The sequence below is a fragment of the Lepisma saccharinum genome, chromosome 10, assembly GCF_977018435.1.
Source record: "Lepisma saccharinum chromosome 10, izLepSacc3.1, whole genome shotgun sequence".
Classification (NCBI taxonomy): Eukaryota; Metazoa; Arthropoda; class Insecta; order Zygentoma; family Lepismatidae; genus Lepisma; species Lepisma saccharinum.
Window position 1 is genome coordinate 12,297,009 of NC_139238.1, and position 72,089 is coordinate 12,369,097.

At 38.2% G+C, this 72,089-nt stretch overlaps 1 protein-coding gene and 1 long non-coding RNA gene across 2 annotated transcripts; one reads left to right on the forward strand and one right to left on the reverse strand.

Annotated features, from left to right (window-relative positions):
- Positions 1 to 6,586: 6,586 nt before the first annotated feature.
- On the reverse strand, positions 6,587 to 8,649 carry LOC145994207 (uncharacterized). The gene is made up of 2 exons (XR_014442320.1): positions 8,507 to 8,649; positions 6,587 to 6,878 (listed from the first exon to the last, which is right to left on the reverse strand). It is a non-coding gene; the product is annotated as an uncharacterized LOC145994207 (long non-coding RNA).
- Positions 8,650 to 32,324: 23,675 nt separating this feature from the next.
- LOC145994208 (uncharacterized) lies at positions 32,325 to 51,878 on the forward strand. Its single transcript, XM_083130304.1, has 4 exons — positions 32,325 to 32,449; positions 43,187 to 43,354; positions 44,180 to 44,353; positions 51,591 to 51,878. The coding sequence occupies exons 1-4, from the start codon at positions 32,372 to 32,374 to the stop codon at positions 51,795 to 51,797; spliced, it is 627 nt and encodes a 208-aa protein (XP_082986430.1). The 5' UTR covers positions 32,325 to 32,371; the 3' UTR covers positions 51,798 to 51,878.
- Positions 51,879 to 72,089: the final 20,211 nt, after the last annotated feature.

Sequence of the window (72,089 nt, forward strand, 5' to 3'; positions counted from 1 at the left end):
TAAATTCTTCTATAATTGAAATTAGGCTTTGCAACCAATTTTTTGCTCAGGCTGGGGTCAGTAATTATTTTAACATCGGTATGTTTTCTGACATTTTTATAGTTTTGCCATATACAGAATTGACCATCAATTTAAACAAGGCCTTATCAAATTGGCTCATTGCAGATGTTCGAAGCTCTGTATTTGTATCAATATATGGCTTCAACCATTTTTAATGGCTTAACCTCAAAACTTTTCCAACTTTGGTCACTTGAACACCATGATGCATCAGGAACTGGAGGTTCTTGTAATATATAACATAACCCTGTTTTGGCTCCAGTGTCATCATGAGCTTCTTCTGTTTAGAGCCAGGTGAGCACTGAACCTCGGGAATTGGGGGCAGATCAGAAAATTTGTTGTGTAAATTATCTGGAATTGTCAGATCAACCTCTAAGAAGAGGCCATAGTCACTGTCATCAAAATCCTTAAGATTCTCAATATTAAAATCTTCAACCCATTCAAGCCCTGAATATGGCAGTTTATCCATCATGGCATAACCATACAGGCTGTTTGCATCTACATACAGTATATAATTTGATGGCAGTGCTTGATCATAATCAGAAATATATTTGTTATTTGCTCTGGCATATCTCTGAGAACATTGCACCATGCCTCCTCTTATACATTGTTCCATAAACAGATACATATCTTGATCCTGGATCAGATCCAATTGCATTTTAGTGTTTAAAAACATTGCAGACCATGCTAGGCCCGGAGCACTGTAAAAATACATTGGATCCAGCTTATAATTTTGCATGGAAGATTTTCTGAATGCCTGCAATATATCAGCTAAGAGGGTCACATCAAGTTTTAAATATGCCCTGTGATAATCACCAAATGTCTTGCATTTCAAATTGTTCCACATCAATTGGGCATGGTGATAATCATCATCAGTGATTCCAGATGCTCTGATTTTGCTGTAAAACTCTTGTTGTGGTGGCAGAGAACACTCATCAAATTTAGAAAAATCTGTAACATAATCATATGGATATACACCCTTCCGCCTAATTAATTTCAGGTCCTGATTTGGAAACAAAGCACATGTGATTTTGAATTGATCATCAGATAATTGAGTGGCCAGTGTAGCCAGGCTAGCTGATAAAATTCTGTATGAATCAAGAAATCTTATGTGAATAGGAACACCATTAACTTTAATTATTTTGCTAATAGATATATATTTTTCATCATTTTCAGCTAAAATATTTAAATTATGCTTCTCAAACCGTTCGTACCTGATCAAATGATGAAAATCATAATTGGATGCTCCATGGCAAAATATGGGGACAAATTTTGGTCTCTGGATCTTAATATTACAGCTATTACACAGGGCCATTAAGAATTTACCATCTGTATGAGAATGGTTTTTCACCTTGATATTTATATCTGAAAATTCAGAATCACATACCGGGCATTTTTCTGCATTGTTGAAATCTTCAATCTGTTTCTCTGTTAAAGGCAACATGGGTTTTGATTTTAATAAAATATTAGATGCTATGTCATGGCACTCATTTTCTATTCTAAGTGCAAATTCTTTGATGGCATCTGCTCCCATGTATAAATTTTCTTTACTAACAACACCATCCTGTACAACCACATAATAAAAGCTGGAAGGTTCATGTAGCTGGTATGGTGTAATTGAAGATTCTTCAGGATCTGGATTGCAGAATGCAAGAGGTTTGAGGTTTGATTCAAAATCACAGACAATATATGCTGGGTGTTCCAACAAGGCTTCAAACTTTTTGAATTTTGCTTTTTCACTTGGATTAGGCATCACCATATGAACAGGTTTATAATTGCCACAGTATTTCAGATGCTCAATTAACTTGTTTTTAGCAATTTCTGCATTCACTTCCCGAACCCCATTCACCATTTTTCTACCATCAAATACACTTAAACATCTTCTGCACAACTTGAATACTGTATTGGATTTGTCTAGTTGTGTTCTCACTAAAGCTTCAAGATTATGTATCAGAGTGTAATGATATGTGCCATCCCCTTCAATTAAGAGCAGATCAATCGGAACAGCAGATTCCTCATCAAGTGTACTGATTCTGAGAGGATCTATCAAGCAATTGTCACGGCCACTAGAACAAGTAAATACATTAATAGATAATTGTTTGCCATTGATGTGCCTGGCCTTTTTTTCAAATTTATCAATATTCTGAACAGGCATTGGATATTCTAAACCCTCCATTGCCTCATCGAAATTGTGTTCATGTTGCTTATAATAAGTTATTCTCTCAGGATTCCTTGAAACTGGAAACAAAGCAGCTAAAATACACCACAAAAAGCATTTCTCATCATTATTTTCAATATTGACCACGGCTCTTTTGTTTTTAATATTGGCAGGTAATGGCACATAAGTGGAACCTTGTAATGGGTTGAATTCAGAAATATTAACATATAACTTGTGTGGAGATCCGCATAGGCTCCATCCAGACTCTTTTGCTGCAAATTCAGAGTGTTTAATATTTAATTGATCTATCAAACTGCTTATTATTTTGTCTGAATTTGCATTTGAATATACCGGTATAGTTTCTGTTATGTGGGGCTGTGTAAATTTTGTGCCATTTGGCTTCTTATATTGTGAAAACAATTTGAGGGACAGCTTATAAGAGCCATTTTGTGCATTTAGAATTGCCTGCACATGAGGATTTACACTGTTCAAAAAATTCTTAATACCACATTTTTGCTTTGATACAAACCGGTAATCCCTTAATTGGCCTTTAAAAGTGCTATGGATGGGTTCAGAGCGTGGCTGCTTTGCCGGTGAAGCATTAACAGGTGTTTCATGCTTCCTTTTCAGACCAGATGTAAATGGTTGAGGGGGCAATGTTGATAACTGTGCAGAGCAAGTACCTTTATGTTTATATGTGAAGTATTGCATGCTATATTGTCTATGGCATTTAGGGTATATTTTTATGGGAGTTCTGCATTTGTCTGGATTACAATTCCTTTGATGCCTGGCCCAATTGGGGCTGGATATATTCTTTTTGCATTGATTACAATATTTTTGATTTGGCATTTTTGTTGTTGTTTATTATATACAATTTCCTGGGGTCCAAATCAAAATTCTATGCTTAATAAAAAATATCAGTTGGGTTCAGCAGTGTGATTTGTATATTTTGTGTGTGTGTGTATGTGTGTATGTGTGTGAATATTTTTGGCTTTGGTATTGATATAAAATTTCTTGGGGTCCAAATCAAAACTCTATACTTAATAAACCTATGACAGGTTGTCAAAAATTCTGTATATTAAATCAAATAGATTTGTAATTCAATTTATACAAATCTGCAATATTTTTGTGTTTAAAAAATATGAGCAGCACTGCAACAACACATCTGTACTCTTCAACAACTTTTTCAATACTGGCTGATATGCAATGCAAAATCTCTTTATATACCCTAAGCACGGACCGCATTGAAAACATCTGAAACAATAAGCCAATCAGAATTTAACACGTCATTACTTTATGTCATAACCAACCAATCAGAAAACAACACGTGTCTAATGCATAATATTGGGTAATAATTTGTTGCAAAAACATGATGCAATATAAATAAACCAGAAATAGGCCACAAGTGGACCGGAAGTGGACCGGAAGTAGGCAAACCGGAAGTGGACCGGAAGTGGACAGGAAGTGAACAGGAAGTGGACCGGAAGTGAACCGGAAGTGGACCGGAAGTGGTCCGGAAGTGGACCGGAAGTGAACCGGAAGTGGACAGGAAGTAAATATGTGTGGGTGTTGGTGTGTGTGTGTGTGTGTGTGTGTGTGTGTGTGTGTGTGTGTGTGTGTTAATACGTTTGGCCTAATTTTAAGTGTAGCCAAAAAAAAATATCAAGAGGGGCATATTTTTAACAAATTTATGGACAACAATCTCACAGAAGTGCCTTTTATAAGTGTAGGCAAATCAATCTGAGAGGGCTCATCATTTCACGGGAACTTCCCGAGGGCATTTTCACAAAAATCTTGGATTAGACGGGGTTCCACACTTGAGCAAAAAGCTCATATGGGCATGTTGAGCCTGTTTTAAGTGTAGCCAAATCTGCCTGAGAGGGGCTCATCCTTTCTCGGGTTTATAATATAGCCAATTACACTACTCGGAATCGACGAGCAACCTCCACAACTGTTACATCCATGGTTTACAGCGGCACTTGGTAAGACAATATATGCCAGTACTGTACGCCGAAGGCTCCATATGAAGGGATTGTACGCCCGAGTACCATGTGTTTGTGTTGCATAACCGTCCAAGCCAGAAGGGCAAGATTAAAGCGATGTCGTCAACATGTCAATCGGACTGTCTCAAATTGGTGTAACAACCTGTTCACGGACGAGTCCAGATTAGGGATGGCCAAACGGATTTGGATCCGAAAATTCCGGAATCGGATCCGGATCCAGATCCGAGAGTTTCGTATCTCAATCCCATTATAATATTACCACACCTTAAAAGGTATTATGATCTTCGATTACAAATAATTTTTCCATTAGTTAGTCCTAGAAGATTTTTTTTCAAGTGTTGTTCCTAAAACACTTTGCTACGCATCGGCTAACATACTCATGCACAAAAATAATCTTACTTGTTTAACATAAAATGCCCGAGGTAATTTTGTAAATGCCATTGAAACGAATATGTATTCATCCGAATGTGTCGGAAATGGAAACACACATAAATGTGAGACATTCCATTCCAGGATGAAACCTTTAACACATTTAACAAGACAGAAATGTTATACAAAAATTATACAAATGTTCTACAGTTAGTTTTAAAAATTAAAATAAAACATTATAATATATGTAGTGTTAAATAATTACAAAGTGTAAGACTAACAAGGGAGGTTATCTAAGTGTCCCCCTCCGATTTCCATGAAACTTGGCAGGTGTATATAGGTAGAGCGGCCCAAAGGAAGAAATACGTGTTTCTTTTGTTTCGGCTAAAAAACTGTTCTAGGGGGCAACCCCCACCTCAAATGTGAAGATGAGGACAAATTGAAGTGGGCATTTGAACCCTGTGTCCCCCTCCGATTTCCATGACACTTTTCAGGTGTATAGAGGGGCCCGAAGGAAGAAATACGTATTTCTTTGTTTCGGCTAAAAAATTGTTTTAGTGAGCAAAACCCGCCTCAAATGTCAAGATGAGGACAAATTGACATGAGTATCTGACCCCTGTGTCCCCCTTTGATTTCCAAGAAATTTGGCAGGTGTATAGAGGGGTCTATGCCCCCCGTTTCTTCCTATGCCATATTTACGTGGTTTCGGGGTCAGATCCCCACTTCAATTTCTTCTCATCTTGATATTTGAGGGGGGTGACCCCTAAAACAGATTTTTAACTGAAACAAAAGAACACGTATTTCATCCTTTGGGCCCCTCTATACACATGCCAAGTTTCATCGAAATCGGAGGAGGACACGGAGGAGGATAACCTCCCTTGTTAGTAATTTAGCTGCGTTTTTTGCAATATCTTGGCGATTGTTGCCATTTTATTATGGTTCGGTAAGTGCGACGTAGTAAATTGTTCACCTTGAATGTTAGTTGTACAGAAAAAAATCGACAGTATTTCACTGTTAGGTTTTGACGTGACAGGATCAGGCCCAATTTCGTCTTAATCCGGCCCTGGTCGTAGGTTTGATTCTTTTCAATCAGCAAAATAAATTTCACCTGAAGATGAGAGAAAGGTGCTTTCTCGAAACGTAGTATTAGATTAAGTATAGTTTAAAACACTAGGCAATGGATAATGTCCATTTAATTTTACATGCTAGCACTGGCGTACGCAGAGGGGGGACTGAAGGGGCTACAGCCCCCCACGAAATTTTGAAACATCTACATTTTCAAATAGATACTCGGGGAAAAGGAAATTGTAAATAAAATCGCCCATAAACATGACCCGAGTTTAGATTTTTGAGAGTGGAACGTTCTAAATATTTGGAGTATCTTATCATGTATGCCGTCAACTAGAAAGCAGCGAGGTTCGCCAACTTTTGAAAAACATTGGGTTCTTATTAGTTCAATAAATCTAAAAAATCTCCCTTCCATGTATGATGATATTAATGCACACCATACTCGATAATTGAAATCTGTAATTTACTGATTTCAATACGCAACTATATAAGAATAACAAATAACACGACAAGTGTGCTATGTCCCCACGGAACCCTATAAGTTGGCGCCACTGAAAAGCACTATACAATTCCAGCCCCTCCCGAAAAAAAAAAAAACCCTGCGTACTCCAGCGCATGCTATAGCTCTTTTCAGTTCTTACGGCGGGCGCTCTAGAAGCTGGTAGGGGAAGTGGGGAGAGGCGAAGCGACCAATCCAGCACGATAAGAAACGTAGCGGCCAGTAGAACGAGTTTCACGTAGTACTTTTTCCGGCCGCGCCGTGTCTCTCGGCGCCACTGCTGTTGTCTGGTTGGTCTGTTGCGTAATTCCCGCTCCCCACTTCCCCTGCCAGCTTCTAGAGCGCCCGCCGTAAGAACTGAAAAGAGCTATAGTACTTTTCTATGTTTAAATGGGAGCAGAAGTTGGTTGTAACAAAACTCAAAGCGACTGCCACTAGATGAAGTTTATTTTCAAAATTAGCTTCCAGGCATGCACAACTGATGCATTTTAATTCACATGAAACACAGGAAGTATCATTATACCAGTGGCATAAACTCATTACTTTTGTTGTTTTATTAATCCACGCGTTCTACCACTTCTAAATCATACTGGAAACAATACACCTGTTCACCGTACTCGTAAAAAAATCCTTTCAAACTATACGGTTTACCAACATATTGGTCAAAACCCTGTTGCATTTTCTCCAGAGAAAATCCAGATCCTTCACCTGTGCATTTCTTACCCTGCAAAAAAAGAGGACAAGAAAATGTCAGTAGCCTGTTATTGTGACTCTGAAATTATGGTTTTAATCTTAAACCCGTGGAAAGTAGATTTTAATTCTTTTCAAGTTGCGAATATATTCAGTGTCGTTAAAGGTCCAGGGATACATAAATTCTAATGTGTTCTATTAGGTTCCGACCGCGACCTTTTTTCTCGCACAATTAAAATTCGGTCCAAGTTCCGTATTGTTTGATTTCAATACGGAACTTGGACGTTACGTATTTAAACTGATCCGGAAAGAAATGTTCCTGGGCCGTATTCAAATTCATCCGGGAAAAAGTTTCCTGGACCGAATTGAAATACTTTACATATAAAAAGATTCTCTATAGTCCAGAACTCATTTACGCTTGCTGATTTTCTCTCCAGGACCGGAATTGACTTATAATTCCTTGACCTTTAACAACCTTGAATATATTGAAGGGATGCGGAATTCCCCACCCAAGGGTGCCGATCTCCGTGGTGGAGTGGCTAACACAGCGCAACGACGCCAGAGCCTTGGGCTCGAATCCCGTCCTGGGGATGGGTGTAGTGCAGGTGCGTTAGGCGATGCATGGAAATTGCGTTCAACCAAGTAGGCGCTGTACACAAGATTAGAGATGCAGATTGAACAAATGTCTGTCTGCTGGTTTAATCATACGTTTCATTCCGCTCTTTCCAGATTTCACCAGCGTGCATCAGACTGGTGCATCAAAAATGACGTCTTATTCGGTGAAGAAAAAGCTTCATACTGAAACAAATGAAAGTTAGCTTCGGAATGCGCACGCATATCCACGTTTATCAGGAAAAATTCACCATCAGTGACTAAATCACAGAAGATATTTCTATTTTCACATAACGACATCTCATTTTGCATGTGGAGTACGAATTTAAGTGGTATTCTTTTGTAAAGATATCGAAACCACCACCAATTATTACATGTAATTATATTTTCAAAACAATTTCAAACATTATTGTATTTATTGTTATCTGGCGTCCCTTTTCTGCCACATTTGGCTAATCGCGACGATGATGATCAGTGATGAAATGGTGTAATTGAAGGGACCTCACAAAGAACATCACGCCCAGGCCGGGATTCGAACCTGAGGCCTGATTCGATTATTCAATGAATGCAAACTCTTTGTTCAACCAGTGGGAGACATTTGAATTCGTTAAATCCTTCTCTCATATACGGCTATGGTGGTGCCATATGGCAGCCATATTTTTTTAAAAGAAATTTTAGAAAACAAATGGAAACAGATATTATAATTAGATAACATAACATAATTTCAAAACTGGATCTTCTATATGGTAGCGAATGTTGGAATATTCGCCAACATGATAAAGCAACTTGTTCTGAGCATGTCAGATAGCCGTTTGCCTCGAAAAATTATTAAATTACAGGTCAAAAAGAAATATAAAGTTTGACCATATCACCGATCAAATCATCAATTTTTTGTAGTCTCAGAACGGGCTTTGGTTACCCAGACCTGCAAGAGGAAGAAGAAGAAAAGAAAGAAGAAGAACAAGAGGAGGAGGACAAGTGGGTCCCCTGTAACTACTTACTTGATGATTTACTTTTGTTAGAACAGCTCATGAAAGAACTCAAACGTACCGGTTGTATTGGGCATTTCATATCATTCGGCAGTTCCTTTTCACCGTCATATTTCTTGAATATCTCTTCCAGTTCACCGCACATCTCATCTTTGGTTCCTTGCATAATTTTGTTATCTTCGTTGTCCCTTTCGAAAACGTCGTATTCAATCTGATAAGGAAAGAGAACAAGATGGCTTTACATTTCAAAGCGTTAATGATAGTACATGTGTTTGCAATGTGATAGCTTATTCATAAGAAGTTGACATTTAAAGCTGTTAGGGAGAGAGTAGAGTTGAAAATCTATTTATTTATTTATTTATTCAAAGTTTCAGATACAGCACTTTTAAGGCCATTTTGCACTGAAAACTCTAACAAATAACAAGAACAAGTCAAGATGGTTTACGGTAAAAACAAGAAAAGCTAAATATAAACATAAGGCATAAACAAGGAAGCAAACAAAAGATTTACATATTCATTTTAGGGAAGATCGGAAAATGCTTTCAGGGGCAAAAATGTCTATGTTTGTGGGTAGTTTATTGTAGAACTGGGGCAGCCTGTGGAATAGAGCGCGCTGTATAAGGGAAAGCCTAGCTGTGGAGGTGTGGAACAATTCAGTGTTTCGGGTCGATCGAGAGGGAACTCTGAAGTTGAATTCTGTAAGAAGAAATTCAGATCTTAATTTCCCATTGATGATTTTATAGAAAAATTTCATATCGGCCATATCGCGTCGGGTCTGCAGTAACTGAATGTTCAAAGTAGTCAGGATGTCAGGTTTCTGAAGATGCCGCAAAGAAGGAATTCTATGACGAACAATGGCGGTAAAGAAGCTGAGGACGGAATCCATGCTAGAAAGATTTGTATTGGAAGCCATGGTCCAGACTGGAGAACAGTATTCGAGAATCGGAGAAATGAATGACTTGAAAAACAGGCTAAGAGAAGTTGGAGTATCAATTTCTGTGAATCTGTAGAGGAGGCCTAAGAGGCGCATTGCACTTTTAGTTGTAGCTGCGATGCGTTCCTTGAAGTTCAGTTTTTCATCTATGATAACACCTAGATCTTTTTGGGTCGCAACTGTAGTAATATAATTGTTTTCAAGAACATAATGAGAATGTATTTTATTCTTTTTTAAAGAGACTGTGAGGGAGGAACATTTCTGTGGGTTAAGTTGTAGATTCCACTGCTTACACCATGTGACAAGTTCGGAAAGAGCATTCTGGAGAATCACAGCATCTTGCGTGGTTGAGATTTCTTTGAAAAGTTTACAGTCGTCAGCAAACATGAGTATATTGACAGGAAGTGAGGAAAGTCTTTGAGGGAGATCGTCCATGTATAGGATGAACAAGAGAGGGCCCAAGACGCTCCCTTGTGGTACCCCTGACAAGACAGGAAGAAAATCAGAAGAGGCGCCTGAAAGGGTGACACGCTGTGTCCGTTAGTGTAGATAATCCTGGATTAAGGAGAGAAATTTGCCATGCATGTTAAATCTAGTTTGTAATTTGTGAATAAGAAGAGCATGGTTTATTTTGTCAAAGGCTTTTGAAATATCCAAGTATATCACATCTAGCTGGGAATTTTTGGAAATAGCCCTAGTGGCATGTGAAAGGAGAACTGAAAGATTAGTCAAACAAGAGCTACCTGGAAGAAACCCGTGTTGGGCAGTACTGATATGCGGAGATGTAAATCTGAATAATCTGTCCTTAATTATTTTTTCACATATTATAGACAGAGGTGACAGGAGTGATATTGGTCTGTATGATGTAGCACTATTTTTGTCTCCAGATTTGTGAATGGGTACATCGTTGGCTTTCTTGAACATCTGAGGAAACACGCCTTCAGAGAAGCACCTATTTAGCAAGAGAGAGAGAGAGGATGAGCCAAGAAGTCGGCAGTGTTACGGAGGAAAATTGTGGGAATTTCATCTGGTCCTAAAGAGCGGTGTATGGGTAATGAGGCAAGGAGAGATTTAACTTCTTGAGAAGAGGTTTTGATAGAGGTTTTGATAGTGGAGAGAGAGTGTGAACAGACCGACTGCACGTCGGGGAGTGGGTTGGTTGAAGCATGCGAGGTGAAGTTATCGTGAAAGAAACTCTTGAATAAGTGCACTCTTTTATCTCCACAGGCTGATTTGTACTTGATTTCCATGGGGACGCGTGGTTTCTGATTTCTTGAATTTAACAAAGTAAAGAATTTCTTTGGATTGGTAAGGGACTGTGCTGTTACGTTGTTCTACATAGTCCTTATATTTTTTAAAGTAAATATTTGGAGTGACGTCTAATACTAGAGAAGGTTTGGTGTGTATGCACATTGGGGCTTTGTTTCCACAGATTCCAGGCTTCTTTTTTGTTTTTTAACACCAGGAGAACTTCATTGTCAAACCACACCGGATATTTTGTCGATTTCGGTTTCCTGGCCGGCACGAAGTCATCAATCACGGCGTGCAGTACGTCCACAAACATCTCCACTGATTTGTTTACGTCATCATCCTGCACCAGACACCAGGGGTAGAAATGAAGAGCTCGGTGAATGTCCTCCCAGGGTGCATTCCGCCACAGGCGATAAGGCTGCTTTTGCGGTCGAGACTTTCTCTTCTCCACGGGGGGCAGGAGTAGTGTAAACTTATCGTTTCAAAGTAGCACTTTGTAGGTATTCTCTTTTTTTACCAATCGAATATCACTTTTTGACATATTTTGACAATTTTTTGTCGATGTTTTAGCGTTTAGCGATGTTTTTAGTACAATTTTCACTGCAAAATTTTTTTCCCACCTCGCACTTGGTAGGTATATCACGATCTTACGTGATATAACTTAACCTATCCATTTTATTCGTGCTAAACTACACGAGAGCCTCTTTGACCTAGTTTAGAGAGTAGGTGGAATGCTTCGTTCTGGACCCATCCTTTGACCTACTTTTTATTTTACGACGTTTTACGGACTAAACTAACCTACAATGAGAGAAAAATGGACAGAAAAAGCTCTGGCATCACTTTTTAAGCTATTTTTTACCTCCTGCAAATTTTTGCTCTTATGCTAACTCGTCCTTTGACCTATTTTTTATTTTACGACGTTTTACGGACTAAACTAACCTACAATGAGAGAAAAGTGGACAGAAGAGAAGCTCTGGCATCCCTTTTTAAGCTATTTTTTTTACCTCCTGCAAATGTTTGCTCTTATGCTAACTCGTTCTTTGACCTACACTTTTGAAATGACTTACGACATTTTCCTATAAGTATATACAATAACATGCATAATATAAAAGAGCACACGCAGAGAAACACAACGCCGTTGGTCTCATGCATCTACTGCACATAGGAACGAAGATATGGCCATGTAAAAATATGTAAACAAACTAACAAGTGGCCCACTTGACCGTCAGTACCACGGCATGTATAAGTATGAGATGTCGGAAGCCATTGGACAAGATGAAGACAGAACGTGTTAAAGGAAGAAAAAATACAGTAGACATCGTCAGCACCATGTATTTGACAGTGTTACAGCATAATGAAAATGACCATGACAGTATGTCGAAGAACCACTGCGTAAGAAGCGAAAACCTGTCAAAGTGTGTGTTCAAAGTGGTGGCCGTCAGCGGCGATACAGGCAACGAGGTGCCCACGCAAAGATCGTTGCACAGAATGTAGCATCTCGTAGGGAATGTCCCTACAGGCCGCAGTCATGCTTTGTTGCATATCCTCTGGAGTTGTTGGCACATCCCGGTAGACAATGTCCTTCAGCTTTCCCCACAGGAAAAAGTCTAACGGTGGCAAATCTGGGGAACGAGCCGGCCATTTGACAGGCCCTCCACGTCCAATCCAACGATTTGGAAATGTATTTTCCACACATGCTGTAGCGCGTCTTGCACTGTGAGCTGGGCACCCGTCATGTTGGTACCACATGTCCCTCCTTGTCTGAAGTGGTATGTCCTCCAATAGTACAGGCAGTTCATGTTGTAAAAACTGTATGTATCGGTTAGCATTCAGTGTCCCTTGTATAAAAAAAGGGCCAATGAGATGTTCACCGACTATACCACACCACACATTCACACTCCATGGGCGCTGGCGTTCCACTTGGCGAAGCCAATGTGGATTTGTCACCGACCAATAGTGCATGTTCCTTAGGTTGACATTTCCATGATTGGTAAAAGTTGCCTCATCAGTGAAGAGGATACGTGACAAATCGGGTGTGTCGTGTCGTAACAACCATGTGCAAAACCAAACACGGTCCACAAAATCATTCCCGTGAAGTTCATGATGGAGGGAGATATGATATGGGTGAAACTTGTGTGTGTGCAGAATGCGCAATACACTTCGCTGACTCATCCCAGCATCCCTGGCAATTTCACGGGAGCTAACGTGCGGATTCACAGCAACAGCGGCGAGAACATTTGTTGCACCTGCCTCACCTGTAGTTGGCTTGTTCCGCACACGTGCTCGTGGTGTTACACTTCCGGTGTCTCTTAATTTAATAAATAACTTACCAAACAGACGTCGAGATGGCTGTCGTCTGTCCGGATATCTCTCTGCGTACACACGGTAGGCTTCTGAGGCATTCTTTCGGCATTCCCCATAAATCAGGATCATGTCCGCTTTTTCTATGTTTGTGAACACCATAATCTTCGCTCTTACTACTACGACTGCTTGCTATGAACTAACACGATCTCGTAGACCTGCTATCAAAACTTGCTCTGCGTAAAGGCAGTTCTGTCAGGCACCTGAGAAGTCTTACATGCCGTGGTACTGACGGTCAAGTGGGCCACTTGTTAGTTTGTTTACATATTTTTACATGGCCATATCTTCGTTCCTATGTGCAGTAGATGCATGAGACCAACGGCGTTGTGTTTCTCTGCGTGTGCTCTTTTATATTATGCATGTTATTGTATATAGTTCCATTAAAAAAAATATGACTTTCCTCCAGATGCCCCATTTGTCGATATTTTTCGACCCACCCCATACCTCCGATTTACGAGCCCCATTTGATATTATTGTTTCCCGCAAACCTCACATCGCTACTGTTTTTGGTTTCTTCGTTATTTCAGGTGGTACTTTTAGGTGCCTGACGTACAATAATTGTTTCTTGTTTTTTATTAATATTAGTAATTTTTGTAATTGTTATAATTAACAGAACCTATATTACCAACAACAGAAGCAGTGATTCCATAACACAATGGTTTTGAATTTTCGTGATAAAAGAAAGTGTGGGGCCTCTCTGCGCGCCCGTCCTTGGGCTTGGCAGTGGTGTTGGTAGTGTCAGGGGGACACCAATCATGCTGCGTGACGCCCCGCTTCCTAGCGCTTCACGGGCCACCAGGCTGAGCCATCGGAGGTTGAAAAAAATAGCCCTCGTGTGTGTGTGTGTGTGTGTGTGTATGTAACCATGATATATATATACACAATCCTCTGGACATCCATGTGTGTGTGTGTGTGTGTGTGTGTGTGTATATATATATATATAAACACACACACACACACACACACACACACACTTCACACACACACACACACACACACACATATATATATATATATAACCTTTACTGGAAGTATGTGTCTGACAGACACGCATGTTTTTTTTTTCGTTGTGCTGGGAACCCTGTATGTTTCTGTGAAGAAGCGAGCTCCTCAATACCTTCATACATTTTTTTTCTTAGTTTGGTGGTGTGATTCATTGTTGTCGGTCGCGCTTGTATGTTAGCTGATAAGAGCTTTTTTGTAACCTACGGTGTCTGAGAGGCACATACTTCCAATAATGTAAGTTTTTTTGCGTGTCCCGTGGACACATACTTCCAGTATTGTAGTTTTCTTGCACACAAGTATTGTTGATGTTGATGATTAGAACTTAGTTATAATGGAGGAAGGATCTTCTACATCTAGGAAAAGGAAACTAAGCGATGTAGCGAAAGTGGGTGAACCCAATTTTTGCGCCAAGGTTTTAAAAATGTGGGAAGAAATGGAAGAAGAAGACGGGCTAGAAGAGGAAATGGAAGATCTATTTTCTGATGATGATTCCGATGTGGACCCCACGTTCATTCCTGAGACATATGGTTCTTCCACTGATGACGAAGATTGTCGTAATTTCGAAGCTAGTATTTCGTCTGTAAGTTGCAGGACAAATAAAGAGAAAGACGTTCCGGCTTTCTTTCAAGGTAAGAAAGGATATTCTTGGGAATCTAAAGAACCAACAAAGACTAGACGTGTTCCTCGTCAAAATATAATACGAGGAATTCCAGGCTTGACAAAGATTGTTAGAAATTTAGGTGAAAATCCTCAAATGGAAGATATTTGGTCTCTAATTTTTGATGACGACATTATTGATCATATTGTGTTGTGGACAAATGTAAAATTAGAGAAAACAAGAATTAAAGTCCAAGAGCATCAAAAGAGCAATTACAGACCAACTGATAAGTGTGAAATAAAGGCACTTTTAGCTCTTTTTATGCTTACATCAATTTGTAAGTCTGGACATGAGGATATGGTTTCCCACTTTTCTACTGATTCTATGGGTAGACCCATATTTAGATCAGCTATGTCAGTGAAGCGTTTCCAAATTCTGTTACTGTGCCTCCGATTTGACGACCCTGAAACGAGAGAAACACGGAAGGAGACCAACAAAGTTGCAGCCTTCAGACATCTTCTCCAAATTCACGCATAATTGCCAAAAAATATTTTCTTTAGGAGAATATGTTTGCATCGATGAAATGCTTGTACCATTTCGTGGTAAATGCAGCTTCAATGTTTACATGCCCAAGAAACCAGCTAAATATGGTATTAAAATTCTTTGTCTAGCAGATGCCCGCATGTCATATTTCTACAATGCCTACATTTATTGTGAACACACACATAACACCCGAAATGAACAGCTCTTAAAGCCTTACTTCCCCAGGCTAACATTAGTTCAAGAAGGACCCCAACAGATAAGTAGTGTATATTGAGCGTTTCAACGCCGTACTTAGTAGGTATTGTTTTTTTTTATCAATTGAATATCAATTTTTGACATATTTTGACAATTTTTTGTCCATGTTTTAGCGTTTAGCGATGTTTTTAGTACAATTTTCAATGTATTATTTTTTTCCCACTCGTACTTGGTAGGTATGCATTTGTAGCTTTTTTTTTTATCAATTGAATATCAGTTTTTGACATATTTTGACAATTTTTTGTCGATGTTTTAGTGTTTAGCGATGTTTTAGTAAATTTTTTTTTCCCACTCACACTTGGTAGGTATATCACGATCTTACGTGATATAACTTAACCTATTTTTTTTTTATTACGTGCTAAACTACACGAGAGCCTCTACATGCTTTGACCTACTTTAGAGTAGACCCAAATAGAGAGTTCTGCGCCAGAAAGTGGGGCTCGGTGGGGCTCGCCTTAATGGTTTGCTCTTGTAAGGCACAAGCCCCATTTTCTCGCAGTGTTGCCAACACCTTACTCGAAAAAAATCACCAAGGTTTCTCTCCATGTTCCGCGCTTTATTTATTGCGCTGACACAGCGTGATGAGTAAATGTACTCTCTCATCCTTGAAGGATGAATGCACCTTATCGTAATTTTTTTTCCAAGTCCCGGGGACCAAAATGTTTATATATCGTGACCTTTGTAAACCTCTCTCGGGGGAACGATGTGCCACACACGCGCACGCGTGCCTCTCATTATTTTCGTATTGTGACGCAAACAAACAAATAATAATTGTTTTTTTTTTAGGATCTCTGGCCCCTATATAACCTCGCCAGGGGTGCGTGGTGCCCAACCAAAAAAAAAGTAAAAGGTTCTAACGGCTGCGGTTATAGATTACCACACCTCTATAGAGTTTCACGTGTTTGTTTTTTTTTTCTCTCAAACTTCCATGAAACTCTACAGAGGACCTCCGTAATTGCATGCAACGTGTACTAACGACTCTAGTGTTATTTTAATGTTGTAATTTTTTTTGGATATAGAGTTTTATTGTGAGATAGATAAAAAAAAATATGTTTATTATAATATTTTCTTGATGAAGATGGAGAATATGTGTGTGTTACAAAATAAAGTTGCATGCTTTTTTTTTCTAGTGTGTGTGTATGTGTATATGTTTTTGATGTTCGACAGCACCTGAAATGAGAAAGCAAAAAAAATATTTATTGTAACTGATTGTCTCGTGCTATAGTGTAAAAAAAAACTGATGAAAAAAAGATATTGTAACTGATAACTGATGAAATTGACATTGTAACTGATCTGAACTAGTGAAATTCGTATTGTGCCATTGTAACTGATTGTGTTAGTACTAAAAATTCCTTATTGTGCAAGAAAAGATGTTAAAAACCTGTTAAAACTGCTCCGTGACCCTCTTGTTCTTCACGTCGTAGACGAAGGACTTCTCGGCGACCAGGATGACGCTGCATAGAGTATCGGCAGGCAGCGCGTCGTGGAACTCGCAGACGATCTTGATGTTGGTTCGATCGTTGACCACAACCTGCTTCCGCTTCGTGGTGTTGATGACGAACATCGGCCTGCGGGTTTTGAATTCGCTGGGCGTGTAGTATATGTCCACGCTTCCCTCGGTCACGCGCTTGTAAGCAGAAAACGCTTCGTAAAGTTTGAGGTAATCGTTTTTTGTCATGTCGAGGTTGTAATTTTCGCGCGGCGTACGTGATGAATCCGCAAACAGAATTTTCCTAAGTCTTACCGTTTCCAAGATAATCCCACTTCCGGTCGCCATTTTGGATTTCCGAGCATAGGTTCTATTGATATTTTACTTACATATAGGAGTACGTGATGAATCAGCAAACAGATTTTTCGCAAGTCTTACCGTTTTCAAGATAACCCAACTTCCGGTCGCTATTTTGGATTTCCGAGCATAGGTTCTATTCATGCTTTTCCTCACGTATAGGTGTACGTGACGAATCTGCAAACAGATTTTTTCTAAGTCTTACCGTTTTCAAGATAACCCAACTTCCGGTCGCTATTTTGGATTTCCGAGCATAGGTTCTATTCATGCTTTTTCTCACGTATAGGTGTACGTGACGAATCTGCAAACAGATTTTTTCTAAGTCTTACCGTTTCCAAGATAACCCCACTTCCGGTCGCCATTTTGGATTTCCGATCATAGGTTCTATTGATACTTTTTTATATATATAGGTGTACATGATGAATCACCAAACAGATTTTTCCTAAGTCTTACCGTTTCCAAGCTAATCCCACTTCCGGTCGCCATTTTGGATTTCCGAGCATAGGTTCTATTTATACTTTTTCTCACATATAGGTGTACGTGATGAATCCGCAAACAGATTTCTCCTAAGTCTTACCGTTTCCAAGATAACCCCACTTCCGGTCGCCATTTTGAATTTCCGAACATAGGTTCTATTCATATTTTACTTACATATAGGCGTTCGTGGTGAATCAGCAAACAGATTTTTCCTAACTCTTACCGTTTCCAAATTAATCCTACTTCCGGTCGCCATTTTGGATTTCCGAACATAGGTTCTATTCACATTTTACTCACGTATAGGCGTACGTGATGAATCCGCAAACAGATTTTTCCTAAGTCATGAATTGGAGGGTTCTATGGCAACCTATATTAATTCTCGTAAGAGAACAGAAAACACAAAAAAACAAAAAAACAATATGGTCACTACAACAAATAGTCTTCTTCAACCCCTATCCAACAAACCAAAAAAAATCATCATCCTAACTAGAACCATGTAACTAACATTGTGATGACTCATATTAAGTACCCCTTAATTGTATTACTTATAAGGGTATACTATTGCACAACGTTTTTTGCAACAAGTTATTACGTAACATTGTGATGACTCATATCTAATGCTTTTTGTTGTATTAACTATAAGGGAGTAAACTATTACACAACATGTTGCAACAAGTTATGACGTAATGTGATGAGTCATATCTAACGTGGCGTCTTCTGATTGGTTAATTATTACAGGTGGTTTCAATACGGTCCGCGCTTTTATTATATAAGACGGCATACACTGCAGATCAGTCAGTCTCGTGAGAGCAGCCGAAGAGTACGGACGTCCTGTCGCAGCGCTCCTCGTTTTGTTTGTAAAAATAATAGGTATTTAACTTTCTTTGAAGCTACATACCATCTATTATTTCAAGTTCAAAGGTGTTTCACGTGGTTTTTCATAGTAATTTCGACCAGATTGAATTTTGACGTGATCGTGCATTTTCTATTTTACCTCAAGAAATTCTATATAAATAACATACCTGAAAATTGTATCGCTATATACTAGATTTTTTGATTTCTGTGATTTTCGAAAAAGCAATGGCATCCACCACCAGTTTCAATCGTAAAAATGATAAAACTGAATGTGTTACTTGTGGGAAGCTAATCTCAAGGAACAATTTATCGGTACACAGGGCAAGATGTAGCGAAACAGGTTCGAGAATTAATCGTTCGTTACCTTCTAAGCCTTGTGCTCGATGCGGAAAGATGATCAGCATTACAAATTTATGTAAACATCTCAAAATTTGCAAACTATCGACCGGACAAGCATCGAAAAGGAAAATCGATGATTCAGAAACGGAAGCTTCCACTTCCAAGCAAATTAAATTATCTAATGAACGCAAACCAATTAGATCTGCATTTAACGACCAACTCCAGGATTTTTCAATTAAGTCAGAACCAGGCCGTGACATCCTTAGTTTCTTGGACGAAACGAAAACATCTGTACTAAATATTTTGAAAGATAAACTTGAAAACAACTCTATAAAAGTATATGTTGTTCTGTTTTCCGAATACGAGAAAGTTGATGGCACAACGAGTATTTTTTATCATCGTACAAAAAACCAGACTTTTTATTTTGCTGACGTCGAAAATTTAGACAACTTCTATTATAAAGTTTCCAACGAGCTGGTTAAGAAACATGACGGTTTCGAGGCTAAAGGGTCGGGATGGTCTCTGTGTGGAAGTCCTCACACGTTAACCGTTTACGTGAACCGATTCTCGCCTCTTCGCGCTTCCAGCTACGTTCCTCTTCCACCGAACATTCAACACAAGAGGGCTGTGTTAAATATACAGAACAGCGATAACAAGTGTTTTCTCTGGTGTGTGTTGGCAGAACTTCACCCGATTTATTGGTCAAATCATCCAGAACGGGTTTCTAATTACAAACAATACGAGGGCGACTTTCAAAGTGTAATGTCTGACATTGAATACCCGGTGATATTGTCGGATATAACAAAGTTCGAAAATCGTGCCGGAAAACGCATCGCTATTAATGTATATTCCTTCACGTCAGATAAATATCTCGTGCATCCCGTCAGGATAAGCGATGTCGACGATGACGATGCTCGTGTGATTAATCTCCTTCTCATTTCAAACGAGGATGTTCATCACTACACGCTAATTCGTTCGCTATCACGTTTGGTCAAAAGTCAAACAACCAAGTATGAACATTGCATCGAAGTTTGCCCGAGATGCCTAACCACGTTCGACGATCGAAAACAACTCGATTATCAAAATTATACCGGACGTCAAATTGCTATCGAGAAACTTGCCGAACATAAAATTTATTGCGGTGACAACAGACCGGCTAGAATGTTGATGCCCGAAACGAACGAATTCGAAGAATTCAAAATGCACAAGGCATTGTTGGAACATCCCGCAATCATCGTCGCAGATTTCGAGGCGTTCCTCAAACCACTCTCCTACTGCGAACCGGATCCTGAAATTTCCTCCACAACGCCGTACCAGCTTCATCAACCTAATAGTTTCGGCTATGTTGTTGTGCGACGTGATAAAATAAATGAAGCATATATATACCGCGGGCCAAATGTAATCGAACACTTCCTGGAAAAAATGGTGGAGGAGGTTGAGGTAATTGGTAGCGTACTGCTTACATCAAAACCGATGGCACCTTTAACTGAAAATGAACTTCAAAATTACAATTCCACTGAGGTGTGTCCGGTATGTGATCAAAGTTTCACTGATGAGAACAAAAAAATATTCCACCACGATCATTTCAGCGGAAACTACGTAGGTGGAATTTGCAACACGTGCAATCTTAAAATCCAGAAACCTAAATTCATCCCCATATTCTTTCACAACGGAAGCGGATACGATTTTCACCACCTGGTGAGACATCTTGGCTACGATCCGAAACGTATAGGTGTCTTGGCCGAGAATGAAGAACGCTACATTAGTCTCAGCAAGCAAGTGTCGATTCCGGGAACGAAAAATACAATCGAGATGCGCTTCCTGGATTCGTATAGATTTCTCTCTGCAAGTCTGGATGCTTTAGCGAACAAACTCACCGACGATCAATTCAAAATAACTAGAGCTAGTTTTCCTAACGTAGACATAGAACTCGTTAGACGTAAAGGGGTTTATCCTTACGAATACGTTAGTGATGGTTCTAAATTTAACGACGACGCTCTCCTACTTCCAAGAGAATTTTACAGCAGACTCAGAGAGAAAGGAATCACGGACGAAGAATACCAACACGCACAACTCATGTGGGAGAAATTAGAATGTAGGACACTCGGAGACTACCACGACGCATACTTAAAACTGGACGTGACGATACTCGCGGATGTTTTTCAAGCGTTCAGGAAAACGGCAACGAATATTTATAAATTAGATCCAGCGTATTTCTACAGCCTACCGGGATTAGCGTGGTCGGCAATGTTATTCCAGACAAAGGTCAAGCTGGAACTGATATCGGACGTTGACATGTTGCTATTTATCGAAAGAGGGATACGAGGTGGAATGGTGCAATGCGTACAGAGACATGCAAAAGCTAATAACGTACACATGAAAGAAGATTACGATTCAAATCGAGCATCGAATTACATCTTCTACGCCGACGTTAATAATCTCTACGGACATGCCATGGTTCAAAAACTTCCTTACGGGGGATTCGAATGGTTAGATCCCACTTCGATAGACATTATTCATTTCGACGATAGCGAGTGTGGTTTCTTCGCAGAGGTAGATCTCCAATTCTCCGACCACCTGCACGACACGTTTTCGGATTTGCCTCCGACTCCCGAAATCAAATGTCCACCCGACTCGGTTCAAGACAAGCTTTTGTTAACATTGGACCCTAAACAGAGATACGTTGTCCACTACAAGAATCTCCGGTTTTTGATTGGGAAGGGTGTTGAGATAGTAAATGTTAGAAGAATACTAAAGTTTAAACATTCCACGTGGTTAAGACCTTACATAGAAACTAACACACAACATAGAACAGCTGCCACTTCCGATTTAGACAAGGACTTCTTTAAATTAATGAACAATTCGGTGTACGGAAAGACCATGGAGAATGTTAGAAAGCACGTAGACGTGAAATTAATTTCCGATAAGAATAAATGTCGGAAGTGGATAGCCGATCCTAGATTCAAGTCGAGAAAAATTTACAACGAGAATTTGGCACTTTTCAATCTAGATATAAAATTGATGAAATTCAGAAAACCAATTTACGTTGGCGCAACGGTTCTCGACTTGTCGAAACTTTACATGTTCGAATTTCATTATGACGTGATGAAACCCTTCTTCAATGATAAGATGTCACTTTTGTACACGGACACCGACAGCTTCATTTACAGCATACAAACACCTAACCTATACGAAGACATAAAAAATCCTTCCATGCTTGAGTATTTCGATACTTCTGCGTATCCTCAACCCAACAGATTTGGAATTCCATCTCGTAACAAAAAAGTCCTAGGTAAACTGAAAGATGAATGTAACGGTGATATTATTGTCGAGTTCGCGGGTTTGCGTTCGAAGATGTATGCCATGAGAACAGAGAGTAGCGTCACGAAGAAAGCAAAAGGTGTGGGCAAGAATACGGTGGAGAACAAACTCACCTTCCACGATTACATCGATTGCCTTTACTCACAATCGACGAAACGTTTCTCACAACGTTGCAACGTTTTGAAAGTCGTTGATTTTGTTTCTGTATTTTCCGTCGTTGGGTTTCCTCGTCACGTCGATCGTCGCGAATCCGAAATCGTCACTGTTCCAGCAAGAAGAGCAGCGTTCCGAAAATTGATTGATCAACAGGCCGTTGAGTTTAGATAACATGGAAGGTAGAAATTCATGATCTGCCGTGCGGTGTACAGTCTCCATTGTATGCTTTCGGAAACCAAAGTGATTCATTGTCCTTGCTAGTTATTTATTGTGTATGTGAGATAGTTAAAGTTTTTTTTATTTTAGATATAGTTATTTAAGTTCATTTTTTTTTACATTTGCATTGCCTACAATTTTTACTAATTTCAAAACGATAGTGTCCCCAAGGCAACGTGTGGATTCCACAAGACAAAATACATCTTTTATCGTCATGCGGATCTAATGCTACTTTCCTAACTTTGTTTGTTGTAATCACGTGGTCTACACTTTGGATTCTTTGTTCTATACTTAGTATCGTCGATTGTGAGTAAAGGCAATCGATGTAATCGTGGAAGGTGAGTTTGTTCTTCACCGTATTCTTGCCCACACCTTTTGCTTTCTTCGTGACGCTACTCTCTGTTCTCATGGCATACATCTTCGAACGCAAACCCGCGAACTCGACAATAATATCACCGTTACATTCATCTTTCAGTTTACCTAGGACTTTTTTGTTACGAGATGGAATTCCAAATCTGTTGGGTTGAGGATACGCAGAAGTATCGAAATACTCAAGCATGGAAGGATTTTTTATGTCTTCGTATAGGTTAGGTGTTTGTATGCTGTAAATGAAGCTGTCGGTGTCCGTGTACAAAAGTGACATCTTATCATTGAAGAAGGGTTTCATCACGTCATAATGAAATTCGAACATGTAAAGTTTCGACAAGTCGAGAACCGTTGCGCCAACGTAAATTGGTTTTCTGAATTTCATCAATTTTATATCTAGATTGAAAAGTGCCAAATTCTCGTTGTAAATTTTTCTCGACTTGAATCTAGGATCGGCTATCCACTTCCGACATTTATTCTTATCGGAAATTAATTTCACGTCTACGTGCTTTCTAACATTCTCCATGGTCTTTCCGTACACCGAATTGTTCATTAATTTAAAGAAGTCCTTGTCTAAATCGGAAGTGGCAGCTGTTCTATGTTGTGTGTTAGTTTCTATGTAAGGTCTTAACCACGTGGAATGTTTAAACTTTAGTATTCTTCTAACATTTACTATCTCAACACCCTTCCCAATCAAAAACCGGAGATTCTTGTAGTGGACAACGTATCTCTGTTTAGGGTCCAATGTTAACAAAAGCTTGTCTTGAACCGAGTCGGGTGGACATTTGATTTCGGGAGTCGGAGGCAAATCCGAAAACGTGTCGTGCAGGTGGTCGGAGAATTGGAGATCTACCTCTGCGAAGAAACCACACTCGCTATCGTCGAAATGAATAATGTCTATCGAAGTGGGATCTAACCATTCGAATCCCCCGTAAGGAAGTTTTTGAACCATGGCATGTCCGTAGAGATTATTAACGTCGGCGTAGAAGATGTAATTCGATGCTCGATTTGAATCGTAATCTTCTTTCATGTGTACGTTATTAGCTTTTGCATGTCTCTGTACGCATTGCACCATTCCACCTCGTATCCCTCTTTCGATAAATAGCAACATGTCAACGTCCGATATCAGTTCCAGCTTGACCTTTGTCTGGAATAACATTGCCGACCACGCTAATCCCGGTAGGCTGTAGAAATACGCTGGATCTAATTTATAAATATTCGTTGCCGTTTTCCTGAACGCTTGAAAAACATCCGCGAGTATCGTCACGTCCAGTTTTAAGTATGCGTCGTGGTAGTCTCCGAGTGTCCTACATTCTAATTTCTCCCACATGAGTTGTGCGTGTTGGTATTCTTCGTCCGTGATTCCTTTCTCTCTGAGTCTGCTGTAAAATTCTCTTGGAAGTAGGAGAGCGTCGTCGTTAAATTTAGAACCATCACTAACGTATTCGTAAGGATAAACCCCTTTACGTCTAACGAGTTCTATGTCTACGTTAGGAAAACTAGCTCTAGTTATTTTGAATTGATCGTCGGTGAGTTTGTTCGCTAAAGCATCCAGACTTGCAGAGAGAAATCTATACGAATCCAGGAAGCGCATCTCGATTGTATTTTTCGTTCCCGGAATCGACACTTGCTTGCTGAGACTAATGTAGCGTTCTTCATTCTCGGCCAAGACACCTATACGTTTCGGATCGTAGCCAAGATGTCTCACCAGGTGGTGAAAATCGTATCCGCTTCCGTTGTGAAAGAATATGGGGATGAATTTAGGTTTCTGGATTTTAAGATTGCACGTGTTGCAAATTCCACCTACGTAGTTTCCGCTGAAATGATCGTGGTGGAATATTTTTTTGTTCTCATCAGTGAAACTTTGATCACATACCGGACACACCTCAGTGGAATTGTAATTTTGAAGTTCATTTTCAGTTAAAGGTGCCATCGGTTTTGATGTAAGCAGTACGCTACCAATTACCTCAACCTCCTCCACCATTTTTTCCAGGAAGTGTTCGATTACATTTGGCCCGCGGTATATATATGCTTCATTTATTTTATCACGTCGCACAACAACATAGCCGAAACTATTAGGTTGATGAAGCTGGTACGGCGTTGTGGAGGAAATTTCAGGATCCGGTTCGCAGTAGGAGAGTGGTTTGAGGAACGCCTCGAAATCTGCGACGATGATTGCGGGATGTTCCAACAATGCCTTGTGCATTTTGAATTCTTCGAATTCGTTCGTTTCGGGCATCAACATTCTAGCCGGTCTGTTGTCACCGCAATAAATTTTATGTTCGGCAAGTTTCTCGATAGCAATTTGACGTCCGGTATAATTTTGATAATCGAGTTGTTTTCGATCGTCGAACGTGGTTAGGCATCTCGGGCAAACTTCGATGCAATGTTCATACTTGGTTGTTTGACTTTTGACCAAACGTGATAGCGAACGAATTAGCGTGTAGTGATGAACATCCTCGTTTGAAATGAGAAGGAGATTAATCACACGAGCATCGTCATCGTCGACATCGCTTATCCTGACGGGATGCACGAGATATTTATCTGACGTGAAGGAATATACATTAATAGCGATGCGTTTTCCGGCACGATTTTCGAACTTTGTTATATCCGACAATATCACCGGGTATTCAATGTCAGACATTACACTTTGAAAGTCGCCCTCGTATTGTTTGTAATTAGAAACCCGTTCTGGATGATTTGACCAATAAATCGGGTGAAGTTCTGCCAACACACACCAGAGAAAACACTTGTTATCGCTGTTCTGTATATTTAACACAGCCCTCTTGTGTTGAATGTTCGGTGGAAGAGGAACGTAGCTGGAAGCGCGAAGAGGCGAGAATCGGTTCACGTAAACGGTTAACGTGTGAGGACTTCCACACAGAGACCATCCCGACCCTTTAGCCTCGAAACCGTCATGTTTCTTAACCAGCTCGTTGGAAACTTTATAATAGAAGTTGTCTAAATTTTCGACGTCAGCAAAATAAAAAGTCTGGTTTTTTGTACGATGATAAAAAATACTCGTTGTGCCATCAACTTTCTCGTATTCGGAAAACAGAACAACATATACTTTTATAGAGTTGTTTTCAAGTTTATCTTTCAAAATATTTAGTACAGATGTTTTCGTTTCGTCCAAGAAACTAAGGATGTCACGGCCTGGTTCTGACTTAATTGAAAAATCCTGGAGTTGGTCGTTAAATGCAGATCTAATTGGTTTGCGTTCATTAGATAATTTAATTTGCTTGGAAGTGGAAGCTTCCGTTTCTGAATCATCGATTTTCCTTTTCGATGCTTGTCCGGTCGATAGTTTGCAAATTTTGAGATGTTTACATAAATTTGTAATGCTGATCATCTTTCCGCATCGAGCACAAGGCTTAGAAGGTAACGAACGATTAATTCTCGAACCTGTTTCGCTACATCTTGCCCTGTGTACCGATAAATTGTTCCTTGAGATTAGCTTCCCACAAGTAACACATTCAGTTTTATCATTTTTACGATTGAAACTGGTGGTGGATGCCATTGCTTTTTCGAAAATCACAGAAATCAAAAAATCTAGTATATAGCGATACAATTTTCAGGTATGTTATTTATATAGAATTTCTTGAGGTAAAATAGAAAATGCACGATCACGTCAAAATTCAATCTGGTCGAAATTACTATGAAAAACCACGTGAAACACCTTTGAACTTGAAATAATAGATGGTATGTAGCTTCAAAGAAAGTTAAATACCTATTATTTTTACAAACAAAACGAGGAGCGCTGCGACAGGACGTCCGTACTCTTCGGCTGCTCTCACGAGACTGACTGATCTGCAGTGTATGCCGTCTTATATAATAAAAGCGCGGACCGTATTGAAACCACCTGTAATAATTAACCAATCAGAAGACGCCACGTTAGATATGACTCATCACATTACGTCATAACTTGTTGCAACATGTTGTGTAATAGTTTACTCCCTTATAGTTAATACAACAAAAAGCATTAGATATGAGTCATCACAATGTTACGTAATAACTTGTTGCAAAAAACGTTGTGCAATAGTATACCCTTATAAGTAATACAATTAAGGGGTACTTAATATGAGTCATCACAATGTTAGTTACATGGTTCTAGTTAGGATGATGATTTTTTTTGGTTTGTTGGATAGGGGTTGAAGAAGACTATTTGTTGTAGTGACCATATTGTTTTTTTGTTTTTTTGTGTTTTCTGTTCTCTTACGAGAATTAATATAGGTTGCCATAGAACCCTCCAATTCATGACTTAGGAAAAATCTGTTTGCGGATTCATCACGTACGCCTATACGTGAGTAAAATGTGAATAGAACCTATGTTCGGAAATCCAAAATGGCGACCGGAAGTAGGATTAATTTGGAAACGGTAAGAGTTAGGAAAAATCTGTTTGCTGATTCACCACGAACGCCTATATGTAAGTAAAATATGAATAGAACCTATGTTCGGAAATTCAAAATGGCGACCGGAAGTGGGGTTATCTTGGAAACGGTAAGACTTAGGAGAAATCTGTTTGCGGATTCATCACGTACACCTATATGTGAGAAAAAGTATAAATAGAACCTATGCTCGGAAATCCAAAATGGCGACCGGAAGTGGGATTAGCTTGGAAACGGTAAGACTTAGGAAAAATCTGTTTGGTGATTCATCATGTACACCTATATATATAAAAAAGTATCAATAGAACCTATGATCGGAAATCCAAAATGGCGACCGGAAGTGGGATTAGCTTGGAAACGGTAAGACTTAGAAAAAATCTGTTTTGTGATTCATCATGTACACCTATATATAAAAAAAAGTATCAATAGAACCTATGATCGGAAATCCAAAATGGCGACCGGAAGTGGGGTTATCTTGGAAACGGTAAGACTTGCGAAAAATCTGTTTGCTGATTCATCACGTACTCCTATATGTAAGTAAAATATCAATAGAACCTATGCTCGGAAATCCAAAATGGCGACCGGAAGTGGGATTATCTTGGAAACGGTAAGACTTAGGAAAATTCTGTTTGCGGATTCATCACGTACGCCGCGCGAAAATTACAACCTCGACATGACAAAAAACGATTACCTCAAACTTTACGAAGCGTTTTCTGCTTACAAGCGCGTGACCGAGGGAAGCGTGGACATATACTACACGCCCAGCGAATTCAAAACCCGCAGGCCGATGTTCGTCATCAACACCACGAAGCGGAAGCAGGTTGTGGTCAACGATCGAACCAACATCAAGATCGTCTGCGAGTTCCACGACGCGCTGCCTGCCGATACTCTATGCAGCGTCATCCTGGTCGCCGAGAAGTCCTTCGTCTACGACGTGAAGAACAAGAGGGTCACGGAGCAGTTTTAACAGGTTTTTAACATCTTTTCTTGCACAATAAGGAATTTTTAGTACTAACACAATCAGTTACAATGGCACAATACGAATTTCACTAGTTCAGATCAGTTACAATGTCAATTTCATCAGTTATCAGTTACAATATCTTTTTTTCATCAGTTTTTTTTACACTATAGCACGAGACAATCAGTTACAATAAATATTTTTTTTGCTTTCTCATTTCAGGTGCTGTCGAACATCAAAAACATATACACATACACACACACTAGAAAAAAAAAGCATGCAACTTTATTTTGTAACACACACATATTCTCCATCTTCATCAAGAAAATATTATAATAAACATAATTTTTTTTATCTATCTCACAATAAAACTCTATATCCAAAAAAAATTACAACATTAAAATAACACTAGAGTCGTTAGTACACGTTGCATGCAATTACGGAGGTCCTCTGTAGAGTTTCATGGAAGTTTGAGAGAAAAAAAAAAACAAACACGTGAAACTCTATAGAGGTGTGGTAATCTATAACCGCAGCCGTTAGAACCTTTTACTTTTTTTTTGGTTGGGCACCACGCACCCCTGGCGAGGTTATATAGGGGCCAGAGATCCTAAAAAAAAACAATTATTATTTGTTTGTTTGCGTCACAATACGAAAATAATGAGAGGCACGCGTGCGCGTGTGTGGCACATCGTTCCCCCGAGAGAGGTTTACAAAGGTCACGATATATAAACATTTTGGTCCCCGGGACTTGGAAAAAAAATTACGATAAGGTGCATTCATCCTTCAAGGATGAGAGAGTACATTTACTCATCACGCTGTGTCAGCGCAATAAATAAAGCGCGGAACATGGAGAGAAACCTTGGTGATTTTTTTCGAGTAAGGTGTTGGCAACACTGCGAGAAAATGGGGCTTGTGCCTTACAAGAGCAAACCATTAAGGCGAGCCCCACCGAGCCCCACTTTCTGGCGCAGAACTCTCTATTTGGGTCTACTCTAAAGTAGGTCAAAGCATGTAGAGACTCTCGTGTAGTTTAGCACGTAATAAAAAAAAAAATAGGTTAAGTTATATCACGTAAGATCGTGATATACCTACCAAATGTGAGTGGGAAAAAAAAATTTTTTACTAAAACATCGCTAAACACTAAAACATCGACAAAAAATTGTCAAAATATGTCAAAAACTGATATTCAATTGATAAAAAAAAAGCTACAAACGCATACCTACCAAGTACGAGTGGGAAAAAAAATAATACATTGAAAATTGTACTAAAAACATCGCTAAACGCTAAAACATGGACAAAAAATTGTCAAAATATGCCAAAAATTGATATTCAATTGATAAAAAAAAACAATACCTACTAAGTACGGCGTTGAAACGCTCAATATACACTACTCAGATAGCAATTAAAATATTCAACCATTTACCAAATGACATAAAAGCAGAAAGTATGACAAGTTTCAAAAATAAATTAAATAAACTATTAGTTAATAAGGAATATTGTAGCGTTAGTGAATATCTAGATTGTAAATTATAGAAAATGTGTAATTATATATTTTTATTTTATATGAATTGTACAGAACCCTCCAAATACCAATGTATATGGTTAATATGGAGTAATAAAAATTGAAAAATTGGAGTAGGACTAAGCAATGAGGAGAAGAAGCTTAGTATTCCAACACAATCAGTTCTTCGATTAGTGCAACCGATAGTGAACAGTAACCGAAACGTAACTGCTGACAACTGGTTTTCCTCTTTAGAACTAGTGAAAGAACTTGAAAACCGAGGACTAACATATGTGGGAACTGTAAGAAAAAATAAACCAGAAATCCCTCAGGAATTCTTGCCTTCTGGTAACAGAGAAGTTGAGTCTTGTCTTTACGGCTTTAGAGAAAACGCCACGCTATTGTCATTTGTCCCCCCAGAAAAGAAAGCTGTAATTTTAGTATCCAGTATGTATCACTCGAAAGAATTGGATGAAGAGACAGGGAAACCAGGAATTATTCCGTTTTATAATATCACTAAAGGGGGTGTGGATACGCTGGATCAAAAGTGTGCCAATTATTCTTCTAATAGAAGATGTCGGCGGTGGCCTTTAGCAATATTTTTCACGTTAGTAAATATAAGTACAGTAAATAGCTGCATTCTGTACTTATGTTTTAAAAACAGCTCAAGTATTTCCAGATACAGATTTGTGAAAGAACTAGCCATGAACCTCATGAGACCTCATCTTGAAAGGAGGTTGAAGGTTCATAATTTGAGGAGTGAGCTGAAAGAAACAATCGAGGATGTTCTGGGGAAGAAAACACCGTACAATTAAGACGAGCAACATTTAGCAAAAAGTGACAAAATGGAACGCAAAAGGAAATGTAGCCTTTGTCCTTATCAGAAGAATAGGAACACAGCATATAAGTGCGTCAAATGTGACAAACCAGTATGTCTCGAATGTTCCAGGAAAGTGTGCGTGATGTGTTTGGTTGACAGAAGCACGTAATTTTCAAACTTGCTCAGTACTTTCAAGAAAACTTTTGTTCACAAAAAAAAGTGTATTTCATTTCAAGTGTGTGAAAATTTCATTTTCATAAAAAAAGAAAAGTTTTTCTCAATAACAGTTATTTTTTCTTACGTAGCACTTGCGTTGTGTGTGTATTTTGAAATAAATTTTATAATATTAGATTATAAGAATAAATCTATGTAATACTTTGCCAAGGAAACCAAAGTTTCGGCGTTCCGTGTCTGTCAGACACATACTTCCAATTATGCAATAAAAAATCATTCTTCCTGTTAAGGGATATATATATACATACACACACACACACACATATATATATATATATATATTACATATATGTATATTAGCAGGTAACAATATGTTATAAACACATTCTTACTTTCCAAAGAAGCGCTCATGTGGGATGGCCAAACGGATCCGGATCCGGATTTCGGATTCCTAGTCCAGATTTGCCCTGGAATCAGATGATAAGCGTGTAAGGGTGTGGAGAGAACGAGGCACACGCAATCGGGCCAAGAACATCATCGAACATCACCCATTCAGAGGTGGCAGTGTCATGGTGCGAGCTGGAATTTCAATGGGATATTGCACCGAGCTGCTCATCTTTGAAGGCGGTTCTGTGACGGCTGCGTGGTATCGAGATGAAGTCCTAGACCACATTGTAAGAGACTACGCGGCAGCAATTGGTCCTGATTTCCTCCTTATGGACGATAATGCCGTCCTCATCGAACCAACATCGTTGACGAGTACTTGGAAAGTGAGGGCATTTCTCGTATGGGGTGGCCGCCGTATTCCCCCGACCATATTCCCATTGAAAACCTTTGGGATGCCCTCGGGCGTGCTGTCTCTGCACGTTTATTTCCTCCAGCCAGACTCTGGGAGTTGGAAACTGCCCTAATGGAGAAATGGCCATTGCTCGCATCCGCGATGGTTGATCACCTCATTGAAAGCATGGACAATCGTTGTAAAGTTTGTGTGAAGATCCAGGGTGGTCACGTGTCATATTAATGTAAGTTTTGTTTTGGTGACATACCGTATTACTGTAAGTTTTGTTTGATTTGTTTGCCTTTAAATATCAATATGTTAATGAACCAAATGTGACGTCATCATATAACTTAGGAAAAGTAAATATTTTCTTATCCCTGTACACAATTCTTGTTTTCTTTAATGCATATAGACATTTGCTACCTTCATGTGAAATTTTGTGTTAATCAAAGCTTTACTTTTCCATTACCATCGCGTGCTTAACTTTTGGAAGCGTGATTATTACAGAACAATTAAATTTCCTCAAAAAACGCCACACAACTTCCCTTATGGAATGACCTTCAAAATGCTTTATCAACTTTACCGGGACTTTGTTTGGCTGAGTGTGAAACATTATATTATAATCACACGCAGGAAGACTGTGTATTGGATGTACAATAAATATATGATCATATGCGTACTGTTACGTAACGCATGTTTCACAACAAACAATGGTTAGACCATATGTGGTTCCGTGCTGCCTCTATTGTTGTGTGTCACAATCAGTTTCGAGAACGATATATAAATTAAAGAGAACGCCCTTGTAACTTTATTTCACCTGGAGGAGAAGAGACTTTGGAGGAAAATGACGCCCACTGTATTTCTTCTTGGATGTTTCAGTTTTACCTTTATTCTTCCTTCGACTTTCGCAGCAAAGGCAATAGTAAGTTACGTTATTTTTTCCCCACATAATTGATCCACTTATGCCCTTGCACACTTTTAATAGCAACTTCTTACAGATGTGGTGAATGTCTTTACAGGTGTTCAAAGTGTTGGAATTCCTTTCGGATAAGATGAATATATAACTTAATATTCCTAGAAGTACTATCTTCTATTTCATCTGATCACACTTGATTTTGTTACATCTGTACATTTTGAACGATATTTCCATTCAGATATGGCAATTTATCACTTTGTGTGTTCAGTGACTTCCTTTGAAAAACCGAATCTCGCTATTACAGTCGATCTAATTTACCCTTATATCCTTTGAATAGCAGATATGTTTCACAAATAGGTGATTGCTCTGTATAGGTGTTCAGTAAGTTGCAATTTTAGGTGATCTCTCTTTTACAATTTATGGTGGGTTGAAATGATATCTTTAGAAAGCTTTAATCCGTCTAAGTTTGTCCACTTACCCTTTCATATTTTTAATAGCTGCTTACTTCCACAAAACATGAATTGATGAATGAACATTTACAAACAACCATGCCCGAGCGGGATTCAACCCGGGACTCCTGGGGTCGAAGCACGATCGGGTAACCACTCAGCCACGAGGTCCGGCTAAAACACATCAAGAGACAACGCTGATTTTCCTGATCGACTGAATCCTGGAAGGATGCAGATGAACGAAACATTTAATATTCTAGCGAAAAGCATTTAAGTATTTATTTTTATTTACATTTTATTTGGGATTACCCCTAAGCAGTTTTTCCCATATCTATTGCATTTAAGTATTAGGACCATAGGAACCACTTCTTCTTCTTCTTCTTGCAGTAATAACCACATATTAATCCATAGGAATCATAGTAAACTGTGATAACAAAGCAGTGATCGAATTGTTCAACACAATAAATCACATTCATGTTTTAAAAAATAAACGTATAGTCACTCGAATATGGAGAAGGATTAAATAAAAATGATAGACGAACACCGTTGAATATAATAAGACAGATTTTAATACAATACAAATTACGGACTATTTTTAGCACAGATTATTATTTTCTTCTGGTGACATCTTTCCGACACATACATTATAGCCATGTGACGGATTTCGTATGTAGCAAAAATGTGCTAAATATATAAATATATATTTAGTTATTTTTACCAAAATATGAAGTTAGTTATTCATTTAAAATTGCAAAAATTTACTTTTTAATAATAAAAGACACTACACGAGGTACATAAAATACAGAATTGACATTAATTGCTTAACAACACAAAATGTGTTTTCATTTTCTATTTCCAAAGCAATGTATAAAGAAATATATGGTAAGGATCTGAATGTAAATTTCCTTCTGTTGTCTCCTAAGATGGATTTATATTGACTAAAACTGCTCTCAACTTCGCAAAAAGTAAAGGGAGTGTATTTCAGATTTGTCAGTTATTTCGCAGAAATTCACCCAACTGTATCGGTCCCACGAAAACATGTAGTTATTGCACGAATATGGAGTAGTATATATTGAGAAATGATCTGAAATATGCAAATAATATGTAAAAATTACTAAAATATATAAAATATGATCCAAAACCTAATACATGTAGAAATATGGAAAATAAAAGCTGAAATTTTAGAGTCTCTGTATCATGATGCGAAAAGATAATAGAAAATGCAACTGATTTCAGCTTCATACATAAATATATATTTACATATAAATATGTTCTCTGATTGTAACTATTCCTGCAGAACAAACAGCAATATAATTACCGTCGGTAGGAACGGTGTTTTTATGGTGCTATTCAACTCAGGTGCTTGTCCGGGGTCTCCGAGATATCGTGCGTTCATTTCGATCTTCAGCCGAAAGATCGGGAGAAGCGTGGCGCGCGCCACTGACGGAGATGCCGACATTTGCGGCCTGTAATGCCCGCTTATTTTTATGGACGTATGCAGACATTTATATAAATATTGCAAAACGAGCACTAACCTGTGTTATAAGAGTACGGCTTTAATTTTAGTAGCTTAGTGGCTGTATGTGCTGATGATTTTGACACGCCCATCTCCTGTGAAACACGGCGTAGAGGTTTGTTTGGAGAACGTTCTAACGCTGCACCAATTTCATCGAGTTTTGCTTCGGTTAGAATCCGTCGTTTTTGCTTAGGTGTTTTAAAATTTAACGATCCAGTTTCTCGTAATTTAAGGACAAGATGTCTAACCGTATCTCTATGTGGAGGTGAAACGCCTGGGAATTTCTGTACAAATTACCTACACACGTCTCGACACGAGTCTATTTTCACGTAAGTGTCATACATAAAAGTTCTTTGTTCTAACGCGAACCTTGCGGCTGGCATTCCAATCGTCTCACTGACACAGCACACATACACACTGCCATAACACAAACAAGTAACGGCAAGTAACCAAGAATAACACACTTGTGCATAGTACGAAATTAACACGCTCTTGGTTTAGATCTGCTCGCCACTATATTCACAGCTCTGTCTTCATCTAGTCGCGAAGGAACAAAAAACTCGAGCTCGGAGATTTCGGATTACAAGGAAACTCACGAAAACCATTGACTTTTAACGGTTTCGTCTGCAGCGTAATCTTGATACAGTGTTTCACATTCGAAACCTCCAAACGATCCCCATCGACACAAAATTCTTTCAAGGATATAAACTTAAGCAGGACGTTACTGGTCAATACTATGATTAAAATGTTTTATTATATGTGGATCTTAACATCGTTTCTAAAGCGTATTTATTTGTGTATATAAGGGCAGAACTTGGATGAATTACAGAACTTTTGCGTGTTATAACACAGGCTAGTGCTCGTTTTGCAATATTTATATAAATGTCTGCATATGTCCATAAAAATAAGCGGTCATTACAGGCCGCAAATGTCGGCATCTCCATCAGCGCCGCCCGCCACGCTTCTCCCGATCTCTCGGCTGAAGATCGAAATGAACGGACGGTACTTATATACGGGCCACAAACCAGCTTCCGTGACGTTACAGGACAAGTCAACTATAGTCAATTTATAGCATTTATTTTTCTGACTGAATGGTCCTTTCTTATTCATTCAGAACGTTGCTTTCACATCAAGAACATTTCAAATGTTATACGGCATTACAAAATACGTGAATAATGTTGATAAAAGTAAAATCCAACCTTTGCCGTTCTGCATAATGTACCTTCATTTTTCAAATTACCAAGGACAAAAAATTCGATGGAGATAAAATATGATCCTACATTGAAACTTACTGTAAATTCCTAAAGAGTTATCATCTTTAATATATAATTGTTATTGAATTGCTGTGGAATCGACACTTACGATTCAACTTATGCAGTAAGATAATATTGTAAAAGTTAGGTTGAGGAAAGAGCTTGTAAGATTGGAATTTGGTAATAAATAAACTTTCGAACTGTGAAGAGCTAAATAACATTCGTTCAAACTTATTTGTTCACAAGAAAAATTGTTCAAACTTATTGGTTTAAACTGTGATCTTCCGCGGCAGCAACGACTCAATAATTAAGTTTTAACAATCTTGTGAAAAGCTTGAATGGTTTTGCCTGATAACGCTGGTAACGCCTGCAAATTACCGCGAAATGAAATTCTATACCTTAGGACGACAAGTTCAAAATAACAAATTTACAGATCACAACACCCACTATCAATAGTAGCAACAGCAATCCATTTGTCGGACACATGCGGAATTCCCCCCTCTGAAATGAAAGAATTAAACATTTATGCACTATCGCGATTAACGAAACACATAAGAGAGTTAATGTAAAAGAACAGTAATATATATATACAAGAAACAATAAGTCAATTTATTGAATTAACCAGACACACATAAGTTACATGCTCTAATTACCAGTTCCCTGAATTTCCGTGTAACTTGACTATATTTTTAATTTTCTAGAAATCCAATATATATTTGGTTGCACAAGTTTGACTGGTTTGGTTAAAGGTTAAGCTTACAATTTTTTTAAATCATGTTTCGTATTAAAATGTTAAATCAAGCAAAGACAGAAAGTGTACATATACTAATGCAGCAAATTGGTACTACTTTACTATAGGTGAGACACCTCTAAATAATTTATTTCGCACTTTTTTAGATTGCTAACGTACTATTCTGCATTGCGGAACATTTCTTTAGGTGAAATAATGAATTTCCAACGAAAATAATGTCTATTTCTTACATTAACGAGTACTTGCTGTTCTTCCTTATTTCCACATACAATATGGCGATAGCTTATCCGTTCATCGCGCGTTGTGCCAGTGTTTTGTCGATTTGGAGTGTGCATGCAGTGTTTCAGCCTTGTTCACCAAAAAATACCTAAATTTAAAAAAAAATTAAAAACACTTCACGAAATTTTTTCACGGAAAAAAGTTCAATTTTTTACATAAAGAGTAATTATGAGACCATTGACGTTAGCCCCAAAAATTCACGATAGCCCCACGAACCATCATGGGGACGAGGTATGCCTACGAGGTTAGGTTAGGCCTCTTGGGTTAGGTTCCATTAGCACTCATTTCGTTCAATTTAGCATATACGGACAACATCGGTTTTTCTCGATGAAAGAAAATACACGGAATTATTTTGAATTTTAACTTTCCACGTTCTGCATTCCACTTCATTCTTCAAGATTCCTTGTTGAATTACAAATTCCACGGCATCTACCACACCCAGCAACAACTTCACGACGCATCCTCGACACGTCATCTTGTGGCGATAACACGGCGTGGTTTGAAACACTGACTATGGGGTTTACGCTATCTAACACACGGAACATTGTGCTCTCGTGCAGAAAGCAAATGGCGGCAGCTGCAATAGCGAAGAGATTTTCGTAGAAAACCACATGCATTCGCATTAAAATGGATCAAAATTATATTACCGAACTTCAACAACGCTACAGAAAATGATTTGCGTAAGTACGTTCTCCTGTAAATTTGAAGAAATCCGTCTCACTTATAGTAAAGTGTTGCCGCAGCAAACTTACTAGTCTAACCTATTCGAAATACCTGGATGCTAAGAACACTAACCTTAAATGATCTAACAGTAATTAAAGTCTATGATTTACGATCACACGAAAAATGGGAATATTAATGTAAGCGACTTACTTTAATTAAGAAGTCAAAGCAAAAAGCAGGAGAACACAATAAATCTCATGATCTATCATGAAAATATCGTAGCTTACCTCTCATTTTCGAGTTACGCTTTAGCCTTGTAGCAGGCAGGAAACAGTAAAGAATCTGTTAACGGTCTCACTGCAGAACATGGGCTGCTTTTCTCCTCTAAATAGATGAACAAAATTTATATCCCCTGAAAGTACGTACCTTCTACTTCCATTTTCCGGTGTTCCTTTTCCGATTACTATTATATTACTGCGCGTAAAAATTATTTTTCCTGCTGCTAAAAGCAATGCATTTCTCCATTTGTTCGCATCCATATTGTTTACGCGCTCAAGTGTTGTGCGATAAGTGAGACCCTTCGTTTCGCGGCATTCGAGTTGATTTGTCGCTCCGGATTCCACCCACAGACGCACAGTTTCTTTCATTATTTCAGACGAGGAATGCTTACAAGGTTAGGTTAGGCCTGTTAGGTTAGGTTTCATTAGCATAAATACAATGACTAATTATTATTTAGTCTAAGTGAACTAAACCTAGCTACCTAACAACATAGGCATTTTTTGCTTTCACTAGATTTGTGTAGGAATATGCCTTTTCCTTCGTTGCTACGATTTCAATACTGCCCAACCTGAACACGTTTTTCTGGTTTTTTTAAAGAAAATTTTTTTTCCGCACCTTAAAACTTACTTTTCCCGATTACTAACTACAAAACGTTACCAAAAAAATATGAACCGCGTTCCTCCTAAGCAGCCCATATTATGCAGTCTTACCGTCTAGGTTAAGATGATGCAAGTTAACACATGATACATAATGATACGATATTGTTAGAAGAAATTCGTATTCTAAAATCCATATAATTATATCTCTTTTCGGTAGACAAGCTAGATATGGTAAAAAATAAGAGACAAGTTATTTTCCAGGATACGGCGTAAGTTTTAGGAATATCAGCGTGTATTTCATTCATCCCTAACAAGGACAATTTACTTGTAATTGTAGGTACTTGGACATGTATTGAAATCGTACCATGCTGACATTGCCCCTTGTACTTGTGATATTTAGAGCAGGTTGAGATAAAATCTCGCTTTCCTATTTTTATACAGAGTATAAATTTAAATAAAGCAAATAGGTTACATGAAATCACAATGACTGACTGTGCAAGTGTACGAAATGAATCGTTATTCAGATTGTTTGTAAACTAGTAAATTTTCACTTAAGCAACTTGTCTACAGCTTTTTGTTCTATATTTCCAATTAGCTTAAATGTTGGAGACGCAAGTACACATTTTTGTAATAGTTCACTAACTACATCGCAATAATCATAAAGATTTATTTCTGTCCTTGATAGAAATAACCGACAAAGAGGAAATATAACGTCCATTACTGAGTACAGAGGTATAAAATTATCGACAATGTATTTGTGAAATAGGCTAATTTAACGAAGTCGTAAAATTCCATTGGTGTACGTACATTACATTTCTTTCAAGTTTCAAGTGATGTATTTTTGTAAACTGGAACATAGCTTGAAGAAGTAAGTGGCTTAGTAAATTAGATGTTTTTTAACAGGTGACTTTTGAACTTTGAACTACAATTTCAGACAACTTATGAGCAATAATACGGACATAGAATAACTATCAACATTTTTTCGTGGTAATTAAAGGAATATAATTAGTAGTTACAAGTTCAGCATCTGTGTAATTAATATTACCATACACAAATTCTTAAATGTATTTCGCGCTGGTTGAACACACTTTTTTTTTTTTTTTACTAACGTGTAATTAAATGTTGTATTACATATAATCGCATACCTTTACTTGTAACTGATCAGGACATAATATGTTTAATTTCCGATAATTATTATTATTATTACTGTGAAATAAATACATTTACAGGAACAAATTTTAGAACAACTCGCTCATTCAAATACATGTATTTCGCCAAAACACACGATTAATATTTTGACGCCATCAGGTTGCGGCCCGTATACGGAGTATACACGAAGTATACGCATCTCGGAGGCCTCGGCTTCTCTCGCTACAGGAAAGAACATAAAGGTGTGCTTGTTCACTTGGACAATGCTATTGCCTGGTTATTTCGAACAATGCCTAAATCACTGGCGTAAGGAACTGAAATTGTAAAGGTGGAATTTACATAGCTGCATTCTGTTGTGGGAAAGAGGGGGGGAATGCACAATGAAATATTTCATAATTACTAGTGTTGAGCCGATACCCGCACTAATGTCGATATTGTTACAGCTCCATCAATGCTTGATAATTTTAATAATTAGGACTGAATCGGTATCTGGTCAATACAGTGGTATCGGGAAGTATCGGTTGAAATTCATGGAGTTCCGACATTTCCCACACCGTCATTTGCGACACTAAGGCAAAAACTGTTTTTCTTCCCGTCATAAGCGACTCTGCTTGGATTTTCCTCTACGATTTCTAATTTGTTTACCAGAATTAGCGACATTTGCGTACGTGCAGCAGCAATAGCGTCTCTGAAGAAAGTATTTTCCGAGGCTCAGATCAATGGTTGTAATTATCACTTTATTCAATGTTAATGTGTGATGGAAGATGCGCCAAACCACGACATATTGAGAAATTTTTTGGATTATTTCGTTGAACAGTGGATGAACAACTCTGTTTTCGACATTTCCATGTGGAACTGCTCCCAACAGCGGCACAGGACTAACAATGCAGTCGAGGGATGGAACCATACAGTTAATGTATTGACGGAAAAGTCAAGTCCTAACGTGTACCAATTAGTGAAGACTTTAAGATTAGAAGCTGTGTACAACGACTACTTATGTGAGAGGAGGGCCTTGAATCTTAAAGGAAAACGTAGACGACGTCAGTACATTACATTAGATGAGAGAATATAAATAGCGTTTGCCGACTATGAAATGCATAGAACTCTTAAGCGCTTTTTGAGGAGAATGGCGTACGATCAGAAATTAGAATGAAAATAGTAATATGTTGGTTCAACTACAAGAGAAACGACGCATTCTACATTTCTACATTGACAAGGGATTGCAGTCTGCTCCTATACTGACCAGGGATCTAAAAAATCCGTCATTGACAAGGGATAAATACATCCAGCTTCCATGCTGCCAGTCCTAAGCCTGGATAAAGTGTGACGGGAAGCTATTTACACTTGGTGTCGCAGATGACGGTGTCGCAACTGTCATAGAATATATTTTCCATACAGTGTCGCTTATGACGGTAGAAATGCTAGTGTCGCAAAAGTCGTGGATTCGAAATTCATCTACCGATACAAGCCTATTCTTTTGCGGCATACTGGTCTTTCAAGGGGTCAGCAAAAATGTCGCCCGACATTTTAGCGGAGTCTAATTATCCTGAAAATCAATATTCAAATTCTCGTTTTATTTTGCACAAATTATGAAAATTAAACTGTACTTTTTTAATACATAAAATGTATATTTAATATTTTAATGCAATTCTTGAATATTCTAAAGCAAATTTCTTGGTAAATTGATGCATATGATTGGAGAAGAATATTTGCACATCAATATTGATCAATATTTTGAACAAATTTTAATTCTTGCAATTTTCAAGTATTGGTATAGGCTCAAAGTGGTGTCAGCTCAGCCCAAGTAAAAATTTAAAAAATATTGAAAATGATGACTAATATTTGTAAGTAACTATTTCCAATTACATTAGAATTTTGCTTTAAAATATTCAAGAATTACATCAAATTATTAAGATTACCTCTTATGTAAATCACAAAATACAGACTTTCCACACAATATTCGCCCAAATTAAGGGACAAATTGTATCGCAGTATTTTTGCGGACTCCGCAAAAGACCAAATAATAGAAAAAATTTAATTAGGATACAATACCTCGAAGACGATTTTAATCGTGCCAAATTTTCTGTTCCAAGTTCTACGCTTCAATTTGAACTGCAACGTTTACACCACCAGTGACCAATAAGGCACAGACTAGTCTGAAGTGTAGAACTGAGTCTTTTAAATAAAAAAGTAAAAAATAAAAAAAGTGTGTGTTAGGAAGTGTGATAAGTGGTAAGTCCCAAGGCAGAAAATGTGTTCGCTATTATATATTACAACGAAACCCTTCGAGTGTGTTATTCGTGTTCAGGCAGCAGATGTTCGACATTAGAACTGTTCGCAATTAGGATAACATCCCGTGCGGTACGTTCGGTAAAAGAAAACTTCTTAATCCGTTGAACGTAGCAATTTTGTGCACAATCATAACTAAACTCCGTACCAGCTAACTGTAGACCAGGAGATCGAGAACAAGTCTGCGCAAGTAGTGACGCGAGACGGCTCCACCAACGAACAGCGAGAGAAACGTTATTGTGTAATGGGCGACGGGAGTTACCCTATTTCTCTGTAAGCGTTGCCAACTTTTGAAAAGGATAATACCGAACGTACATGGCAAACAGACGTTTTTTTTTGTCTCCAGGTTCGTACGATTGGCTTAAGAATTTCTTAGGGAAATATTAGGGATAGAACTGCAGAGCAAATTTTGACAAGCCAGACTAAGGGCTGGACCGTACCTTCGTACATGTACGGTCAGGACCGTAAGGTTGGCAATGCTGCGCTTTCACCACGCGATTTTCCTCCTCCTTCTCTGCTATGCGCGGCCCTGCTCTACAGTTAGCTGGGACAGGTTATAGGGATAGGAAGTTGATGACAAATCATCTTTCCTTCTTGGCACTGAACACAATGCTAAACTTTACAGTATTCCGTCTAACATTACTTAGAAGAACCAGAAAACATTGTTTTTATTTTGCATTATTATTATTATTATTACTTTTTTCATTTTCCGACCTTTTTGGCTCTCAGGTCATTTGTCAGTGTTTTTGCAGTCTTTATTGCATTTTTAAAATAATATTTGACAATTCTTTCTTCTCCTTCGCAGTTCTTCCATCAATTTTAAATGCTATCATAACTAACATATTTATTTTCCCTTGTTGGCCACTAGTATCACTTAATTGGCTTTTCCCCTTTGCTTCGATAGTTTAAGCCATCAAACTCAATTTATCAAATTATTCAACTAGTCTCTTGTAATTTATGAAAAAATCAAGCTTTCATTTTAAGGGCGAATATTATTTTAGGTCCTCCTTTAAAATTTTTAGGTATTTTTTAAATTATTTTAAGGTCATTTAAGAGGTCCTTTTTTATACTTTTTAGGTCATCAACTTCCGGGTCCTATTGGTAAACGTTCTTCATTTGCGCCCAGTGTGTCAAGCGGATCACCTGACTCTCCTTTTGGAAAAAGGAATACCCCGTTTATTCCTTCCTTATTCATATCATTGGTATCTTTTCTCTATGATTGTAACTTTTTTCTAGTTTTCGATATTTTGTTCTCTTTTAATATGCCTTTTCCCGAACATACTTCCTCACTTGATCATTTATTTTTCTATGTTTTCATCAATTTCATCTATTCATCAGTCATCCTCATCGTCGCGATTAGTCAAAAGTAGAAGTAAAACGACGCTAAATATCAATGTCGATAAAAGCGTTGAAGAGGTTACATAAAGAGACATTGCTTGATTTTTATGTTGTCACAAATTTTATTACGTGAATTGTTTACAATCGTGCTCAAACTATGGCTAATTTTTCTTTGCAGTGTGAAGGCTACGAAGTTTACATTGGTGATTTCGAGAATTGCGATGTAGATGAGGAAAGGTCATTGGCAATAAACGTGACCTTTCGGATGGATAACAATTGTAACGCTTACATCCTAGGATGCGTTGAAGTGTTAAAGAAGTTTGGTGAAGAAGGTGACAATCTTGAAGTAAGTATAACTTTTCGTACCACTCTAAAATGGAATATAGTAAATATTTATTATCTTATTTTGCAATTATTCTTTCATTTAGTAGTAGATTTATTGATTGGATTGTTGTTTTAAGTCCACTTTATGCACAGAGAGGCTAATCGGCACTCGACCTACAGTTTAAAGTGGGATCCGAACCACTATGTGCCTCCACAGGGTATCGAACCCGGGACCCCTAGATTACAAGGCGAGGACGCTACCACTGCGCCATCGGGGAGGCATATGGCAATATCTTCATGATTAGATCAGTGGTCGAATTGGAAATAAATTACTGCCAGTATGCTCGTATGCACAGACATGTCTTTTGAAGCCAAGAAAAGTTCTTATCAATTTTGTGAGATAACTCTGTCTTAGTATTGGGTAGTTCTACAAATTTGATCTTGGTTTTGCTTTGAAGCTCTTTCCAGCTGTTTTTAAAACTTATCATCATTTTCAGTTCACATTGTGAAACCTATTTTATACAGATTTTTATTCAACGCAGTAAAGATGTATGTTGAACGTGGCAACACAGCACGTGCTGTCGCTATAGGGATGTCCGTTGAACCGTGGCAGTCACTAACATAGCTTTACACAAAATTGAATGCGGTTAACTTTGATCTAATCGTTTTCATGTGAGTGTACTGGTTAATTGGATCACCGGTGGTGTAGTCGGTAGAGCTTCTGACTGCCACGCGGGAGATTTCCGGCTTCGGCAATCTGAAATTTATTCCCTTGTCGGTCGGGCTTTAGAGCGTAGAAGCCTATAGCTCTGATAGTAACTTATTCTATACACTTTTCTTCTAATAGGCTGCTTATGATGTCAGAGAGACTGGCGACGTTAAGGGAGAGACCACAATAATGAGCGGAGTGCAAGAGGAGGGATGCAAACACATGGGGGAGCAAGTAGCCAAGGATCACGGAGACGAAAACGTTGTGGTAGAGGCCATGCAAGCGAGAGATTTGAAATGCCCTCAGGATCCGGTAAGTTATTTTCTTTGAAGTAGCCCAAGAATGAAGTTAAGGCGGTACTAAGGGCAATTGCGAGGTAACATTTCGTCAACAGATGGTAGCACCGTCGGCAATGGAGTGCCATGTTGCCAGATCTACGTGCAAAAGAAGTGCACCGGTCTTGGGAAGGACTACTACTTCAGCGCCATCTGTAAGCGGCAGTTTGAACATGATGGAGACGTTATTTACCGGATGTTTCAGAAATAATAGAGGGATTACAAAAACATATTGTAAGTAAAGCATTGAACCGACGATAATGAAACTAGTCCAGAACGATCATTTCTTAACACATTAAAATGTTTAATATGTGCACGACGGGTGACACATCGACACGATAGTCTAGTTCTTGAAACACTCGAACCAACATGAGCCTGTCGATAGTGTCTATCGCGATGATACGCTCCCTTAAGGCTGCTATAAACCTCGGCATTTGTGAAGCGAATACCCTGTCTTTGATGAAACCCCACAAAAAGAAGCCCACGGTGTAAGGTTTGCTAATCTTGGGGACCAAAACATGGCACAGAACACTGTGAGTGATATGGGTGATTTGAGTGTCGCCTAGCGGCAGGAAGTGAAGTGAACTCTCAGCTTAACAAAACATACACAAACAGTTTGCGTTCCTCTATCGTTCTGGACTGGTTTCACTAACGTAAATTGAATACTTTACTTGCAAAACATTTTTTTAACCCCTCAATTATTTCTGAAACACCTTGTATTTTTGTTATTTATTTAAATACATTTAATCGTAACAAAACTATTTATAAGTATTCCAAAGTGTAATGAATAAAACTGTCTTTGATATCCGAAAATTTCTTCCTCACCGAATCTATATTAGTTGCACTGCACGGTTGTCCAAGGGAATTTGGGCCTATGCTGTAAGCCTAATATGGCTTTATATTAGAACCCTCTTAACATACGCTACGTGCCCTTAATACAAGCAGTGGTGCCAACTTATGAAAAACATTGGATGCGCTGAACTCGAAGATTGTTTTGTAATTTAACACAAAAATGCATTTTCTATTCCTGGGCCTAAAAATGTAGGCTTTTACATTTAAAAATCCTGTCAGGCCATTTCTGAGCGAAAGACCCATTTTATAGTAACTGCTTTTGTCTATTTTATACCTATTTCATTGATAACCGCTTCTTTAGTACCTAAATGAAAACTCTGTCAAAGTTCATCAATTTCGGTCAGGCTGAATAAAAATCATTATTTTTATTTTTAAAATTCATTATTGATTATTTTTATGCAAATCGGATTTTTTACATATTTTTTTAAAAAAAATACGCTTAAGATTGCTTACATGGGTTTTAGCCACCACACATGTAGATATATATGTTGTTTTTTACAGAAAAGCTTTTCTGGTAAACGGCCTTGTAAAATATTTGAACAGCTGATTAAGGCAAATAACAAATTACATGTAAATATAAATTTCTTTGTTTCTGATTCTGTATATATAAACCTACTGTGAAGGTTGTTGAGTGTGTTAATAAAACTATAGCTAATAACTTCAGTTAACTTTTGTTCCAGTGAACATAAAACATTCTACATGTACTACATAATTGTAACTGAAAATATTTTTTTGTCTTGTAACTGAATTTTGGCGATTATTTTAAAAATCATTTCAAAATATCAACTGCCATTCTTATTCACAGCTTAATGATAATGGCACTATTTTCGGTTTAACAATATTAGTATTTTGAATGCTATTCTACACAATCTATCCGTTCGAAACAAAACCAAAATTCAGAAAGTCCAAAATTCATGTTTCCGTTTCGAATACCATATATGAAACTATTATCATATCCTTCTAACCGTAAACGCAAACAAAATGTTGAACATGGTCGGTCAGACGCTGAAAATTACATCTGTGTTGTTTTATTCATAATCTTTTACCAACCAAAACACCTAAAAACCTATTCCAGAAATTAAAATTCAGAAAGGAAATACATAATTACGAAACAAGGGGAAAATCAAAACTTGAGCTTCCAAAGCACACACTAGTGCTTTTCGAAACATGATGTACATATTCAGCTGCAAGAGCGTGGAATGAACTTCCTCCTTCCATGAAGTCCCTCACTAATCGCAATAACTTCAAAGACAAACTAAAAACTCTATTGTTAAATTAACAATATCTGTGTTCCTACAAACAAGAATTTTCATTTTTCATTTTGCTTGTTACTTTGTAACGTTTCTTCCAGTGAAACTAAAACATTCTGGTTGTACTCTATAATTGCAACTTAAAATATTAACTTAAATATTTTTACAGTCTTTGTAGCTGAATTTTGGAGATTTTTTACTGATAGTTCGAAAAATATCAGCTGTCATGCTTATTTACAGTTTAATGATAATAACACTATTTATGGTTTATATTTTTCTACACAAAATGTTTGCTATTTTTGCCCATAAAATTATTGAATTTTAAATCAAGAAAAAAAACCTATGTTTACATTTCCTTTCGTATGAGCATCACACAATCAGTACCATATATTTTATTTCCTTTGTTTTCCTTGATTTGATTTGATTTATTTTACTTCGCTTCTTGTGCCACTTTTGGCTAATTTTCGAAGATGGGGATGAGTGATGAAATGATGAAATTGATGAATAGACATTCACAAACATCCATGCCCAAGCCAGGATTCGAACCCGGGACCCCAGCATCATATAACTCAGCAAGAAATGGTTATTTCAATGTTCGTTGTTATTATTTTACTTACATAATTATAAAAATTAATAATTATATACACAAAGAAATAATAATTTTATTTCAATTATTCACCATACATCCTCATCGTCACGATTATCCTATAAAGCGAAAGCCTTAAAGGTAGCAAAGGACGTAAAATATACGAAATAGTAGTGGTGTCAGAAATGAGATTTCAGTGAATTTAGCGAAACATGGGAGTGGGAGTAGTTAGGAAACAGATGAAGACTACATCTACTCTACATACGTCTTATTTGAAACGAAAAATTTCGCGATTTGGGCAAATCTGGTTTCAAAAGAACTAAGATCTCAACAGTAGTAGAACTGCACTTCTTGCAGGTTCCGAAGGAAATATTGGGGAAGCGCCGATGCTGAGAGGGGAGGGGGCAAGGAGGGTGCTTCACGTGTTACAAAAGTAAACAACGGTTTGTGGGAGGAACTGTGCAGTGCGAGTTTTGTGAGTGGTGTCCTTCGTCTAAGTTGTTTTCGGGCATTGTCAATTAATTAATGGAGCTTGCTCCGAGTTCCGAGGTGGCGGGTTCATCCTATCTGAACAGTGTGTGTAATCGTGCGATAGAAGATATCTTAAAGCAATCTTTCGGTTCGTTCTTTTGCAGAAAAAGGCGAAATTGTGGCGAAAGGGAGGCCAAAGCCTATTTTGAACGATTTAAAAACCAAGTGTTCTGCTGGATATGACCGACATTTCAATGTTTCGTGGTATAACGACTATCCGTGGTTATGTGGATGTTCGCAGTTGTCGAAACTCTTTTGTTGGCCATGTGCCATGTGAAAAAAAACTCGTGGAATTCAGGTGTGGATAACATGGACCATGACGCACACAAAAATTCAAATTCAAATGAAAAACTTCTCTTTATGACAGCATCATAGAAGTTTTTTGATTTGATTTGATTGATTTTGCTTCGCTTGTGCCACTTTTGGCTAATTTGCGAAGATGGGGATGAGTGACGATATGATGAAATTGATGAATAGACATCACAAACATCCATGCCCAAGCCAGGATTCGAACCCGGGACCCCAGCATCATATAACTATTTTCAAAGAAGAGTCGTCGGATTGATCTGCTCTATAAGTAGCCTTCGATGTTTCTGTAAGTATCAAATTACGTATTATTGTGTAAACAACCAATGTTTGCGATTTCACTTCAGTCCTTATGTCAACATTTTTTTCCCTGAATAATAACTTTACCAAAATCTAGTATTGAATTGCAGACGTACCAGATTAATATTATATGAACTACTTGGAAGAATACATTGGGCGGGTGGGGGGCATGAGGTGGGGAGGTGCCCAAGTCTCCCTTAAATGTCCTACTGATAACCGGTAACAATTTTAAAAATCCCACTCCACGCCACTGGTCTATTTGAATATCGTCTTAAATGTAACTACGCGTGATTATTTCTTAAGAGAACGAAAAGAAGCAGGATATAATGGGCCAAAGGCCCTGTCAACACTTTTGAAGAATCCGACTAAGGAAATAATATATGTACTTACCAACTATATTGCAAAATATAATATTGTATTATAAAATTATGAAATTGTAAAATTATGAAATGTCAAGCAAATGTAACTGGTGCATAGCTGAAAAACTAAAACCAAATATATATTTATAGAACAAAAAACTTACGGATCGTATGAAAGATGTCTTCCGAACTTTGCAAGAACAAGATATGATGTTAAGACAGGTCAAAAGATACGTTATGCAAGGTTGGCCAGAATCTCAGACGAGGGATTCAAATATAGATGCAAATGAGTTCGAAGCGCTGAGAAGAAGAAGAAATGAACTACAATGTGAAGAAGATATATTGCTATGGAGTTCTAGAGTTATTGTAACTAATGTAACGAGGAAGCAAGTTTTAAGGAAATATCATGATAATCACAATGGAATAGTTAAAATGAATTTGCTATTGCGTGAAAGATATTGGTGGCCTGGCGTAGACAAGTACATTGAAGATCACGTGAGATCATGAAACGTATGAAATGCCGTAAAACCCGATACGAACAGGAAAGAATACAATGATTGGAAAGACGTAAGGAAGCCTTGGGAGAGAGCACACATGGATTATTTCCATATTCAAGGGAAGTGTTGCTTCTCGTTGTTGAATCATTTACTAATTGACCAGAACGTGAAGTTGTATCGTCTACATCATTCAGGGAAAGGGATTTATGACGAGGATAAGATCAAGGTATAATCAATCAGCCATACACCTTAGTTACGGATAATGGTCCTCCCTTCCAATCTGCAGAATTCAAGAAATATTGTGAATATCAAGGGATTGCTTTGATGCATTCACCGAATTATCATCCGGGTAGTAATGGACAAACTGAGGAACACGTTCAAATCATTAAAAGTGCTCTGAAATGTAAAATATATGAAACTAGAAAAGATGACAAGCATTTTGATTTAAATAAAGCTTTGCTAGATGTTATCCGTAGTATCTGAATGGCTCTAAACACTGTTGATTTAAAATCTCCTGCTGAACAAATGTTTGCGTTTGATTGATTGATTGATTTAGTTTATTTTACTTTGCGTTTTGTGCCTCTTGGCTAATTTGCGAAGATGGGGATGAGTGATGAAGTGATGAATCTGATGAATGGACATTCACAAACAACCAAGCCCAAAACCAAAACCACCTGGCAGATTAGATTTCAATGATTATGGTAAAAAGAAGTAGATAAAAGATGTAACAAAAATTTTGCAAATGCAAAATTTCATCGACGCGGGGGAATGTCGTGTGTGACGCTACGTATGTAAATAGACTATATAGTGCATAACACCTTTGAAATGGTCAATATGTTTGTAGAAGGAGATTGTGTTTAGGCTTATATAAATGGAGTTCATTATAAATTGTTAAGTGGCAATTTGCTCTTAAATAAATAATATTGGATTATGCGGTGCATATCTTTTATAATCTACTCGACATCTTGAGTGCAATGCGTGTGTTTTAATACACGACACAAGTTAACTTTATTTTTGTTATTAACAATAAAAACTACAAACTTTCTGCTTTTTAGCAACTTGAAATGAACGATGCCAATTTCCAAGGGGGGGGGGATAGACTGACCCGTTCGACAAGCCGTCCCGACGCCCACGGAGAGAGCGCTAATCAACAACCAAAAGGCAAATTTGTTATAATATGATTGTAAATAGTTCCAACTTTTAAATTTAGTCAACACATGTGCGTTAGACAATTACAATTACAATTTTCGAAACATGTAAAATATTTTCATTTAATTTGATGAAGTGCCGACTGCAGAGCCTACGTCCTCATGTGTGTGTCCAATCTTTTCGCTTTACTGCCTCAATGCACAGATTTTCCCGTATCCGGTCTGTCTGAAAACGATGCATAGATATCTGAGAACAATTATTTCTTCCCCATCTCATGTTCAAACCAAAGCCACACAAAAATTGTCGCCTTTTCCGAAGACATTGCCTTTTTGCCTTTACACCTTTGAATTCCATGTTAACCTTTTAAAAACCGGAAGTGCAGTTCCCGTCCCCGCCAAGGAAGCACAGAACTGTAAACATCCGGTGAATAGCGCCCATATCTGAGGGGTTATTTGTTTCTGTAAAAATTGTCAATAAGTAGAAAGTGGAGGATAAATTTATTATTGCTCAAACTTATGACGGGACATTTAGCAGATTTGCAAGAGAAGGTCCAGGACGAGACCCGAAAGCGTTATTTACGCACTGTTACGCTCAAGTATAGATTTAGTGCTGTACTAGGGAATTAATGAAATACCATGTATTCTTATCCACTTTGACACACAAGAACATTAAAAGAAAACCATCCTATCCATTTCACAACCCAGATGGTGTTATACATTACGCTTAGTTAACACAGTTGAACAGTACAGGGAGCCAATAATTGACTTTTTTCTATTTGATGATAACTGAAATGGACCAGACAGATGTTCACAGCGTATGGATTTGTGCACTTTATGCAATGCTTTCAAACAATATTTTTACTGAAGACATTTTTTTCCTTTCATGAAAATATTCTCTCGGGTTATCGACGAGGTGAGTTGTGGAGAAGATTCCAAAGCTTTCGAGAACTAACGTCACTCTCATCTTCAGAGTAGAAGTGAGAGTGACGTTAGCTATCGAAAGCTTGAAATATTTTTGGCGTTTACTGAGGAGAAATATTGTGTCCGCATTCCCCCCCCCCCCACTCTTCTAGGTTGGAAAGATAGACCCTGACGGTTGACAAGTCTTGCGATGACTAAGTAAAAATTGTCCCCCTTCCACGTGAAATTGGGAAAAGTGCATTCGGAAATAAAAATCATTCCTGGAGCCCAACAAGGGTGACGAGAACGCATTCCCCAACCGACAGCGTGAACGAACAACGACACAGGCCAATGTAAAAAAATATATATATATGTATGCACGTAGAAAATGATACGATAAGGAGAAGAAGACCGTACATTACAATAGAAACACATTAACATAAATTGAGTTAAATTAAGAAGAATAAATTATATTTATTTTGCAGGTTTTAAAATGTGCAGATGGGACGAAACCATATTCGATTCGCAAATTCCACGACAAATTTGGTTTGGTCCTGGGGAAAATGTACACTTTCACAGCACAGATTTTCGAAAAGGAGGAGGCAATAGCTTGCTACTCGTTGCCAATGAAAGTTTGCAGGTTTGCAGCATTTGGTTCAAAAAAGATAAAAAATCCGGACGAGGCGTGTTAATTTCATCACCTTGTTTTTGTATATTCCATTCTTTCCTGGAATGTTTGAATAACAATGAATAAACTGGTGTTTCTAGCATGATTGACTGCGTATGTATTCATTATAACATCCTTTAATTATAAATTATAATTATAAAGGTACTATACCCTACTGACCTTGAACTGAAATTTCTGCATGGAACTCAGTTCAATTGCCTTCTTTTAATTGTTAGGACAATAATATGCATGTTGCTATGTAAAAAGAAGGTGCAACTAACAGTGGCGTGGCAAGAGGTGGTCGAAGTGGGGGACCGCCCGGGGTCTCTCGCTTGGAGGGGCCTCGGATTCCATGGGGTTGATACAAAAAATGTAATAAATAGAAGTGAGAAAAATAGGAAGAATCTGATCGTATATAGGGGCCCCAAATTTTGTTACGGCACTGCGTCAAATATTTTACTCTACAAGAACATTTCAGGCGTATTCAACAAAACGACATTCACAATTATCATCTAAGTCCAGAAATTCAAATTTAACTTGTACAATTAATATTTTTTAAAAAGTCAAATTAGCTGTACCATTTGACTATACCAAATATTCCACACGTATGGAGCAAATTATTATCGTTTTAAGATTTTTTTGATATTTAAACCGATTGTGTTGAAGTGCCAGTCTCGAAGCTAGATATTTTCGCGCCCTATGAAGGATATTGATTTAGTGTCCCCCCCCTTTCCCGCGCTCTACTAACCACCAACAATTTATGTGCGTCCTTCGATATTTTCTTCTCATGCCATGGGTTGTGATATTTACATCCTACAAATTTTGAAATGAGGAAACCAAGAAAAACCCATTAAAAATAATGTAGGATATATTTAAAGATTTTTACTTTGCACTTCTGATTTTAGAAAAAGTTTAGGATACGCGTATTTAAGTAATTTTCAGTTATGTCTTAGTGCTTGAAGAAAATCGTTAGAAACATACTATTACTACTACTTTGGTTAAAGAAAATTCCAGCTGTGTGTTACAAGTGTGTCATTTTTGTTAGTAATGTATTATTATTATTTAAACACGATAATCTGCTAACGTATCCCTGAAGATTTTGTATCCATTCACATTGAGATTTTATATTTAAAGAACGGATGGGGGAGGCATTCTAATCTCGCCCAGGGCCTTGCGATTTGTTGCTACGCCACTGTCAACTAGTCCAAGCCTCATTGCATAAACATTTGATGAAATCACCATAATATAATGGTATAACTTATGGTTTAGATGTGATCCACAATGGTGCTATATAATAAATGGTTTTATATTCTTTAGGAACAATTGTGAGAATAACTGTTTCAAATTTTATTCTATGTATGGGGGTGTTTTGAAGAGGGGTGGAACCCCTGCTCGAGACACAGTGTAGGGAGGTAAGTTTAATATACTCTTCTTGTATAGGGTGTTTTTTTTTAGAGTGATAGAACTTTGAATTGAAATAAAACACATTAAAAAATAAGTTTGAAGCCAATTATGTTTTTATTTGAAATATAACTTTCTGACATTTACTTCTCGAAAATAATTTCCGGTATATTTCCACCACGACTAGCTGTGATGAACCGGATTCGATCAGTCCAATTTTGAACCGCTTTTTCAAGTAATTGGGGACGTATGTCGTTAATAACACGAGTTATGTTTGCTTCCAAAGCGTCAATTGTTGCTGGTTTATCAGCATAAACCAGAGACTTTACATATCCCCAAAGAAAATAATCCAGTGGCGTTAGGTCACATGATCTTAGAGGCCAATTCACTGACAGCACCGATATTTCCGAAGTGCTCTATATGTTTGGCGAACAGAACATTGATTTTGGAAATATATTTCCACAATTTGTAAACGTTGTTGCGGCGTCAGTCTTTCCGTGATCATTTGCCATTGCTCACTGATATGAAATGACTAAACATGTCATCAAAACAAAACAAATGACTGCTATCCCTATCGAAAGTTCTATCACTCTTAAGAAAACACCCTTTACTTTAAAATACTGCGTGTTGTTTTGTCAGCACTTGCAGTAATATCAAAGGGATGTTCAACAGAGCCAGTCCTGTGAGACACTCTCAATCAAATTTGACATGAAGGGGGTAAAAGCTCCCTTCAGCTATGCCTGAGGGGTCAACAATCGAAGAACGCAGTGTATTGGAGCAGACACCATCACACCACTGCCTCCAGAGCTACGCTGTGTGGGCAGGAAAGAAATCACAATGGAATAAAATGAAATATGATTCGAAAACTGTTTTCCTTTGTAGTATCCTGCATGCATCAATAAAAAATTATTGAACTACAATAATCGTGTCCAACTTTTTATCTTAAATACTCCTCATAATAGAACATCAAACTTTATGTGTAAGGTTGATTGATTGATTTGCTTTATTTTACTTCGCTTTTTGTACCACTTTTGGCTAATTTGCAAAGATAGGGATGAGTGATGACATGATGAAATTGATGAATGGACACAAAACATCCATTCCCAGGCCGGGATTCGAACCCGGGACCCGCATTCTGTCATGGGTCCGGCCTTTTGTGTAAGGAAAAATTGTTACATATAGCTACTTATAAAAGATGAAAATTGAAAAAATATATTCAAACGTGTTAATGCAAACAAGAACATCTAACAATACATGAATAAATCTCTATAAATCTGAATAAATAGGAACTAGTGTGGCCTCCCCGATGGCGTAGTGGTAACGTCGTCACCAGTCATCGAATTGGGCCGGTATGAAGCTGTATGGCATACCGGTAGTAAATTAAGATCTCAAAAACCATACCGGCAGTAAAATTTTACAATTGGCACTTATTGATTGGAGCTGATCGCACAAGTAGCTACGCAATGGTCAATAATGTACTCGCTCATTTATATATCTCTCTCTCTCTCTCTCTCTTTGTTGTGATAAAAGAGAGAGAATGACAATTGATATTTTATTTAAGAAATCACACAAAAATAATTGTATAACTAGAAACTTTCTCACTGTGCCACAACAGTTCAGAGTGACTGTTTTCTGGAGTTTTAAATACCCTGCATTTAATGTTGGGATTTTCTGTTAAGTCTGCAAAATGCAGTCCATGGTGTACTACATGGAAGCACCAGGCTACGCAGAATTTGTTTTTCAGAAGGAGCTGGGAGTCGCCAGGAAGTTTTGGGAAGCGGTGGGTTAGACCATTGGTAACAATTGAATAGTACAAAATAACAATTATTATTATTATTATTATTATTATTATTATTATTACTAGGGCCTCCCCGATGGCGCATCGCCTTGTAATCAAGGGGTCCCGGGCTCGATACCCGATGGAGGCACATCGTGGTTTGGACCCCACTTTAAACTTAGGTCCAGTCCCGATTAGCCTTACTGTGCATAAAGTGGACTTAAAACACCAAATCAACCAACTACTACTACTATCATCATGGTTATGGTTGTTATTATACTTTAATAACTATTACAATATAATAGAACTAAAACAACTGATTACAAATTATTTATTGATATTATTATTGTATTATTAATTACTATTATTATTATTTTATCCTTGGGGAAAGACTACTACTCTTTCCACCAGATGAGTGAACATCTAACTCAATTGTTTTTCACCTTTTAAACATTTCATACAATTACTGCACTAAAATGCACGATTTTTCCATTTTTTACTAACCTTTACACACAAATGCTAACTAACTAACTAACTAACTCCCTAGCCTTCTTAAACCCGAAGGTTCATGGCTGAAGCAACACAGGCCTTCCATCTTTCTCTATCTTGAGCAAGTTCTATATACTCTTTTCCATCCCTACCGATTTCCCTTAGGTCCATCTCAATGTTGTCCCTCCATCTTCGTCTTGGCCTTCCTACTGGTCTCTTACCATCAGGTTTCCCAACAAGAATCCTGTAAACTCCCCTTTCCTCTCCCATTCGTGCCACATGGCCTGCCCACCTAAGTCTTCTTGATTTAATTATTCTAATAATATCTGGACATGAATACAAATTATGTAGTTCTAAATTACGTAACCTTCTCCACTCACCTGTCTCCTCATCCCTTTAAGGTCCAAATATTTTCCTAAGGATCTTATTTTCAAATACTCTCAATTTATGTTCCTCTTTCAATGTAAGGGACCAAGTTTCACATCCATATAATACTACAGGCAAAATTACGGTTTTGTATATTTTAACTTTTAGTTTCTTAGATATTAAACGAGAAGACAAAAGATTATGAAGAGAGAAGTAACATACATTTCCTGAATTAAGCCTACTTCTTATTTCCTCGTTAATATAATTTTCATTTGTTAATATTACTCCTAAGTATTTGAATTTGGAAACTGGTTCAAACTAGTTGTTATCAATAATTAGATTTTGATTATTACCTAACACTTGTTTTCGGCCTGTAAGCATATATTTAGTTTTCTCTTTGTTAACTTCTAAACCTATCTCTTTAGCAGTTTTGAAAATATTTTAGCATTATTCTTAATTGTATTCACATCATCCCCCAGTAAGTCTACATCATCTGCATATGCTAACAACTGAGTCACACCATTTAATTTTAGTCCTTCGTTAGTTTCTTTTACCTTCCTAACAGCATATTCTAAGGCAAAATTAAAGAGCAATGGAGATAATGCATCTCCTTGTTTTAACCCATCATGAATTGTAAATTTGTCAGACATATTAATACCCACACGAATTTTACTTTACGTTCGGATCTCCGGGTGGGGACTACTTTGGGAGGTCCCTGGACTAAATATAAGATTTACACACAAATGCACGGGGGGAAATTTTAGTCAAAGTGTATGTTATGTAACCTTTCATAAAACTCTATTGTTTAGAATTTTGAAAACTGTGAAACCATTTATTCTTCTGATTAAATGGTACAATATAACATACGCTGGTTTCTGGTTTCTGAATGTTCCGATACATACTACAGGGTGTCCCACGAACGGCGCAACTGGGAATTAAGAGTGGCGTTACTTTGTAACCAAAACCTGTACATACGTAAGTCGTACACCAAATGTTAGCCCTGTCCAAGTAAATATTTTTAAACATAGAAACAACAAACGGGGTGCAGTGTTGTTTATGCAGTGTTGCCAAATGTAAGTGAAAGTGTAAATTTATTTTTCCACACAGCATGGAAAATTGCATGTCAAACATTCGTACGGAAATTTTCTTTTTCTCCTGTTTCCAGTATTTCCATGTCATAGACCATCACTAAACACACCTTTTGTTGCCTTCAAACATCAACAGTGTTGCCACTGTACCTCATAATTTGTTTAAAACACCCATTTGGACCGGTACGCCTTTACGAGGCATTTCAGGATTGGCTATACGCGAAAACGATCGGTTTTCTTCTCTGAACTATAGATGCCGAAATAGTCCACCTACCCAAGGTGGAAATTAACGTCCAAATTTCCGTACGAATGTTTGACATGCAATTTTCCATGCTTTGTGGAAAAATAAATTTACACTTTCACTTACATTTGGCAACACTGCATGAACAACACTGCACCCCGTTTGTTGTTTCTATGTTTAAAAATATCTACTTGGACAGGGCTAACATTTGGTGTACGACTTACGTATGTACAGGTTTTGGTTACAAAGTAACGCCACTCTTAATTCCCAGTTGCGCCGTTCGTGGGACACCCTGTATTAGATTTAACCAGCACAAGTGGAAGATGTTAGCTTATGGGATGTTTTTAGCCTTAGCGGCTAGGGGAGGGATGATCATACTGTTTAACATGCTGAAAATGAGACAGCCTCGGGATGCCTTGCGAAAATTTTGCTACCTTTGGAGTGGGGTACCATCCCCCCGCATACCCCATTACTTCGAGCACTGAATTTAAAGAGGTTCTTCCTTTGGTTATTCTGCTCGAATTCTAACTAACTGAACTAATTTATGTTATTAACAGTGAAAGTAACAATTCACTATTTTTTGGTAACTTGAAATGAGTAATATTATATGGCTGCATGTTAGGAGAGAGATGCACAATGCAGTATTACCATTGTTTTAAAAGTAATTCCAAGACAAAAATAATCGCCAAGGTCATTTTAAGAGGGGCTGCATTTACAACTTTGGTATTTCCCGAGTTACGAGGGTAGTTTGAAAAGTAAAGTAAACGAAGCAGAGATGTAGCACCATAATCGAAATTGATGCAAGGTCGTTAAGTTGGATTCTTAGAACGAGCATTGTGAGGTTATTGTTTATAAAATAAATACTCCTGGTCTACGAAATAACTGTTCGCAGCTTGAATCACATCATCGTTATCTGAAAATCGTTGCCCTCTGAGCCATCTTTGAGCTTAGGGAACAAATGGAAGTCAGAGGGAGCTAGATCTGGCTAATGGGGCGGATAATCCAACAACTTGAACTTAATTGTGTTCATGGATTTTAGCCATAGAGACCATTGACGTGTGAACAGGTGCAGTGTCCTGTTGTTTTTCTTTGTCCAATTTTGAAAACGCTTGCAGGTTTACCTACTTCGCGTGATCAAACAATAATCTCAAACGTACTCTGGGCTGAAACTCTGGAAGGGCTCGTTTGAAAGATCAAACATAACAACCGTGCATCGACTTCGATTATGGTGCTGTCATCTCTGCTTCGTTTACCTTAGTTTTCAAACTACCCTCGTATTTACTTCTCTGATTTGAAAATGTTAGTGTGTCAAAATATCGCGACTAGCTGTACCCCCTGCACCGAGTACACCAGTGCATGCAAGATAAGTTGATATTTGGATGGCTATGAGAAATCCATTCCTTACACGCCAACCTCTTTATTACTATAATGGATTTATTTGAAACCGAACTTGAATTCGAACAGAAGTATTATATTTGCCTTGAAATCATCTTCAATACCACACGTTTTTAATTTTTTCTTATTTTTTTATTTTCATTTATGTATCTTAATTTCTGGTACAGGCAGACAGACATATAGATAGATTAATAAACATCCCACCGTCATAGCGGAGTGGTTAACCCAGCGCGCTACAAAGCCAGGGGTCCCGGGATCGAATCGTGACCTGCGCATGCTTGTTAGTTGTGAATATCCTTTCGTCAAGTTCATCATGTCATCACTCATTCTCATCTTCGCGATTAGCCAAAAGTGGCAGAAAAGTAGAGTAAAATAAACCAAATCCATCAATACACGGTGCCTCAAAAGTAATAGCGCAAACTGACACAGTTGAAAGTACACGATAATAGAAGCAAAAAAGTCTCCGTAAACATGGGCCTGCAAATGAGCCGTTTTCGAGATAATTGCGATTGTGTGATTAGAAGCCGCCACTGTCTTCGTTGTTTGTAAACGTCGTCCTAGTTGGTAAAATTCTAATAATACTGTAAGAAAAGTCATTGGAGATCTCATCGCTTTTATTGAACATTCTACTCTAACTGTGTACTGATTGCATCCATCATGTTTGATTACAACGCCACCTCTCGGAAATGTTCTGTTTTGTAAACAAAGAGCAGACCTCGGAACGCGCAAGGAGTAAAGAACTCGGTGTTTACAAAATGCAATCAGTGACGTCTTGTAACCACACATTTGTACACATCATTATCATATTACCAACTAGGATGACGTTTACAAACAATGAAGTCAGTGGCGGCTTGTTATCACACATTCGCAATTATCTCGAAAACGGCTCTTTTGCAGACCCATGTTTACCGAGACTTTCTTGCTTCTATTATCGTGTACTTTGACCTGTGTCAGTTTGCGCTATTACTTATGAGACACCCTGTACAATATAGCAAACTCTTATGTACACTCAAAATCGAATGAAACGTCCCCCCTTACGGTTATGCAACCCGGAATTTAATATCATCTAGTTTCGCCAGGAATAGCAGCTCGCGAGAAGCGTAGTGTTTCCAACTCTTGAATCTAGCCATAGATTCACGCAACCGGGTGGAGATCTTGCTTTCCTCTTGATTTGATTTTAACGGACAAGAAGTTTATTTTGAGAATGTCTCTGGTAATAATAACAAGTGTTATTAACATTTATGCTTGAGTTTTTTATTATTCTCTTACCACTTCCGAACGAATATGTGAAGATATTTTTTTGCATTTTGCAATAACGCTTTCGGCATTTTTCCTTCAGTTATTCAGGGCCTCCCCCATGGCGCAGTGGTAGCGTCATTGCCTTGTAACCAAGGGATCCCGGGTTCGATACCCGGTGGAGGCACAAGTGGTTCGGATCCAACTTTAAACTGTAGGTCCAGTCCCGATTAGCCTTACTGTGCATAAAGTGGACTTAAAACAGCAACTCAAACCAAACCTTCAGTTATTCTTTTTGTTTTTAAATTTTTGGCGACATCTGATTTGGAAAAAGTTCCACGAAGTTTGTTTTAAGTGTAAATGCATCTGGACATACAGTGTAGAGTGGGATTCGAACAACAAATATGAGCTTCCGTCGTGAATCGAACCAGCGCTCCTTTCATTATGTTTTCTTTCCACGTTTATTAAAATTTGCTTCCTTCAGCCTACTTCCGATTGTCGTATATTTCAATTCGTATTCCCGTTTTTTTTCATTTGCATTGTTCGAGCCGTGATAACTTTCTCTCTTAATCTGGTTATTCGAATACTTTTATACTTAATTTTTTTTTCCTTTTCTCGATTTTCCCTTCGCACTCATTACAGATTTCGGTATCGCGCTTTTCCATATTTTCAGTAATTTAATTCTTTGACTATTTTTAATTTGCCCTTAGTCCGAATCAAGAAAATATGTTAGGAAATGTTTCCCGTGTAAATCTAATTGTATGGTGGTGTAAAATTGATGCCAGCTTTTTCTTGCGATAAGGGTTTTGAAAGTGCAAGGGTCTCATTTATTAACCATGGTGGGAAGTGGGGGGGCGGAGGGTGCCAGAAACCTTCCAGTCGGAATATGCCTGAAACGAAAAGTATAGATCGACCACAACGAAAAAAATCCTTGGGACGAAAAGTACCCGCGCAGATCTCCCTTCTTCCCTTCAGCTCGGGCCATAAGGAAGCATTGTCCACTCTCCCCCGCCCCTCCTCGCGGGAGTACGGTGCACAGGAGTCGTGGGTCTGCGCAGGTTGTTTTGCTTGTGGTTCCACTCTTCCATCAGCAGGTGGGTGCTGAGAAGGCTATGCTATCTGCGAGTGATGGGGAGGGGGTGACGAGCAACACTGCCACAGCGAGTCGCTGTAAATGATTTCATTGTCTGTGCTGGGTGAAACCGGTTCTTGGTGCTCCTACACTTTTCCGATACATTTCTGCCAGCCTTTCTAGCGAAGCGAGGTCATATGTTCCAGATTCGAACTCTGGTCAGGCATGAATGTATCACTGAGTTTGTCCCGTCACAATTTTATAAATTGATAATTCATCCGTATTATCGCGATTAACTCAAGAGGCAGAAGAGTGATGTAAAATAACCGAAATAGAAATTGATGCATTTGTGCCTGGTGCTAGTGTAACGACGAAGTTAACTCTTTATAAATGATGAAATAGGTAGCCCTTGCGCTCAAATACACTTATACCTTGGCACAAAAAAAAAATCTAACTTATCGCTGATCTCTTACTACATTTGGAATACAGCCAAGAGCGATGTAAAGCAATGCAATTACATTGTGAATGTTTCACATCCTATAGTCTTTCTTTTTCTCGTAGCGGGGGCGGGGGTTCATTCATTACAAATATCTAGGAATGGATTTAGCAGCAATCCGTGATATACTTAAATATCATAACATGCTGCGTAGCCAGGGTTCTTGGGTCCTAGCCTCTGATAATGAGTTTTTCTTTTTCGTTGTTTCTTCAATCTTCATCAATTTCCCTGAAGTATCATTCATCCTCTGTCGCCATTGGCTATATGTAAAAGTTGACATAAAATTAGTAAATTTTGAAAAGAAAACAGAAGGATCTGCTTTTCTCATAGCTCGCCAAACATGCACATTTCTGTATTTTATGCTTTCAGCGCTATCATTATTCTTGGCAGGCAATGGAATTGAAGCAACTCTCACAACTAACGTAAACTACATATCACTCAGGCATGACAATTCTCGCGGGCAAAGTGGATTTTTTTGGCACATGGTAGCGCAATAACTATCTTCTGGCCTAGATTTAAATCCGTACTTTTTATTCCAGTTGAGTGATTGACTCACAATTTTGCCATTGAAGGTTTGGGTTGCATTTGGGTTATACGTATTGTGTTTTTGGTGCGCTAGGAAAAAGCAATCCAAAAGGTTCGCACTGAACAGAAAATTGTGTGCTTTTCCTCTCTCTCTCTCTCTCTCTCTCTTCCAGCTCCGTCCCTCTCTCTCACCCCAAGTCCCCACTATTTAGGTAAACTGTTGTTAGAAACATATTTTCCGAAGAATATCCACATTGAAAATAATATTCCCCAATTGTTTTGATAGGGCATTTATATTGCTCCGAACGAATTATCTCCGTAAGAGAACTAGGGCCTCCCCTATGGCGCAATCGTAGAGTCGTCACATTTCAATCAAGGGGTCCCGGGTTCGATACCCGGTGGAGGAACATAGTGGTTCGGAACCCACTATAAACTGTAGGTCCAGTCCCAATTAGCCTTTCTGTGCACTAGTGGACTTAAAAAAACAACAATTCAATTCAATTCAATTGAATCATCTTATCAATATTTTTAAATCTGCATGCACCTGCTTAATTTAATAGATTACACATTTATATTCATTGCGGGCAGAAATGTGCGAGAAAACAATGCATTTTTTTAATGGAATGCATGAGTCAATAATAATGTATATTTTACGGTATATACTCTTTTATATTGCATTGATTCAATAGTATCCTTATTTCCTAAAGCAAGCGTGAGTTTCTTTGCACACACCACACAGGCCCTGCTTGACGTAAATCTCAGATGCAGTAACTTCACGGTTGCCTTCCTTTGCCACCACGCTTTGGCTTTAATTCGAGCCCCGGTAGGTGCTTCGTTCGAGATCCTGCAGCAGTTTTACTCGTATCTATGCCTTGAGCATGTCACTTGCAACGGAACCAATAAAATGAAACTTTCTGCACCGGAATGGGCGTGAAACTCTACATGCACCAATGATAAGCTGTTTTCAAGAGGCATGTGCCACGTGCAGCATGTCCCTTCGGTCCGAATGTTCCTTTACGATATCATTTCATCATGCCTTACACTTCGGAATTTCCAAGAGAGGAGATAGTCCGCATGTTCTTGTGCGGGGGATCTGCTTTCAAGAGTAGATTGGCCAGCGAAGTCTTCCAATCGAAAACATTTGGGCGTTGATGGTGAGAGAGTGGGAACCTAGACAACTGAGAACAACGGAAGCTCTACTGACTCACGTGTTTGATGTTTCGGAGAGTTTAAGGAGAAGACCAAACATCTGCTCGTGGAATCCTTGCCTCGTCGACTATATGATGTGCTTGAATCCAACGGCGGGTGAACACAGTATTGAAACTCCGCACTGTTTAACCGATGTTCTTTGCTACATCCCAGAACAAAACTAATAATTACACACATCTCCATATGCAACTTATCTTTCCAATTCTTTCTTATTGATACCTTGGTGCTCTTGCTTACTTTTTCGCACACCTGAACCATTATATTATATTCTATAATATTAATATTCACATTATTGACAGATTTGATTCACATGAAATTCAAATGCGCAGCACACATGCACCCATTCCTAACACTTAACTGTTAGTTACATTACACCTATCACGTTGCCACAGTTCTAAATCAGGGGTGTCCAGGGGGAGGGGCATTATGGCGCAGACTGTGATGGAAATTTGACTGAGTAAACAGGGCACAAGTTGAATTACGTCATCAATTAGCCATTGCTGTTATACAAATAGTCATTTGTAGATTGTCAGGGGAATTGTTACGGGTAATAAGTAATATTGGTTTGGGGGGGGGCGATATCCAACACTTACATATTAGGCCTTAGATTGATAGGGAAATTATGGTGGGCGATTAATGAAGTTAGTGAGATTTTAAGGTAGCTGGATTGATAATTATTTGAGGGGGGGGGGCAGGGAATCCCAAGTCTTGTGTATTACTATTACGTCTTAGATTGCTTTTTTGGAGGGAGCAATATCAGCAGGAAGTCTAAAATTGGCATGGAAATTTTGTTGGGAAGATTGAGTATTAAATTTGAGGTGGAGGGGAGGGGAATGAAGTTTTGATAAAATGGTATGTCTTAGATTGTGAAGGGATTTCTGACGATTAAGAAATTGACAAAGATCCGGGCGGGACTCGAACCCGGAACATTCGGTGTCTGGATCGTTAGTCCACCACTAACCGCGCTTGGCCGCAGAGCCGGTTCTCTTTGGTGGCCAAGCGCGTTAAGTGGTCCACTTCCGATACCACGAAATTTCCGGGTTTGAGCCACAGCTTCAGTATTGGTATCATGGCATCAATTTAATCTAATCGTCACTCATCCTCATTAGCCGAAAGTGGCAGAAGAGCGACTTAAAATAACAAAAGGTACAAAAACAACTTTAACACTCTAGTAATTTCTGATCTATAGATGCGTATTAGCTTTGATTGTTGACTCTTTAATGATAAGCTTACGATTATTATTGTTAATATAAATTGCCATCCATCAACAGAAGGACGGACCAATCGATCATTTAATTCATGTCGTTTTTTTGGTATTTGTTGTCCCTTCGGATCAGCTTCGAAACCTAAGGAAATTATTAGATGTTTGTCTGAAGTTAGTGACAATGGTTCTTTAAATTCCTGTAGGTCTTTCAGCCGACGCGGGAACCACCTTTATGGCAGTGATCCTCTGTTGCCGCGTTTACCTACGAAGGAACTCGTGGTCAGTCAACCAATTAGGCCTACCGCTTGGGCAAGAAACGATAACTTCACAAAGCCCTCTTCTCGGAAGTAGCCAGCAGGGAAACAGGATTTTGTCACAATAACCCTTTTGCTCTGTGAATGAACACCGGTTCTAACAACGTTACTACTTAATTGGATATTATCCATTGTTTTTCCTTTTGATTGAACATATATTCTATCTATATATTTCGAGACATTTCAAGAGATCACCTCTTCTCTCATCTTCAGGCGAACAATTTTTGCTATGTCTGTAGTGTCATTGGAACTGTGACAGTCCATGATTTTGCTCCAAATCCGGTCCGCTAAGCAACCAGTCTTAGATGCCCATTCGAAATCGACAACTATAGAGCAAAATATGTTTGAAGTTAAGATCTTATTGAATGAAACATAGCTCGACTCACCCTCACATTTGCATTTTTTTAGATAACTTGCATGCACTTCGTATAGAAGACTGAAAATTCACACTATTTGGCATGGCAAATAGACCTTATTCCAGCTTCGCTGAAAGTTCGATGTATGTAATAATTGTCAGTCATGACGTTCAACGCCCTCTGCGCGTGTGTTGTGATGGGTTACCGTGTTTTAATTCCATTTCATGCTCAGAAAGGCTACCCGAAGTGGGACCTACAGTTGAAAATGAGATCCGAACCACTAGGCAGTTGTGTCTCCACCAGGAATCGAACCTGGGACTCCGTGATTATAGGGGTTTAACGAGTTCATGGCTTTACAGTTTCGTGAATTGAAGGAAGCCAAGGTGAGAAAAATGTGAAGAAATGTCTTCTACACGGAACTAACTATGTGTGTGTATGTATGTATATAAAACTTTCTAGCACATCCATTTTCCTACCTTCATTTTATCATCATTACGTTGAATTTTGCACCAGTGATTTTTCACTACGTTCTAGGTCACGTCACTTTGAGTCGTAAAGTATTGTCTGTAATTTTAGCCTCTCACCCAAGAATTTTTAAGGTGGGAGAAGGGAGGTGGGACTCAACTTCTGGAAAAAATAGTGCGAGTTCAATTGAGAATAAGAAAATGGAGCGGAATGATTATATTGCTAAAATATCTTCAGGAAAGTAAAGCCTAAAATTGAATTCTGCCTCTGAGTGAGTCCATGATATTGTTTGTTTGAAGGTAATATATTAAACATGACTATCAGCATAACCGAACGCATATAATGAGATGATTTATTAGTGTTACCAGGCTAAAGGTGTGGAGTGCGGCCTGTTGCCTCCTTCATTACGGAATTCCACATGTAAAAATTGATCAGCTCTTATTGCGAGTAACCATTATAGGCTTAGACCAAATTCTGGCGTTTATATTTCAATTCACTTCCTCAACAAATCCTTTCTCGATTGACTAGATTTTAAGCGGAGCGTCATTCAGTTGTCTGTCAGTGTTCTTTTTTGCAGAAGCAACAGCAGCTCGCTCGCACCCACAGTGCCCCGCCCACTCGACGAGACGCGTTGTCTGTGCAGTGCAGAACAGTGACAGTGTTGCCTCTCTATTCGATCTTTGTATTCTCCTTTGCCTGCCACTACACACACATTTCAGACAATTCTTCCCATACAACAAATGGAAAGGCAATCAGGCAACTGTTAAATGGCTCTTTTCTAGATTTTGTATTAACACTTTCCACGGTCAAGATATGTTAACTTGGTTCTGTTTCGTATTCCCACAATTTGGCTTCGTGCAGCAGGGGTTTATATTGCAAGCTTTAAAAAAAAACGTAGGCAGGTATTTTAACATTTTAATTTTCATCAGTTGCATGATTGTATGAAAGAATATGGTGGAAAAATACACTACTTAAGACAATATCACTAATAATAATTGGCCGCGTCTGTGCCCGAGCGTGGTAAGCCGTCGGCTTTTGATCTCGCTGCCGAAATTCCCGGGTTGGAGTCCCGACCTGGGTATGATTGTTTAGGAGTGTTCCTTCATGCATTTTATCATACACTAATCCTCATCGTTGCGATTAGCCAAAAGTAAAGTAAAAAAAAGAAAGATAATACTAGTAATAATAATGATATGAATCTAGCCCCCATGGTTTCTTTATGACTGTCCTCTTATCAATTTCATCGAGTCATCATTCATCCTCATTGTTGCGATTAGCCAATAAATGGTAGAGAAGCTGCGAAAAATAAGATGTAAAATAATAACAGAATTTTCTCCGCAGAAGGAAAAATAAATGCTCCAGAACACATGCAATACAGGAAAAGAGTGTCCTGTAATGTGAGTCTGTAAACCAAATGTAACTCACGAATGAAGAAGTTTACGTTAAGGTTTCGTCTTCTACGAAGCAATACAGGCTTGGATGGCGCAATGGTATCGTCGTCGCCTTGTAATCAAGGAGTCCCGGTGGAGGCACAAAGGGGTTCGGATCCCACTTTAAACTGTAGGTCCAGTCCCGATTAGTCATACTGTGTATTGTGGACTTAAAACACCAAATCATCAACCAACCTACCAATACAGGGTTGGAAACACTACAGTTATAGGTTTGGAAACACTGCTCTTCTCGGGAACTACTCTACCAGGCGAAACTAGATGATATAAAATTACGGGTTGCATAACCGTAAGGGAGGGCGTTTCTTTCGAATTTGTGTGTACTATAATAAATTTGAATAATCAAAAGTACAAATGGTTAAGTGGAAGAAAAGGCTTGTGTCTTAACTTCACCATCCAACTTCAGCATCCTGCGACCCCCAGGATAAATGCTGTACGTGTGGATGAAATAAAGAATAATTCAGAATGCCATGCCACGGTGAATGTTTTGCAACCATGCGCACAACAAAGATATTAATTTTTCAGAAAGTAAGGCCTAACGTTTGATTTGTCACTCCAAAGAAAAATATGTCTCGCATAGCATTCTTCACCGGGATCTTCATCATCGCCTTCATCATAGAAGCATCAAGGGCTGCATCTGCAGTGGTAAGTCTATACCAGGGATTTTCAAACTTATACCACTATACCAAAAGTCATACGTTCGCCGTGTGACCAAGTAATTTTACGGGGTTTTCAATGCTAACATTTGAACTTGCATGATTGAGCCGATACCACTTGGAACCGATTCCCACCGATAACGATACCCATACTTGATTTCTTTTAAAATTAAAAGTTGTTCAAAATACAGGATGTCCGGGCTAGAAGTATACAAAAATACACACATATATTTTAGCATCTGTTAAGTTTATTAACTTTCTTGTCCTGGTTATGTACAAAGTACCTCAGAAGGTTTTTACGTACGTTGGTACACCTCAATGTTAGCACAATTTGTAGCTTGACACGTCTCCAAACGAATAGTCAAGTTGTGCCAAGTGTTGACCAGAATTTGAGGCGTTATTAGTGCAACGATACGCTGTGTCAAATCACCAAAATCGTGAACTTTCCGTTGTGGATCTTTAATGAAGCCCCATGTAAAATAGTCTAATGGTTTCAAATCTGGGGATCTGAGTGGCCAGGCAGTTTCTGCGGATTTGTGACTCAACAGTACGATTTATAGTCCAAGTGGACTACTGAAATATTGGATCGATGGTCAATCGACTGGGCGTCACTACGAGACAATAGAAAGAGCACGTTTTGCATTATAAGCAATTATTTTTGTATACCCCTAGCCCGGGTATATTAGCGTGTAAGATTTACCAATAAATTTGCTTTAAAGTATTCAAGAATTGAACCAAAATATTAAAATACATGTTATATAAAATTGGTGCAAAATAAAAATAATAAAGTTTGAATTTTGCATAATTTCGAAGATAATTACACTTCGCGAACGTGTTGCGCAGCAATTTTGCTTACCCTCGAAAGAGCAAATTGCCGGAGAAATATCGACTGGTATCGGCAAATAAATTACAAACGATACTTTCGATACCGATATATCGGCATCGGCTCAGTCCCAATGATTATATTGCCTAACATTAGTAACTAATGATTATTCAATTACTAAAACTTTACTTTGAACATCTTCTTTACTGATATTACAATAAGAAATAACTATAGTTATATATATATATATATATATATATATATATATATATATACACACACACACACACACACACACACACACACTATATATATATACACTATATATATAAATAGTATTAATAACGTGTACCATTTCGTCGACTGAAAATGTAAATGAACTATGTTCAATTTTTCATTTTTTCAGAAGAGCATTTTAAAGTTTAATAGGATATATTTTTTGAACCTTTGTCACCACTGTGCTGAAAGTTTGTATCATTGCAAAGGCTGATATGTTGAATACTCTATAAAAAGCAGTAGTTGTTTCGTTAGGTACTTCTGCTGTAATTAATTATTGAAATTTCATATAGAACAATTGCACTCAACACTAGTTTTGATTTCAGAATGCCACAGTTCTATCTACCAGATATAACACTGCATTCTGAAAAAGAGATGGAGATGAAACAATTTCATTATAAATTTGTCATTCGGCAGCAAAGTAAAATAAATAATTCTTATGTTTGGGAAAACAATCAATTACTTTGATTCCACTATTATTCAAAATTTTTGTCTGTTAACAACAAGAGCAAGAACCGAAGTCTGCTACCGTTGTGGTTGGTTGGTTCAGGAAATTGTCGTAAGGTCTCATTGCCTGTTGGAGTTTGCACACTTGCGGCTGCATCCAAATATTGCACATTGATCAAGAAGACTCTCAATATATCAATATTCGTAGTATGCAGGCAACACAATTGCAGAGATGAAATAATTGTATCCTAAATAGAAGACAGCCAAAATATCTCGATTTGCTTACAATTAGAAGATTGAACATTCACATTCTCAATGGACGTTTGTTGTTGGAAATGGCAAAGATTCATGAAAGTGTTAACGTTTATAGCAAAACGGCAGAATTACAGGACAGGCTTAGGAAACTGTAGGCTATAAAACAAGGAAGTGAACTTCTGTCACGTATTTTTAATACATAATTATTGCTTGTAGTCTCTTGCAGTAATAGCAAAATTGCGCAGTGGGATCCACTAGTATTGCTCGTCAAATAGTCCATGACTATTTTCATTAAATTTTCTCTTACATCCTATGTGTTTTTAAGAGATAGATTTTTATGTATGCTGGTGCACAAGTTGTCAACAGCTTGTTTTGAGTTTTCTTTTAATTCTTGAAGCTTTTATTGGGTAAAATAAAGTGCACGAACGTGGTGATGGACAATTTGCACGGTAATACTCATGAATCCCAGTGTACATCTTGAAAGTAAGATTTTGCATTATATCCACTTCTTAAAACTGAAAAAAATATATAGTTTGTAGCAAAATGGTGAAGTTCTAATATTATGTTAAGCATCGTTGAATGAAGTGAACAATTTAAAATTCACCTCAAAAACACCCTTACCTTGAATTCTGATATTACCACCTGGCTTTAATTTTTTAAAATAGGTATGTAGCTTGGCTTAGGGCCTCCAGGATTGCGGTGGTGGTAAAATTTCAAGGTATAAATCTAATCGATTGTCGAATTTCGATATTTTATTGCCAAAGACAGGTGAATGAATCAGCAAAAATATTTTGTCATTCTTTACATTAATATTTGCTGAAGTTTTCACTTTAGATTTTTTCTCGAAATGTCTAGTTTCTACGATCTCGACACGTTACTTAAAAATTATTTTTGTCTCTAACAGCCAGACGAAGGCTCGATTGGGTTACTTTGTGTTACTCTGAATTCTTAGTATTTAAATAATCTTCGCAGCTATGGTTGTATACGTATATTCAAATAGTATAACAAAATTCAACGGGAAAACTTGTGACCCAAGGAAATATTTGTTTTCTCAGTGGACAATTTCAAATATACAGGGTGATTCTAAAGGTATGGTACCAAAAAAACCCACAGATACCTCCCATGAAATAGAGACGAAAGTGCCCCTTCCACTTTCCCGAGAGATGCCTCGGTGAGGAGCTAGACAACGTCGAAAACGTGTGAAAATGAACTTCACACCGCTGTACAGTCAGTACCAGTGAAGATAGAAAGGTGTAACAAAAGTCAAAAGGAACACCAAAGTCGCCCATCCGAAAAACACCAGGCGGCAGCTGCACAACGCATGCTCATGTGGTTCCACAAAGGAAATAGGAGTGCCCCGCAAGACAAGTGAAGGGAAAGGGTAGCGATCGACAACGGTAGGGACAAAAGAAGCAATGAAGCATGAAGTAACAATTGCACAACGGGCAACAAACACCATGACTGAAGCAGTGCAGTCGAGAAAAGTAGTGCTGGGTTGCAGAACCACGGGAGGACGACGTAGGACGAAGAAACACACCGAGAATGCAAGCAAAGTGGTCCGTGACACTCGACACTCGACAGGCAACAGACGCGTACATAGTTCGGGGCAGAAATGGCGGCGCTGGCGGTGCAGCGCATGGGGAGTCCCTAAACACAGTGGGGAGACACTGCAGCAAGAACAAAGCACGGTGCAACAAAAGAGAAAGTGGACCGGACGGGGAATGGTACCTGCCAAGGAGACAACAAATGCGGGAAATTTTACGTTATTTTCCCGCCCCATTTTCCAAGTGCGGAACTCACGGAAACACCTTTTACATTATGTTTTGCAGTACTTCTCTTCTATAAAACTGGACTTATTACATTTGTTATTTCTTTAAGAATGTTATTTATGATTCAATTGTTTTCTACCTATGCACGTTAAACTTGATTGTTTAATGCATACAAACCTTTAGAAAGCGCGCAGTGGAAATTTCCGCCTTATAGGTCTACTTATTTTGCTATGGGGCAGCTATGATAATAGAAAGTACAGATACAACACCTTTTCCAAAATATGCGAGTTTATTCATATTCACATAATGTGCAAGCACCATTAGTCTACATGAAGAAAGATTTTCGATGTTAAACTCGCGGAACTAAACATTTTTGTGTCGTATCACTTGTGCCAGTTGGATGGATATTAATTGAACTAAATAATTAATAATGATGAATTAAATCTATTCCTTTACAGTTAAGTCACCTCCACGTAGTTTAACGGACGAGAAAGATGAACAAAATATAATTTAGGTGTGTGAGTGCCAATTCGAAACTTAAAAGTACTTATCCTTCTCCTCCCATGTCGTGGTTTCTAGGACACCTTCCTAAGGTGTCTGTCTAGAGGAAAAACTACTTCCTCTCCCTGGGTCAGAATCCAAAATGCGCTGCCTGAAGGGCTGCGACTTCGCACCAAGGTTTCCTTGTTACGTCATTGCGTAACCGATGCTATTGCCCTCTGGTGGCAAAATTAAGAAGATTCCATCCATCTGGCACACAAATAAACAAAATGACGGCTCCGCGCGCACTACGGTCCATACACTTCCCCCTCCCCCCATGTGAAATCAGAAAAACATGGACTCAGTGCGGGCGAGACCCTCAAACAAAAAAAATATACAAACACAAATGAAAACTTAATAATGGAAGGATAACATTGGAAGTGTAAATCGTTTCTTGCCAGCCCTTATTGTTGATCGCAGACAGATGGTATAATAGATGGTAGGTGTCGACTTTTCCATGTCTGTCGAT

Excerpts from the sequence above, each read along its gene's own strand:
- LOC145994208 (XM_083130304.1), top strand. The coding sequence starts at position 32,372 with ATGACGCCCACTGTATTTCTTCTTGGATGTTTCAGTTTTACCTTTATT. Across the intron at positions 43,355-44,179 it reads AAGAAGGTGACAATCTTGAA|GCTGCTTATGATGTCAGAGA; the intron begins GTAAGTATAACT and ends TTCTTCTAATAG. Across the intron at positions 44,354-51,590 it reads TGAAATGCCCTCAGGATCCG|GTTTTAAAATGTGCAGATGG; the intron begins GTAAGTTATTTT and ends TTTATTTTGCAG.